At 41.9% G+C, this 60,948-nt stretch overlaps 5 protein-coding genes across 6 annotated transcripts; 2 read left to right on the forward strand and 3 right to left on the reverse strand.

The window, feature by feature from the left end:
- The first annotated feature begins 2,824 nt into the window (after positions 1-2,824).
- Positions 2,825-5,493, forward strand: LOC144901885 (uncharacterized protein F54H12.2-like). The gene is made up of 3 exons (XM_078797341.1): positions 2,825-3,007; positions 4,161-5,427; positions 5,489-5,493. The coding sequence occupies exons 1-3, from the start codon at positions 2,825-2,827 to the stop codon at positions 5,491-5,493; spliced, it is 1,455 nt and encodes a 484-aa protein (XP_078653467.1).
- A 1,920-nt stretch (positions 5,494-7,413) lies between these two features.
- Positions 7,414-12,462, reverse strand: LOC144901864 (uncharacterized). The gene is made up of 3 exons (XM_078797261.1): positions 11,913-12,462; positions 11,720-11,848; positions 7,414-11,621 (listed from the first exon to the last, which is right to left on the reverse strand). Exon 3 carries the CDS (start codon positions 9,213-9,215, stop codon positions 7,920-7,922), a length of 1,296 nt encoding a protein of 431 aa, XP_078653387.1. The 5' UTR covers positions 9,216-11,621; positions 11,720-11,848; positions 11,913-12,462; the 3' UTR covers positions 7,414-7,919.
- A 6,912-nt stretch (positions 12,463-19,374) lies between these two features.
- On the reverse strand, positions 19,375-36,726 carry mrpl37 (mitochondrial ribosomal protein L37). The gene is made up of 8 exons (XM_058049673.2): positions 36,247-36,726; positions 32,135-32,318; positions 29,561-29,676; positions 29,001-29,189; positions 24,621-24,775; positions 24,248-24,379; positions 22,901-22,975; positions 19,375-20,795 (listed from the first exon to the last, which is right to left on the reverse strand). Exons 1-8 carry the CDS (start codon positions 36,623-36,625, stop codon positions 20,718-20,720), a joined length of 1,308 nt encoding a protein of 435 aa, XP_057905656.2. The 5' UTR covers positions 36,626-36,726; the 3' UTR covers positions 19,375-20,717.
- A 696-nt stretch (positions 36,727-37,422) lies between these two features.
- Positions 37,423-44,394, forward strand: rpl23 (ribosomal protein L23). The gene is made up of 5 exons (XM_058049687.2): positions 37,423-37,505; positions 39,268-39,351; positions 39,828-39,956; positions 43,059-43,172; positions 44,267-44,394. Exons 1-5 carry the CDS (start codon positions 37,493-37,495, stop codon positions 44,347-44,349), a joined length of 423 nt encoding a protein of 140 aa, XP_057905670.1. The 5' UTR covers positions 37,423-37,492; the 3' UTR covers positions 44,350-44,394.
- Positions 44,395-44,538: 144 nt separating this feature from the next.
- Positions 44,539-60,442, reverse strand: engase (endo-beta-N-acetylglucosaminidase). 2 transcript variants are annotated; one of them, XR_013629988.1, is made up of 15 exons: positions 60,219-60,442; positions 59,603-59,679; positions 59,306-59,507; positions 58,304-58,452; positions 56,598-56,749; positions 55,059-55,207; positions 53,787-53,958; positions 53,332-53,435; positions 50,104-50,215; positions 49,574-49,761; positions 49,349-49,491; positions 48,824-48,920; positions 48,357-48,468; positions 47,455-47,933; positions 44,539-46,021 (listed from the first exon to the last, which is right to left on the reverse strand). XR_013629988.1 is itself a non-coding variant. In XM_058049671.2 (14 exons), exons 1-14 carry the CDS (start codon positions 60,317-60,319, stop codon positions 47,526-47,528), a joined length of 2,166 nt encoding a protein of 721 aa, XP_057905654.2. In that variant the 5' UTR covers positions 60,320-60,442; the 3' UTR covers positions 47,406-47,525. The 2 variants fall into 2 exon arrangements, 1 of the variants encoding a protein (XP_057905654.2); XM_058049671.2 differs by lacking the exon at positions 44,539-46,021 and having other exon boundaries at positions 47,406-47,933.
- Positions 60,443-60,948: the final 506 nt, after the last annotated feature.

A 60,948-nucleotide genomic window follows, 5' to 3' on the forward strand; every position in this document is an offset into this window, starting at 1 on the left:
CATCTTGTGAAGATGGGGTATAAAAATGGTCACTCACAACCAGAGACACACGCCTGGACACAGACAGCTTTTCCTGCCGATCGCTTTTTTGGGAGGTCATGGTTGAATCTGAGCTAAAGATCTCAGGGGTATCGGCGATTGAGACAGCCGCCCGTGGGCCCGATTCCCCGCCAATGCCTCCACCACCGGTGTACCCCTGGACAGCGACAGAGGGTTCAACTTTACCACGGCCAAGGCCCGATTCACCCAGACCGCCGACATTGCCGAATAACCGGCCGAGAGAAGGTATTAACAGAGTCCTACTAGAGCCGATTGAGGGGGAGGAAGAAGAGGCGAGCGTCATCGCCCCACCCAACTCACCGGAGAGAGAGGTCGGAGAGATTGAAGATGATGATGGTCTAAACATTGTAAAGACCGAGGCGGATGAGGATGGTCCCGGAGCACGTCCTTTTTTCAACTTTCCATCCCCCTACACTATGTACCTCGTTAAAAGGGCAACCCGCCACATTTTCAAGCGTGTAATGCGGGGATATGTGAAAGACGAGTGTTACGGATGCCTAGTGAACCACCCCAGCCAGACCGAGCACATGTGTCTTTATGTGGACCGCCATTTTTGGATCAGAGATCACTTTTATCCTTTGATGAAGAGGGTCTGTACACCAAGATTTCTACCGGCTATTCACCACATGATCCGTCTGGGCGACAGCCAAGCCGACCCCGTCACTGTGAGAAACCTTGCCGAATTCTACCTATCACTGCTTCAGTTTGAGGTAGATATTACAGACGTCGAGACCGATGAATGTGACGAGCATCGCCCCCTCCTTGAAGAGGTCTACAGATTTTATCAGGACTAAATTATGGGTGGTTACTTTACAACGCTTTACAACCGGCTCGAAAGCCGGTACATATCGCAGCGGTGGATGGACGTTTTGGACAGAGCATTAAGACCCACCTCGGACGGGGATGCCGTCGTTGAAAAACTGGAAAAAAACATGCAAAAAGTCAGATCTCTCGATCTGTCGGAGCTACCATGGGACGCGTTGGTCTTACAACTGGTTTACATGTCTGAAACAAGTCTGTCTGACACAATTCAAGATATACTTGTACACTGGCAGAATGATTTTAATGTCGGTCGTTTATTTACAATTTACACCTTGTTTGTGGATGCTGTAAGATACCGTATGCAAAACAACCTGCCTTAAAACATTCTTTCAGAGTTGAAATCATTACAATCTTTTCTTGATACGAATGTAAAACGTTCAATTTTGATTCAAGGTTTAACGCTCATTAGATCGTAGAAAATGTATGTTTTGTGAGAATTTAATAAAATATACAAGTTCTATCCTGTTGGTTGTGTATTGATTCATTTGCATTTAAACCAAGTTAACGTGCGACCACATGCCAGCTCCTTGTGGGTGTGGGCGGGGTGTGTGTGTGTCACATCATTGGTAAATTAGGGTGTTAAATCAGAAATACATCATTTCCATTATGAGTGACCGTCGCATGCGTAAAATGTTTTATGATCCCGCACACCCCGCTGGGTTTAGCGGTGTAAACCGATTACATCAAGCCCTGCAGGATGAAACGGGTCGCAAAGTCAAAATCGCCAAAGTTAAAGATTTTTTATCCAAGCAAGACGCTTATACTCTGCATAAACCGGCTAGAGTTCACTTCCCCAGGAATAAAGTTTTTGTATCAAGACCTTTAAACCAATTTCAAGCAGATCTTTGCGATATGCAGGTGTTCGCCGATCACAACGACGGTTATAAATATTTATTAAACGTCATAGACGTGTTTTCAAAAAAAGCCTACGTGCGTGTGCTGAGAGACAAGACCGCGGCAGAAGTCGCGGGAGCTTTTCGATCCATCTTTTTAGAAAGCCAAATACCCAAGAAGCTGCAAACGGATCGAGGCAAAGAATTTTTCAATAAACAGTTATCCGCTCTGTTAAAAAAGCACAACATCGATCATTTTGCCACAGCCAGTGATCTGAAAGCGTCGGTTGTCGAACGCTTCAACAGAAGTCTAAAGACCAGGATGGCTAAATTCCTCACGGCTAACAACACGCAGCGATACATCAATGCCGTACAGGATTTAGTCAATAGCTACAATGACGCATACCATAGCAGTATAAAAATGAAACCCAATCAAGTTAATTCAGAAAATACTCTGCAGGTTTTTCAAAATCTGTACGGAGCCATCCCCCTCAGGTATCAAAAACAATTAAAAATGAATTTCAAAAAAGGGGATCTCGTAAGAATCTCTAAACTGAGGGGTGTATTTGATAAGAAATATGAGCAGAGTTTTACAAATGAACTGTTTACAATAGCCGAAACCGTACATAGGTTTCCCCCCGTGTACAAGCTTGTGGATTACGACGGGGAACCCATTGAAGGCTCATTTTATGAGGCGGAGCTACAAAAAGTTAAAATATCAAAAGATAAGGCGTTTCACATTGAAAAAATTCTTAAAAGATGTACGTTTAGAGGTCAGAAGCAGTGTCTGATACGCTGGAAGGGTTGGCCTGAAAAGTTTGACTCGTGGGTCCCAGCCGCTGAGATAACGGATATATAAAGCTCACCCTACAGTAGAAACCCCCGCAGAAGCGGTCATGGAGTCCAATTCGGAGGAAGGTTTTTATGTGACTTTACCGTCAAACTCCAGCTACGACGTGTTTCCAGGGAATACAACAGCCGCTTACAGAGTAAATTTAGCTCAACACATTCACCTCCAAGGAAAATGGCAGGTGGCTCTCACAGAGATATGCTACCCCCGTACCTGGTTCAATGTACAACGAGGGTCCGGGGTATTTCACATCGTTGACATGTGGCAACACGGAGTCCCCGAACTCAAGACAACCGAGATCAAACCCGAAGACTTTAACGTACGCCATGGGCGTGGGGATACTTACATCGATGAGACGCTGCAATACGAGTCCCCCGAAACTCTTGATGAGAATCGATTTAAAATCCAAACTCTAACCACGGATGCCGGATGTTATAACACGGTAGAAATCATTACGAAAGAGATAAACCATGCTATTAAAAAAATTGCTCCAGAAATTGGTCTATATTACAACACGCTCAAACGCAAGTTCACATGGAAGGGGAGCGGTCGTTTTAAATTAAGGTTTTCCCCACCGCTGGCGTACATACTCTGTTTGAACCCCGGACGGTGGTTTACATGCGGTCCGTTTGCGGTCGAATCACCTCACACAGCCGATATAAACGCGGGGTTTTATAATTTATTCATTTATACCGACATCACCTCGCATCAGATAGTTGGAGACGCGTTCGCTCCGCTTTTAAGGACGGTTCCGGTTCAAGGGGAATACGGAGAGATCGTATCTCGTTCTTTTAACCCGGCTTACTATATACCTATTTGTAGAAGGCATATTGAAAACATAGGTGTTGAAATCAAGACCGACCAGAACCAACCCGTCGACTTTAGACACGGAAAAGTGATTGTGACGTTACATTTTAAAGCATCTAAATAAATAAAAGATGGTGATGATCGAGGTTCGTCCGGATCTATACCGATTCGTCCATTACTATGAAAATCAAGCCGGGGGGTCAACTCCGGGGTTTCACGGAGCACCTGTGCAATACGGTCGCGGCTTGGGCTCGGTCTTTGCTAAATTATTTCGCTTTATCATGCCGCTGGTTAAGAAGGGCGTCGGTCTGGCACAACCCCACTTAAAAACAGCGGCCAAAAATATTGTAACCGATGTGGCCGGGCGCGTGATGGAAAAAATGCATCGAAAAGAGGAGGGGCAAGAAGGCTCGGGTCTGATGGTTTTAGCACGAAGAGCAACCAAGAGACCTATCGGATTACGCATCGACGGGTATAAAAAACACAAAAGCGCTTCAAAAAAGAAATCAGTATCACGCAGAAGACGTCCGAGAAGCAGCGTCGACATTTTCTCTTAACTCCAAAAAAAAAAAGATGGCGTTGTTACACCACAAATCACAGGACTGCGCCTTGACCGAGTTGGATCTGTTTTCAGCCCCCATGACCCAGCTCTCCATAGAGCACACCCAGTATGTTGAAATTCTACCTTTGTCGCCCTGACTAACGACGGACCTATTGAATTCTTTATCCCCGGCGATGGAAGTAAATATCTCGACCTCTCGGACACACTGCTTCACCTGCGACTGCAGGTGACCGACGGGGATGGGGGTCGTTTGGATCCTAACGCCCGCGTGGGTATTATCAATTACCCCATCAATACAATTTTCTCACAAGTGGATGTGACCCTCGGTGACAGGCTGATCTCCCAGTCCAGCGCCACACACTCTTACAGAGCCGTAATAGAGACGCTGTTGAACTTTTCAGAGGATTCGCTAAAAAGTCAATTCACAGCCGGTATGTTTTATAAAGACACGCAAGGTTTCATGGACTCGACGGCGATCGCCGGCGATGACGTTAATGAGGGCCTGGTCAAAAGAGCCCGAGTGATTGCGGGGTCGAGAGAGTTTCAAGTGCTCGGTCCTATCCACGCCGATATTTTTTTCTGCGAAAGACTGCTCCTAAACAAAGTGGATCTCAGACTCAAACTCATCAAAGCCAGCGATAGTTTTTGTTTAATGAGTCCCCCCGATGCAAATATCCGTCTAAAAATACTGGGGGCCTCGCTTTTTGTGAAAAAAGTGACCGTCTCACCCGCCGTCAGCTTAGGACACGCAGCCGCTTTGACTAAAGATAATGCTCTTTATCCTCTATCCAGAATTAACGTAAAAACATTTTCTATACCCCAACACTCCCGCATATGCCATCAAGATAATCTTTTCCTTGGTAATACACCCAGGTATGTGGTTTTGGGGCTCGTAAACCACAACGCGTTTGTAGGGAGAAGAGATCTTAACCCTTTTAACTTTGCCCATCACGATGTAGAATATTTAGCTCTGTGTCAAGATGGCCGCCAGATCCCCTCCAAAGCTTTCCAGCCTCAATTTAATGAAGGGAATGCGATTCGTGAATTTCATAACCTGTTTACATCCACAGGAAGACATTTAAAAGATATACCGCTCTGTATAGATCACGAGGATTTCAAACAGGGTTACGCTCTATTTGTTTTTAATTTGAATCCCAACGAAGATTCCGGGGCTCTTGCACCTGTATCCAGCGGCACGGTCAGACTGGAGATGCGGTTTAGAGTCCCCCTCCCCCACACCACCACCCTCATTGTGTACGCCTGTTACGACTCCATTCTGGAAATTAATTCAAAGCGACAGGTTTTGGTGGACTATTACGGAAAAGAGATTGAAACCCTCATGAAACGTCTCCAGGGCAAACTATTTCAGGGCGTTTACGCCTCAGACGAGCTACAAGCGCTACATCCCAAACCGCCGTGCTTTTACATCGTCAATACGCATCCGCGTAGCTTACCCGGAGAGCACTGGCTCGCCTTGTCCTTGGAAAAGGGTGGTAACTGCAGTTTCTTTGACTCTTTTGGATTCCCCCCGGATTTCAAATATTACCCCCAAAGTATAGTGACATTTTTGGAGAATAATTCTGATCGTATAGTGTATCATAACCAACAACTTCAACACGAGCTATCTACCACATGCGGCCAACACTGTGTGTACTACCTATGCAGAAGAGGGTGCGGTCTGTCTTATCAAGACGTCATAGACAGTTACACAGACGATGTGCTTAAAAATGATGCTATGGTCTCCGCATTTGTTGAACGTGATTTTTTAAACTGCGGGGGGCAGCGGGCGTGTTCTTTTCACAAGTTTAAAGATTGTCGGTGTTTGTGACAATATAATAAACACTTCATTAAAGACGCGCGAATGCCTTTGTGTGATTATTATATATTTTATTTATCATATCGAACACGTTTTTCATTCAAAAAGACGTCCACTTTATACTCGCGGATGTCTTTCTCCTCTTCTTCTTTTTGACGACTACATCCTGATGCGCCTCTTGGTTAGGCGATCCGTTTTTGACGGTCCTAAATTGTTCACGAGCTTGAGGGTTAGATACGGTTGTTGTAGGAACATTGACTTCAGAGAGCACGTGGAGAAACTCGTTCCAACCTCTAGGCGGGGGTTCCTGTTTTCTTTTTCCATAGTCTATTGTGAGGTGTTTGAGTAGATCCGTCATATGCGATCCTTTTATAGGTTTTCCTTGAAAAACAAACTCACTCATCGGGGTCCACGCTGTTCTATCGACGGATAATTTCTTCAAAACATATTCAGCATTTCTGCGTCGGCGTGCGGGGATATTTTGTAAAATGTCCGTCCAACCGCAGACCTCGCGATCGGCACCCATTACCCCCTCCTCCCCCGGCTGCTCTTTTTTCCTCTCGCTCTCCCCCTTCTGGATAAGGTCATGAATAGGATCCTGAGGCACGGTTAAGGTTAGCGAATGACGCTCGTTCTGATCTTGTTTAAGGAATCCCAGGTAGCGCTCCAACAAAGCCTCGTACTTTTTAACCTTATCGTACTGATTCAACGTCCGATCTTCTAACACGGCCCTCATTTTTAAATCCAAATCATGTTCTGCGTCTTGTCGGATGGATGGCTCTGTTCTACCCAGCCTCTCCAATTGTTGCGGCGAAACAAGAAACATCTTCTGCGTCGTCCTCAGAGACATCTTTTTTAAATATTATTAATCTCTCCTCAATAGTCCCCCCAAAAGACTACCCAACGCAGGCACAACCGTGGCAAGCAGGGGGAGAATAAAGCCACCTCTCTGACTGAGAGCGGTTCTTTTTCTTTTCAGACTGGTTTTTTTATTTGCCAGTAAGCGTATAATATTCTTTTGTTTTTTAAATTTTTTGTACTGAGACGACGACAGCGGTATGTGACCTCTTAAGAGATTTAACGCAATCTCGCATAGATCCTTCACCAAGTCTGAGGAGCCGTGAGCCAAGATATCTTTACGCTTTCTCGGTGTTGCGTGAAACAGGGCTTTGAGCTGCGGGGCGTTTCTTTTTAAAAGCTTAGACATGATATCAGCCTTTAGGCATGTAAACGGTAGGCCAGTGGTGGGGTAGTAACCCTGTCCTCAGTCTATATTGTTCTGGACATGCGGGGGTCAGATCCAGTAATAAATACCCGTGCGGCTCTTTGGTGGCGTCCTCAAAACTCTCTAAAAAATATTTCTTTCTCATGGGGAAAATCTGGTGAGCTAAAACTCTTATTTGAAGCATATCTCTAGGGTTTTTAAACAGCACCATATAATTACTGTTTAAACTGATTGTCCGGCTGTATTTACCTTGGTGGAAGACGTTTTGAGTCATCAAAATGACGCTCATATTCCTATGATGTCTGTACTGCGTAAATATTTTTACAACCTCGGGGTGATCCGAAGCTTGGAAGATCAAATCATCCAGGATGATGAGATGCGTCTGGTCACGTGGAAAGAGGTTTTCATCGTCAAAGGAATCAGGCAAACCCTCCACAAACTTGAGTCTTTTATTCCTTTTTTGCATTTCATCGTACATGGGTTGATAAGAGGTGTAGATCCACACCACATTTTGCGGTACACATTTCATGACATGTTCACAGTTTTCTAAAATACTTTTTACAAAAAAGGTTTTTCCACAACCGCTGGGACCTGAAATCAGACATGAAAACGGTAGCTCTAACCTAGGGTCAAAATTAACCCGCCCCATATCCATTTTTGTGCTAATAGCCAAACGGGAGCGTTGTCCCGTCAGGCAAGAGCCGTCTTTTGTCGTACACCACCCTGAACTTTTTCATGAATGTTGTGTTTTTCAAATGAAACCCCCTTTTATCACGTATGATGCTATGCTGGGGTGTTTCAAGAGCTGCGGCCTGTGTGCGGTCTGATTGAATGTAACCCTCCACCAGTGTTTTGACGCTGTCAAAATTGACTCGTTCGCAGCACTCTTGCGTTTGTGTGATACCTTTCACCTTCAACACAGTTTTCCCGCTGTCGCGGGTTTGTTAAGCGTAGCTTTTAGGACCGGCTGCGACAAACTCCTGAATGCTGTCACCGTTCAGTTCGTCCGTCAAATCACCCAAGTAATCCCCCAGCGGGAGAGGTGTCTCCCCCTCTTTAACGACGTAAATAAGGCTGTCTGTGTCAGTGTAAAGAACCCGCATCTGTAGCTGCTCCAGGTACCTGTACATTAACATCCTGGCGTACGCCGTTGTAAAACAGGCGTAAAAGATGTTGGAGGATTTACCGGAGGGCTTGATGTAACGCCGATTGTAATTATACTGTATCATCGCCACATCATCGTTGAGGAAGGAAAAGTACTTGAGTTCATATTTACCCGAAAACATGAGGTTGAAAAAATCGTCAGGGTTTCTGACGAGTTGGGTTTGGGCTAAATTATCCCTCTGTCCTAGTTTCCCCCAAAGAGAATTCAGAAAGAGTTTAGACATCTGTCTCTTTGCCGGGTTTGGTTTGATTTTAGACGGGTCTAAGCGGATACCCTGATGGGTTTGGTAGTCGCGTAGGTACTTTTCTCTGCTTTCGTCATCAACCACACCGGGGGGGTACTCGGAGGCCTCCTGTTTCCCCTTCAGAAAAGTATGCATATAATCCACAAAGATGGCGTCGCTAGACCTTTCAAAATGCCACACCTCCATAATCGCGGCCACCCTGTAACCTAATTCAACGGCTTTGTTGAATTCAACCGTGACCCACACACCGGTCAGAGCCCTCTTGTCATCATCATGGGAACACGACCCCTCCTGGTTGTTTGTTTCGGCACATGTACGACATAGTGGAAACACCAGTTTCCCCTTGGATGTTTTGTGCGGAAGAACAGGAAAGAAAAGGCCTCTAGGCGGGTAAATTTTCGCTTTAATGAGACCGTAATAGTTTCGCGGGTCATCAAAGTCTCTGTGGATAACGCGGGGGTGACCTAGCGGGTAAGCAAAGTTGCTGTTCACATAAGGATACAGGGAAGTGACATCAACGTACATCACGCGTTCGTTTTGCGCAGCCGTATACCTTAGAGTAAACGCACTCGTTCGACCCCCGAAAAAGGCCTGCCGTGGTGAAAGAGGCTCCGGAGGGTTATAGTTACGCAGGAATGCCTGCACCCCCGGATGCGTCTTTTTCATGTTATCCCACTCGTGCTCCTTCATTACCGTGACACGCGTCCCGTGTTTGGTCTTTAACGCCTCTAATTTCTTCTCAGTTTTGTCACGCAGCTCCTGAAAGGGGCGATTCGTCAATGGACAAATCTCCATTGAAAAACAATCGGAGCAAAAAAACAATCGGAGCATCCGTGAAAAAAACACCCCAGAAACTCCCAGACATATTTTATACCCCCTGACTCGGCATAACCGTCTACAAAGTACTCGCCAATCTTTTTTTCACCAGAGTTCAGCGCGTGTTTAATGAACACTTTTTTGCTGTGAGCAACCCATTCCAAATATTGGATGCCCGCTTGTGAGTATGATTTGTGTTGACGCGCATAATTGTCTGGCGGCGGTATAGCGACCGTGTTAGGTTTTAAGAACCTGGTCCTGAACACTTTCATACAGGCTGAGGCTATGGTGATGCAGCTCATCAGGTCTACATCCGTCTCGCTAAGAAATTCATCTCTGAATCTAGAGCACGCCTGGAACAAAATGTCAACATCGTTTTTGCAATAGAGCAAAGCTTCTTCCTCAAAGTTAAATGTGCCACCGCACTCTTTACCGTACCAAGCAAGAAACAACTCTTTCTCAGCCGGAGCCATACGCTGTAGGCCGTAAGCGTCGGGCGGCGGGTATGGGCCTACGTACTTTAGATGCTCCATGGAGCTGAACTCGTGCGGAAAATAACCTTTAGTTTGATTTTCAAACCCTAAGGCTTTGGGCATGGCGCTGAGTCGCATGGTGAGGAATGACAGCGAATCGATGTACTTTAAATTGTAATCTTGGTCTGTAAAACTCAGAACTTTACTCCCCGTCATGATAATGGATGGCGTGAGTTTCATCTCTATCATTTGATTGAGGATCAAATAGCTGTCAAATCCTCTTGCGTTGTGAGCTATTAAAGTCGACCCTTTAAACTTATCTCTCCTGAAGTGGAGGAGAAATTTTTTGACGCAGTCCACCCCAAACCAACTCAACTCAGTTCCGCCCAATGTTTTTGTACACACCAGGTAAGGGACGTGTTTGTTGTTTTGATCAACGTAGGTTTCAAAATCATAGAATATCAGGCTATCGCATGGTTTTTCTGTCGTTAGCGGTTGCATGAAACACAGGTGGGGGGTTGCATCATTATCACGAGGCATTTGTTCGTTGCAGGTCTGACATCGTCTAACAGGACATACATGCTTTCTGGGGGGTTTGTTCTTGTTGACGTAGTACGTCATATTGCATTGATCACACCTTTTCCACAAGTCGCACGTGCTAACGCAGACCCCGCTTTTGGTCGTGTGTTTGCGCTCCTTGTGTTTGGCAAAACAAACTTTGGTGCGGCATACTTTGCGACAATCGGAGCAGTAAACTCCGGCCATCTCCTGCCGCATGCAGTCATGTGTTGTGCAAACGGGGCAATGCCATTGACATCGATGTGTGTTGAGATTGTCGTGACCTTTGTAGCAAAAATGGCAGAAATACCTGTGCCCGACAAAAGCCGCTGCTGATTTTACACCGTAGTAGTGATTCTGCGCCAAAAACAAAAACAATGTGTCTGTCGATTTGGTGAAATTTGTCTCAAAATGACAAAGCGGTGTAAATCCCTCATTTCTGTACAAGACAACAATTTTACGATTCAGAACCGTCTCAAATTTATGGATGTCATTAAAACCCACCGGGGTATGTTCGCTCAAGCCTACACAATGCTGTAGGTGCCGACCCCGTTGCCTGGCAGACTCTACCGTCTGATGGCTATCTAGCATCAGAGCTATAATGGTGGCGAAGCATAATTGATCTCTATTGTACAGAGTGTACAAATGCCGTTTTTTCTTTTGGATGATTTCACAATCAAGTGTATTCTCCAACTTGCGTTTTCCCCCACCTCTCTGGTCACGTACCACCTGCATGACGAGTTCTAAACCAGCATCGGTCATGACTCCAGCTGCACAACATCGCCCGGTGCTGAAACACCTATAGCTCTATCGACTAAATCATTCACGTGTTCCATAACACCTACGTAGAAGGTCGCAAAGTTAGGTACACGCTCAGGAGGGGGAATGTTTAGCACACGTCTTATTTCCACATTGTTGAAACGGTCTCTGTTCACAATCTGTGGCTCGGCCAGACCTCCCCCGGCTTGTGAGGACGGCTCGTCGTGTATACAACCAGACGCTGATGGCTGATTAAGCCGCTCAAGCGCTCTTTCAAGTGGATTAAAAAAGTCTTCAAAGTCTGCGATTTGCCTGATAGCAAAAAAAGGATCATCACCAGCATCATAATGATCGTTTGTTTCGTTTAGTGGGTCATTTTGCTCGTTGGGGATTCTATTTAACTCGTTTATGACATCCGCCAGTTCACACGGTACATCAGCGGGGTAACCCTCATCCATATTAAAATCCATAGGTCTGACAAAAACAACAAACGCTCCACATTACCAGACTTCAGCTAAGATGTGAAGCACGTGAGTGAGAAGACTTTTCATCAACAACTTTCGAGCTCTGATTCTTTTCTTTCGATCCGCCGCTCCTCTGCTTTGTCGTTTACCCCGACCTCTGCTTCTTTCTGCGAATGAATAATATCACCGTCGTTATTATAATGATCGGATATCACCATATTATAATGATCGGATATTGTATTGCATCATCAATTACACACATTACCTGGTTTATCATCAGAGTCTTGGTCACACCCCCCTGACTCTGTCACCACAGACTCTGTCACCACAGAAGCCGGATCTTTCTCACGACCTCCATCCGCTTCTACACACTCCTTTGCGATGTTGCTTAACCCTGTAATTCATGTTTAAATGTCATCACGAGCCTCGTTGTTAACTTGATGTAGATCGATACATACCCAAGTCCCGTCGATGCGCTTCAACACTCATTCGGTGACCATGTGGCTCAAAATCATTCTCCTTTGTATGATCACCTTCTCTCCGGTCTTTGAACGTTCCGCAAAATTGCCCTTCCGCAACTTTGTGTAGCGCTGTAATTGATGTTTTTAAAGTCATACATCTTGTAACACATAGCTCTGTAGCTGATGTTTTAAAATTAGCTTTACTAGGCTTATGATCCAAACTTAATGCAAATCAGTACTTACCAACTTCCACCTGCGGCAACACCTCATCAAAGTCTGCTACAAGTCATAACGCCGTCAATTAAAACAATGTGAATATCGCCGACTTAAATTTTGTCATAAGTACTCACGAGTGTGATTTCCCCGTTGTGGATGAACTCCTGCTTTTACAATATCTACAAAAATATAACGCCAGTAATTGATTGGATTCTTGAAGTTAAAGGTTTGGTTTTAAGTTATAAAACAAAACGACGCATAGTCACCAGGTTTCATCACAAATGTGTTGAGTTCTCTGCAGAAGTGTATGTAGGTAATGACTTTTGGCTGACTGTTGATCTTGTTTTATACCCGTGGAATACTGTTGATGGGGTAGAATGCTTTCATGAAGACGGACGAGTTTTGAGTACAATGAGGCCGTCTCATCTGGAGCTAGGTTTTGTGGCTTATTGTACTCCACGCCCCCCACATCCCCCCGATACGCCATGCTGACGCAGCGGTAGTTTTTTAAAATCCGGACATGCCCGTACATGTCTAAGTCGGCCCCTCACACGTCGAGGTTTTTTAACAATGTATGTTTTTTATCAAATTAAACCATCCGGTCGCGCGGTCACGGGCTGCCTTAGGCAGCCCACACTCACACACATCAGGAGAAGCTGTCGACGAGTACGAGGGGGGTCAAACGTCTATGTTTTTTATCAAATTAAACCATCCGGTCGCACATTCACGGGTTGCCTTAGGCAGCTCACACGCACACACATCCCTGAGGAAGCGGACGGCCATTTGTTAAGGCGCTCACGCCTGAAGCTGCAGTCGGCCCTTTGTTAAAATACTTTGTTAAAATCTGAGGTTAGATTCTGAGGATCTCCAAAAGCGGTTCTATCAGAGTTTATACCCACACGCCTGATGGACGGACGGAGATGCCGGTGGATCTACGAGGTATGGCGTTCATTATTTAATTCGTTCACATGTTTTTTAAAATTGATTCACATACAGAAAACACATAAGAGAAAACCGGCCCGATGGATCGACAAAGAAGGGCTGTGTGAGGACTGACGGGAGGGGTAGGGGGGTGGTTTACAATTAATTATAAATAATATATGTTATTGTATTAATTACACCAATATTTAATCCAAATTAGTCGATAAATCGATCTCGGGTATTTTGTAGGCCGCTGCGCGGTGATGGCGCCATGTTCGGCACGTGGCGACGTCGTCACGGCCGCCACGTGGCGATGGCGCCATGTCCGGCACTTTGGCGCACGGTGATGACATCACATCCGGAGCGCGGGGATGACGTCACATCCGGCACACGGTGATGATGCCACTTCCGGTACAGAGTGATAATGCCACTTCCGGCACATGGTGATGATGCCACTTCCGGAAAACGATGATAATGCCACTTCCGGTACAGAGTGATGACGCCACTTCCGGCACATGGTGATAATGCCACTTCCGGCACATGGTGATGACGTCATGACAGGTCATTAATCATCAGGGTCATTAATCTAATCATCAGGGTCATTAGTCATTTTTGACTACAAGTGTATCTTATTATCTCTCTCCCGTCTTCCTACAGAAGACTGCTGAGTCCGTCTTATCACAGAAGACTGCCGAGTCCGTCTCTTTTGCTTGCCAGCGACGAGTATACACAAGGCTTGACCTGCGGGACGCACTCAGTTTCAGGGGTCAAGAACCCTTAGCGGGCTGCATGCGGCCCCCAGGTCTCAGTTTGCCCACCCCTGCTTTAACACAAAGGGATGACGCCCTTTCACTCACACTCTGATCAAAAGTGTCTTACTGTTGTCTTCTCTTCTGTCGGTATCCCGTCAACCTTCAGCTTCCAGTTGTTGAGCTGAGAAGACAGCCCATCAAAGGGTTTTGTCTGCCGTGGCCACGGTCTTTCTGTCTCGTCCGCTCTCCAACTGGACTCCTCAGGCGTCTTGGGATCCGGCTCGAAGGACCAAGTAAATGTCAGGTTCAAACTCCTGTGACACTTGTAAAAACACTTAATTACAGAAGAGACAGACAACAAAATTCCTCGCAGCGAGGAGAGTGAAACAACATACCCAGTGACATGCCACTCCACTCTGAGTATGCCATTCATGCTCCTCTCTTTTTATTTTCTTTAGGAGGTCCCTAATACATGGTCGTGCAACTCTAAGGGGAGGGGGAAGCAAGCAGTTGCACGAACTGTACTTGTTGTCCATGTGTGTGTGTGTATGTGAGAATAATTACTTTTGTGCATGTGTTCTTATCTTGGCACATTTTGCATGATGAAACTTCTTCAAGGTTGCTACTGGCATTCCCTGGCACCTGCAAGATTAGTGGTGTTGGGAGTTGCTGGTCAGGGTCACGGAATGTTCCTGCCTTTGAAACACTCAAGACTATTGTCTAAGCAAACGAATATAAGGGTGATAACTTAACACTATAATAATTGAATTTACATTTTATTCTAACATGTATAGAAGGCCATTTTGGGCCGGTCCTGCTCTGATACTGTAACCTGGTTATAACCACTGGCCAGGTCAAGCATGGTGAACCAACGGGCTCCCAAAAGTGTATCCAAACTCTCTCAATAAACTCTCTTCCTGGTCTTGCTGTTTAAGAGGCAGTAGTCTACACACAAACGCAAACTCCCATCCTTCTTCCAAACCAGCACAATGGGGTAAGCGTAGGGACTGCTGCTCTCCCTAATGACCGCTGGCTTCAAAAGCTGATGAATATGGGTCTTCACCACCTCATATTCTGATGGCGGAATGCACCTGTGTAGCCCAAACCACTGTCATGGGTGGAAAAGACAGACTGGTACTTGCACAGCAATGACTTTACACCCGTCTGCTCACTCAGTACAGACAGATCCAGTGACTATCCTAGCTGGCACCGAAGGGGCAGCTGTTTGGGAAGAAATGGTAGCCAACATAGGCTCCTCAGTCACACCGGCAGGCAGACTGACAATTTGAACCAACCCAAGGGAGCCAAGACCGGTTCTTGGGTAGAGTAGAGCCTCAGTCACTCCAACATTAACCACAGGGACATACACTGTACCCTGAACAGCATGTAAAAGGCAAGGAGAAGCTAGCAACCCGATAGCATCTGCGAATCACATTCATCCCCAAGATCCCAGGGACAGGAAACATGGCACCGAGGGCGGTGGGGTCTTTAAATACAAGGATCCCACAGCGGGGTAGCACCTTTCCACAAAGTTCCATATCGAGCTCCAAGTAGCTGATATGAAATTGCGAAGCGAAGGCGATCATGGCCCCAAGGCACAAATTGTGCCAGAAAGAAGCTCTCTGTGACGATGGTGTCCACTAAGCATGAAACCGCAATTCCCCAAATGGAGACTTCAAGGTTTGGACAAGGAGCAACTAATTCAGCTGCCGCACCTTCCTTTGAGCCTAAAGACTCCCCAACTGAGATGTGACTCAACAAGGCTGGTGGGGAAAAGGAAGTTCAACAATGTTAGAATTCACAGAATGTGACAGAATTAGCACGGGGGCGGGAAGAAACCCGTGAGCAAAATGGTCAGGCCGCAGGCACCTTATGCGAATCACCAGGCTACTGTGAGGACCCCGTCCTTGGTAATGGGTGGCCTGTAAGGAGGCTACAGTCTGAGTGAGCTGGTTGAGTTGCTCCTGCTGGTGTGACATGAGTTCCATCAGCTCGCTGAACCCTGGCTCCTGTGAAGCCACATTAGGGGTTGGCTGGACATGACCCTGTACCCCATACTGAAAGCTGTAAGCAGATGGCAAAGAGCACACTCTGGAAGACCCTCTCTCTCCCACGCCTCACTCCAACAGAGTGGCAGCTGGCTGACGGCGAACAAACTGCTTGAGCTCCCTCCGAAGTGAACTATCCAGCACATGCTGGACAAATTGGTCTCTGAGGAGAACATCAGCATTGGGCATCCCATCAGGTGCGCAATGCTTTACCTCTGCCATTAAAGACATAAGGGCTAAAAAAAACCCCTGTAGTGGCTCATCTTCAAGCTGGTGTTGAGAAAACAATGCCTGATGTACAGTGGCATAAGATTGAACACAACCATACAGCTCCTGTAAAATGGCGAGAAGCCGGGCCAGTCTCCACATCCTGCAATAGAGTGAAACTTGATCTGCTCCTTCGCTTCTCCCTGCAAATGGTCAAAAGGGTAAAGGGCTTGTTCAGCAGCAGAAAGATGGCGCACACGCACACGCCTGAATTTCCTCCACCCACTCAGCGATCCCAATGCCAGTCTTTCCATTAAGGACACTTACGATCCCTTGGTACGACAACCAACCGCTCTGCCACAGCGGTGGCAACTCCTGCAGACAGGGCAGGACCAGCTGGAGCAGAGGAAGAGGAGGCAGCGGCTTGCTCCTGACGAAGCCGCTCATTACCTGCCTTCGGCTGCAACACAAGCTCCAGAAGTTGCTGCACATCCTCCTCCATGCTGGCTAGGAGGGTGCTGCACCAAACACACAAAGCGGCAGAATAAGCAATAAGGGGAAAGAAGGACCTCAAATGAATCACCGGTGACACAACAAATGCACGCACAAAATAAAAAAGGGAAGGGAGGTGTGAAGACACCACCACCAGGGAATAACTGCCGCTGTCAACCCACAGAACCTGGAAACAGAAGTGTCCCAAAAAGCAGCGGCAACTTGTGTCCAAGGAGTTAAAGAACCACCACACACTTCTTCACACTCACAGTGACAAGTTGTCACCTTTTGCGCTGTGCGGGGAGTAATTGGAACACCACTATAAATGAAATCTTCAAGATTGAACACTCTCAATGCACAAAGTAATAATTCAAATTTATTTGTTGATATGATGCACACAGAGCAAGAAACAACATGCCGCTGTCTCCTTCCTACTGCGGTCTCCTTGCATGGTGAGGCGTTCAGGTGGACTTGTAAATTTGAGTGTTAGGCGCTAATTGTTTTTGAATTTTAGTCACTTACCACGTTGCAATTGACGTACCCCTGGGGGTATGTATCAGCCGACATGTTTTTTCAGAGAGGTTCCTGTTGGAAGTTGGATAAAACGGGGGAGGAAGCCAAAAAGGTGGATCTGCACGTTCAAACACTATTGCAGGAGATCACAGATTTGAAAGTGGAAAATAAAGAATTACAGGAGAGTCATACCACCATCAAAAAAGATAATGAGGAGAAAGCTAAAATAACTCAAGAGCTGAAAAACACAATCGACAACATGGATCAGAACACAAGGATGAACATAATAGTGATGGGGCTGAAGATCAAACCCAGGTCAGTCAGGAACAGGGAGGAAGCAGACGAAATGGATGTCGTCTCTGCGGAGCAACTAGTAGTGGATTTCCTAACATCTAAAGAGATAGATGTTAACATTCATTCCATCGACACTTGCATCCCACATCGTCAAGTTCACTAACAGGAAATCCAAGACCGCTGTACTGAAACAGGGAAAGAGGCTGAAAGGCACAAATGTCTACATGAATGACCACCTGACAAAGCACAATGCTGAAATCTTTAAGGCACGTGACCTGAGAAAGTAGGGAAGGATTCAAGCTACTTGATACAAGGATGAAGAGTCTTGAACCAATCATGATGTGTTTTATACGTACAGTGCATCCAGAAAGTATTCACAGCGCTTCACTTTTTCTACATTTTGTCATGTTACAGCCTCATTCCAAACTGAATTAAATTAATCTCCTACCTCAAAATTCTACACAAAATACTCCATTATGACAATGTGAAAAAAGTTTTTTTTTTTACATGTTTTGAATTTATTAAAAATAGAAAACAAAAAAATCACATTTACATAAGTATTCACAGCCTTTGCCATGAAGCTCAAAATTGAGCTCAGGTGCATCTTTTTTCCACTGATCATTCTTGAGATCTTTCTACAGCTTAATTGGAGTCCACCTGCAGTAAATTCAGTTGATTGGACATGATTTGGAAAGGCACACACCTGTCTATATAAGGTCCCACAGTTGACTGTGCATGTCAGAGCACAAACACCAAGCATGAAGTCAAAAGAACTGTCTGTAGACCTGCGAGACAGGATTGTCTTGAGGCACAAATCTGGGGAAGGATACAGAAAAATGTCTGCTGCTTTGAAGGTCCCAATGAGCACAGTGGCCTCCGTTATTCGTAAATGGAAGACGTTTGGAACCACCAGGACTCTTCCTAGAGCTGGCCGGCCTTCTAAACTGAGCGATCGGGGAAGAAGGGCCTTAGTCAGGGAGGTGACCAAGGCCCCGATGGTCACTCTGTCAGAGCTCCAGCGTTCCTCTGTGGAGAGAGGAGAGCCTTCCAGAAGCAATCCACCAATCAGGCCTGTATGGTAGAGTGGCCAGACGAAAGCCACTCCTTAGTAAAAGGAACATGGCAGCCCGTCTGGAATTTGCCAAAAAGCACCTGAATGACTCTCAGACCATGAGAAACAAAATTCTCTGGTCTGATGAGACAAAGATTGAACTCTTTGGTGTGAATGCCAGGCGCCATGTTTGGAGGAAACCAGGCACTGCTCATCACCAGGCCAATACCATCCCTACAGTGAAGCATGGTGGTGGCAGCATCATGCTGTGGGGATGTTTTTCAGCAGCAGGAACTGGCAGACTAGTCAGGATAGAAGGAAAATGAATGCAGCAATATATAGAGATATTCTGGATGAAAACCTGCTCCAGAGCGCTCTTGACCTCAGTAGACTGGTCATGTACCTTGACCATATAGACAGTAGACATTAGCACACAGCCAAGATCTCAAAAGATTGGCTTCAGAACCACTCTGTGAATGTCCTGGAGTGGCCCAGCCAGAGTCCAGACTTGAATCCGATCGAACATCTCTGGAGAGATCTGAAAATGGCTGCAGACGTCTCCCATCCAACCTGATGGAGCTTGAGACTTATTGCAAAGAAGAATGGGCAAAACTGCCTAAAGATAGGTGTGCTAAACTTGTGGGATCATATTCAAAAAGACTTGAGGCTGTAATTGCTGCCAAAGGTGGATCAACAAAGTATTAAGCAAAGGCTGTGAATACTTATGTAAATGTGATTTTTTTGTTTTCTATTTTTAATAAATTCAAAACATGTCAAAAAAAACTTTTTCACATTGTCATAATGGAGTATTTTGTGTAGAATTTTGAGGTAAGAGATTAATTTAATTCAGATTGGAATGAGGCTGTAACATGACAAAATGTAGAAAAAGTGAAGGGCTGTGAATACTTTCCGGATGCACTGTATATCACTATATTGACGGTTACTATGGTTATGTAATTACATGGTCATATGACCTCATATTCAGCGTGTGTAAAAAATTAATAAATAAAATAAAAAATACTATAAAATAAATAAATAACATTTTAAAATTATATCAGAAAGGCAGAAAGTGAACAAATATAACAGTTACTGATTGTACAAGAAACAGTTGGAGGTGTAGGATACAATAAGCTTCTTCCTACTCCTTTTGGACATGAGGAACTGTGAATTTGATTAAGTGAAGCACTCAATTGTAACCTGATGCATGTTCAAATAAAAATAAACCATTACCATTACTCTTACATGTTTGTGTCAGTGTGAGAGGTCTCACTCGCTCACATTTTGTATTTGCTGAACCTTTGTGGGGGAGTTTAACAGCTAATAAAAATAGTAATACAAAAATACGCTTGCTGCCTTTATATTATTTTTAAATAATGGCCTATATTTCCGAAATTGATATCCCGTAAAACATAAAATTTGATATGAGATTTCCCCTACTTATTATAACAATTGATTTCTCTATTATATAACACTATTAGATCACATACTAATTATGTTGAAATACTTGTTAAATCACACATAAATTATGCATAAATCTATTTATGAATGGCACTCTGCTGTTAGATCTATACCTTTTATTATACTAATGAGTTGCTAGCATCAAGGCCAGACAGTCAGGATATCGGGAAGACCTAGGTTCGATTCTTGGGCATCTCTATGTGAAACCCCGTGCTTGGGTTTTCTCCGGGTTCTGCGCCTTCCCAAAACGTGCATGCTCGGTTAATTGGCGACTCCAAATTGTATGAATGTGAGTGGTTGTTTGTGTATATGTGCGTCTGCCATTGGACCCTGGCGACCAGTCTAGTACCCTGACTCTCGCCCAAAGTCTGCTGGGATAGGCTGCAACCCTAATGAGGATAAGCGGTATATAAAATGGAGGAATGGAATGAAACATCAGTAAAAGCAGTTTTTGTCTGGCAGGAACCAGGCCCCAAGTTGGGGCATGATGGCGAGTGCGAGTGGGACGTGCCTGCACCCATGTGGCTTGGCTGGGTGTAGCCCGAAGAGCAACATGGGTTCCCATGATCTCACCATTCATGGAATGGGAGGAGGTTAGGTGCAGAGGAGCTGGGTGTCAGCTGAAAGTGGGGACCTTGGTGGTCCGATTCTCAGGTGCAGAAGCAAGCTCTGGGTATAAGAAATGTCAACTCTTCAGCAACCAAATGGCAGTTTTTATTATTTTTATGTGAAAGGTATACACACATAACGGTGTTTCAGATTACCTAATGGTATGAGAGTCTTGAGACATGACAATTTTCTTGTTTCTTTGTGGACACTGAAATATTGACTCATGGATGGTACAGAGAGTCTATACAGCACCGTGAAGGTATAAGGCAAGGAACTTGGAGAACGTCTTTGGCTTATATCCTGCTAGACCAGCTGGTACCTACAGTGGAAAAAACAGAACTAATCAAAATCTTATTAGATTTCATAGTCACAGTTTCTTAAAGGCCACCATCGGCCATCTCTGTGTGGAGTTTGCATGTTCTCCCCGTGCATGCGTGGGTTTTCTCCGGGTACTCCGGTTTCCTCCCACATTCCAAAAACATGGTAGGTTAATTGGCCACTCCAAATTGTCCATAGGTATGAATGTGAGTGTGAATGGTTGTTTGTCTATATGTGCCCTGTGATTGGCTGGCGACCAGTCCAGGGTGTACCCCGCCTCTCGCCGGAAGACCGCTGGGATAGGCTCCAGCACCCCCGCGACCCTCGCGAGGAAAAACGTTAGAAAATGAATGAATGAATAAATGAATGAATGAGTTTCTTAAACGGGACCTATCATGCTCATTTTTCGACCCTTTGCATTGAGTTGTGGACACTTATAGAGCAGTAATCTTCCAGAATATGCACCTACTCCAGGTGTATTTCCTTGGATTTATGCTTCCCGCCACAACGGTCCATTTTAATTTATTCCACCCACAGCCTGTCTCTGGGCACGCCCACTCCACTGTGATTATATCACATGGCCAAAGTGCTTCCTAACTACCGTTGGTGTGATGGATAGGTGCTCAGAAGTCGGATGTGAGGGCCCCACGTGGATGCACAGCTTTAATGCACCTTTCCAGGCAGGAGCGCGCTGCTTCTGGCTCCAGCAACAGTTTGGCGGATAGTTCACATTCATGTATTTGTTCATGTGTGTATGTGTACTTTCCGGATGCACTGTATAGTCGAAATTGATGTACTTTTATCCATATTCATTTATTCTTATTTTGACAATCTATTACTCTCAGTAAGTTTTACTCCAATGTGGCCACTATCAATGTGTCATTTCATAGTGGCCATTACAATACATTATATTTGTTAATTTATTTATAGGGTATTGCAACAGAGGCAGAAAAAAACAAAGTTATATATTTGTGCTTTAGGGGAACAGAATCTCCCTTCATCACATACAAATATATTACCTTTTATGTTACTCTTTCTGATTTTTTAAAAAACCTTACTTACTGAAATGTAAAATTTGTGATTTATTTAAAAATGTACAGTATTTTTGAAAAAAAAATATACAGAATAGCAGTAATTTCAACAGTAATTTCAACAGTAACCACAACGGAACACCGTGTGCAACCCAGCTGCCAGTTTTTTACCGTTGTTATTTTTACAGTGTATCACTGTAAATGGAAAAGCGGTACCACTGTTAAACAGTAAATTCTGGCAATCCAGCTGCCAGTTTTTTACAGTAAAATTTATTTTAATGTGTTAACTTTGACAGGCCTAATATATATTCACATATATACTGTGTGACTATATTAATGTTACATTATTGTGAATCCATCAAATTATATCATTAAGTCTGCGCGATACACGAATTGTGTCGGACTTATTTGCTCAGCCATAATATTCCTATGGAAATTGTTTATTTCTTGGAACTAGCATAACCGTAATAAACATGTTTCCGATGCATGGCACAAAGGAAGTGACATCATGGTTCAGAGTTTAGTTGTCGCTTGGCTGGTATGTTGACCCTGTGTTCACCCGCCTCTCCACTGCCTTGGATTGGTTCTGACCTGGAGACAGTAGGCGCTTCAAGTGATCAATCCGAAAAAGAGGGCGTTTCGGGGGCCCGTCCATTCAATGCCCACCCCCGCCAAAAATCCGACATGCAGAGCGCGTAGAAACCTCAGGTAGCTCTTGTGCGTGCATAAGGAAGGCTGTGAGCAGCAGCAAGCAAGCATCGAGTGAACGGGGCAGTGAAACAGGAAAATCAGACATCGTGAGTGCTAGGAGAGCTGGAAGAAGTACAGATTCTGGAAGATCTAGAGAGCTTTCTGTGCAGGTTATTGTGTGTAGCTGCTCTACAGGAGTCCACATCTCAATACAAATGGCCAAAAATGAGCACAATAGGTCCAATAATAGTACTGGCTAGTAATAATGATCCTTTTAATTTTCAACGTGATGAATGTTCATTCAACATTATATCAATGTTGTGTGCCCGTTGTGCAGTTGCTAAATCTGATATCTCAATTTCAATGATTGGGATGATTGTTTTACCTTCACTTGCTTTTTGATGATGAGTGGTCTGACTTTTGCAAAATCGTAGAGCTCTGCATCTTCATCCAGCCACACCTGCAACAAGTTAATTTAGAATTAACTCTCATCTCTTACACCAATGAATAAAATATATAAAAGTCTTGTTAAAACATTTATTGCGTTTTGAATAATTATAATTTAATTTCATGTAAACCTCAACAGACAGCAACCAAATTTGTTCTAACTTAATATTCATTGAAGCTCTGTATATGGAACTTTGTTCAAAACGGCCATAAAAGAAGTCTAAAACTGTTAAACTTTTAGATATACGTATACGGTAAATGGTCTTTCACTTGTATAGTGCTTTTCCACCTCCAAAGCACTCAAAGTGCTTTGACGCTGTGGGCACATTTACTGTATCTACTGATGATGCAGCATCAGGGGGTTCAGTAAGGATACTTCAACATGAACCCTCAACCTTCAGGTTGGGAGCCTCTACAACAGGGGTGTCAAACTCATGCCATGGAGGGCCGAGACACGACAGGTTTTCTTTCCAGCCGGTCACTATAGCAGGTGATTTTAATGATTAACCCTCCTTTGGTTTGAGGGAACGAGCTCGTCAATTAAATCACCTGCTGGAGAAACTGGTTGGAAAGAAAACCTGTAGTGCTTCAGCCCTCTGTCGACACGTTCTCTACAACCTGAGCATTGCCACTCCAATTGACATCTGTAAAATCATGAAATATTTAAAGTTAGAATTATTTGATAGATGATACTACTGTCTTTTCTTCTTGATAAAGTATGTAAAAGCATTATATCAGATGAAATGATTATACAAAAGATGGTTTGATTAAAAAAAAGATTATTCCTGAACTTTTATGCAACAATTTGGTAATACCAGAAAGGACATTTATGCGTGAATACAAATAGATGGCATAGACATTGACAGGGCAAGCAAAAATGAATTTGTAGGCATTATAATAAACAACAAAATGAGTTGGAAATCCCACATTAATAATATACAACTTAAAGTGGCAAAAACACAGCTGTTACCACACAGACGAGAGCCCTCAGTCATGAGGGATGCCCCCTGCAACATCTGCATGTAACCGTACGCCACAAAGACTAAGAAGGTCATCACAGACTCTGGAGGCTAGGGATGAACTCACAAACCTTTCACCTCATTAATCTGGAGAAGGTGGAATTTCCCATCAAATCCCTGTGAACCAAAAAAAGACTGGACATGGACAAAAAGTGTGTCTGTTGAAAAGTGCCCGGTCAAAACTATCCTTTTGCTCCCCACCTGGTCATTTAACTTTTACAATTAGAGTTTGAGAAAATCCTTTGCTGCATAGTGTTGTATGGAACCTGGTTTTTGATGCCGTCGTCGCCTCTCAGATCTGTAGTGTTGAGCTGGAAAACGATGAACTGGAAGATTCTGCCATTGGTCCCGACTCCCTGTATTGTAATAGGATTATCTAACACACCCTTCGTCTTGGTCTTAGCATGTGTATGTATGCACAGACAGACCCAGACATGACAAAGAGAGAGAGACATACACAGAAATAAGAAATAAGTTAGACGACTTTCATTGATAAGTTAGAAAACTTTCAGGTTACCAATGATCAGACATATCGCAGAAGCAATTTTTGGTTTAGAGCACAATAGCTTTTTGATAAATATTACTGCTGCCGAAGTTAAGATTTTTTTTGCAGTATTATATCAGATAAGTAGGCCTTACCCCAAACAATTTCCGTGCATGTGCCAGAGCAGATCCAAAAAGGAACATGATCATCTTGGCTCTGAACTGCTCTGGTTTAAGCTTACAGCGAACATCATCTCCTTCCAGGAAGTAAAGTGTGTGGGCATGAGGGTAAAAATATTGACCTCCAAAACCTAATTGAAAAAACAAAAAAAATACAGACTGAAACTGAATTTAAGAAGGTTTACATTAGAGCTGGGCAATATATCAATATTTCTTTTAAGTACGATGAGAAAATCAAACTTATCATTCATATCGATATAAACTGGATTTGCACTGTTGACTCTTGACAAAGGTCTGTCTCCCTGTGCTGTGTGTCAGCGCTCCCTTGGGAGGCTGCTGCACTGTGCTCCTCTGTGCTTGTGATCTGGTGACAAAAAACCTCTCTTTTCATCATGATGGTCCGGTACAGCAAACGTATTACTGCAAACGCTGCGCCGATCTGCTTATCGACCTCACACTGTTATCTTCCCTCACTCATGAACACCAAGGTACTTAGGAGCTTCACCTGGGAAAGGACCTCATTCCCAACCCGGAAGGACCACTCCACCTTTTTCAGACTGACAACCACGGCCTCTGATTTGGAAGTGCTCAGTCTCATCCAACAAGCTTCACACTCAGATGCAAACCGTACGCTTAAGATCACAGCTTGAGGAGGCCATCAGGACCACATTTGTCCACCAATAGCAGCGATGAGATCCTAAGGCCCCTGAACCGGACACCTTGGATGCGCCTAGAAATTCTGTCCATGAAAATTATGAACAGAATTGGTGACAAAGGGCAGCCTTGGCGAGGCCAATATTCACTGGAAACAGGCTTAACTCATTGCTGGCAATGTGAACCAAGCTCTTGCTTCGGTTGTACAAGGACCAAATGGCATGTCGCACCGATCAATCCCATACTACCAGAGCAACACTCAAGGATGCGCGAGGGACACTTGTCGATTGCTTTTTCGAAGTCCACAGAGGGTGAGGGTGTGAGGGTGGAGAGCTGGTCCAGTGTTCTGCGCCGGGGACAAAAATCGCATTGAACCTCTTGTAGCAGAGGTTCGACGGTTGTACCCTTCTCTCCAGTGGCCTGGAATAGACTTTTCCAGGGAGGTTGAGGAGTGTGATTTCCCTGTTGTTGGAATACACCCTCCGGCCACTGTTCTTAAAGAGGGGGACCACCACCCCGGTCTGACAATCCAAAGGTACTATTCCTGACTTCCATACAATGTTGAGGAGACGTGTCAGCCAAGTCAGTCCCTGAACATCCAGAGCCTTGAGCAATTCAGGGCGAAACTCATCCACCCCTAAAGATTTTCCACTGAGGAGCATTTTGACCACCCCAGATACCTCAGCCACGGTGAGTGTCTGCATATGTGTCCTCTCCCTCAGCTTCTTTTATGGAAGGTACGTTGGTGGGATTGAGAAGGACCTCAAAGTATTCCTTCCATCGTCTGACTACATCCTCAATCAAGGTCAGCAAGACCCTGTCCTACTGTATACAGTGTGGAAAGGGCACTGCTTCCCCTTTCTGAGGCGTCGGTCGGTTTGCCAGAACCTCTTCGAGGCTGACCAAAAGTCGTGCGTCATGGCCTCACCAAATTCATCCCAAGTTTTTGCCTTGACCACCGCCCTTAGCCACGTACCGCTTGGCCTGACGGTACCTGTCAGCTGCTTCAGGAGTCCCATAAGGCCTCCATGCTCGATAGGACTCTTTCTTCGGCTTGATGGCAGCCCTAACCTCTGATGTCCACCATCGGGTTCGGGACCTGCCGCCACGACTGGCATCGACCACCTTGCGGCCTCAGAAATGGAAGCACGGAATATGGCCCATTTGGACTTTATCTCGGTCCTTCCCCTGGATGCAGGCGAAGCTCTGCCAGAGGTGAGAGTTGAAGACTCGACGAACGGGAGATGCCAGATGTTCCCAGCACACATTCACTACACGTTTGAGTCTCCCAGGCTGTTCGACAACCTCCATTGCCATCTAATCCAACTCATCACCAGGTGGTGATCAGTTCACAGCTCAACACCTCTCTTCACCTGTGTGTCCAGAACATGCGGATGTAGGTCTGATATTACGGCTACAAAGTTGATCATAGACCTGCGGCCTAGGTGTCCTGGTGCCAAGTGCACTTATGGAAATCCCTATGTTCAAATATGGTGTTAGTTATGGACAAACTGTGGTTCGCACAAAAGTCCAATAACATCTCGCACTGCATGGGTTCAGACCGGGGAAGCCGTTCCTCCCAATCACGCCGCTCCAGGTCACACTGTAATTGTCCACATGGGCTTTGAAGTCTCCCAGTAGAATGCTGGAGCACCATCACCAGCACCCTCATGATGGACTCCAAGAAGGCCAGGTACCGTGAACTGCCGTTTGGAGCGGATGCACAAAAGACTGTCAGGACTAAGGATCGACCGATACATCGGCCGGCCGATATTCAAGTAAATATTATTTACTTGATATTTGTGTTCTTTACTTGAATCGGTATCGGCCGATACGCGTGTGAGTTCGCGATGTATTTTTCCGCAGCATGATTTACAGACAGGCATCTGCCGAGCAGCTTTGTTTTGCCGGAGGACCCTGCAACACACGCAGTCGCGGTACCCCTCCCACACACACATCACAACAAGGGTACGTTCTCTACTTTTAATTAGCCTCTAACAGTTAAACTTAGTTGAAGTATTGCCACCTGCTTTGAAATAGGAAACATGAACGCCAAGAGCATGCAATAGATGTGCTTGAAAATACAGTTTAGTTTGTGGGTCTTAAAAACAGGAATGCTGCTGAACGCTTCATCTTTAAAAGTTTCTACCATTGTAATTAGGGAGCTGTTGATGTAGTTGGAGGCTAATATGTACAGCTGTTATCAACACCGGTTTAATGTCAACGTTGTCAATTCAGTCCCATGGTGTTTGTAGGAGTGTCATTCAATGAATGCCGGGTTGAGGTTAAATGCTTGTCGTGTTATGTGTGTGCGCGCTCTCTCCGAGCATGCACGCATCAATGATGAGAGAAATGTTTTATATATCGTACAAAATTGTGTCTGTGTTTTCTGTGATGTGTTTGTGTGTGTGGAGTCTCACTGCGGAGGAGCAGTCATCACATCGATGCTAGATAAAACTTAAACTATGACAGAAATGTTTTGCACATGGTTCAATATTTATACCTTTTAATGTTGATAATGCCGTTTAAATGTGTGTTTAAGAAAGCTGAATCCTACTGTGGTCAGTGTTTACATTTCAATAAATATTTGTTTAAACTTGAGACCTGTAATATTTGTTATCATTGTCATTTTTTCATGTAAATTGAGGGAGCAAAAGCAGTATCGGCCATCGGCTAAGGGTGATGGAAAAAAATCAATATCGGCCTGAATAAAAACATATCGGTCGATCCCAAGTCAGGACCATTTCCCCAACCCAAAGGCATACGTAAATGACTCTGCTGGTCATCAGGGATGAGTCTAACACAGAGGCACCTAGCCCACAACAACTCACCACCTCTCCCCTGCAGAGTAGATCAAGCTCCACCCCCTCTCAAGGAGTTTGACTCAAGAACCCAAACTGTGGGTTGAAGTGAGTCCAACTATATCGAGGCGGAATGTCTCAACCTCTCGCACAAGTTCAGGTTCTTTCCCCACCAGAGAAGTGTCTCTGGGGACCAAACCGCCAAAGACCAGCAGACTACTCTCATTGTAAGCAGTAAACCACTTCCTTTTAGAACTGTTTTAGAACTAAACCGGTTGAATGACTATAAACACTGTTGAAGGTTGGCGGAACTTCAGAGCGTGAATATAGCCAGCGGGGTTAGCTTCATTTAGTAGCATGCCAGTGTTGTTGCAAGTGTGACTCTGGCTTCACCGCTTTAATGTAACGTTTTATAATGCCCAATGACGACGTATAAGTTATGAGTGAGGACAGAAAGCATGTTTTTTTTTTTTACATTTTACATAGGACATACGACTGGCCTTCAAATTAAAAGCTCTGTTTGTCGTCTAACTGTAAATAAGAGTCATAAAGATATTAACATAAGCAGTTGGAACTGCATGGGTGACTATATCTTCCTTAATGACAAGCATAGACATTACATAGTAGCGATGTGTGCAGAGGCTGATATCCCATTAGAAAAGTTAGTCAGTTTGTTACTAATAATTACATTTGCTTGTCTATATGTGCCCTGACATTGGCACAGGGTGTACCGGGATAGTCTCCAGCTTACCCATGACCCTAATGAGTACAAGTGGTATAGAAAATAGATGGAGGGATAATATATTAATGCATTATAAGTATGAGCAAAACACTTTAATGCATTACAACATACACCTCAACAAAAAGTGTTCAGGACATGAAAAAGAAAGCCTTTCCTTACCTGTGCAATTCACCTCCTCCTTGTACACATGTACTGTCTGCAAGTCCACAGTAGGCGACACAGGATAGAACGTTTCAAGAGCGTGATCTGCTGTGTCTAACACTTGCTGTATTCCAGAAACCCTTGGGAGGGCATCCATGCTGTTATACACAAAAGCATTTTGACCCCGAATCTGGAACAAGTTGTCGCCTGGTAAACAAACAGGATATTTAACAAAGGTTTAACTAACGGTCATTATGACGGCATAATTTATGTCTTTATGAAGGGTGTATAAAGAGGTTCCTCCTAATATGATTGATATGAAAAACACTGAATAACAATTTCAACTGATACACATTTTATCTTGTATATGCACTATTGCTAACTGGGAGTTCAACAAAGACTCGTCTTTGACACAGTGTGTACTTAGTTTTTTTTGAAAGTTTTATTACATATTTGGACTCTTCAGGCAGCGTCTGTGTTTAACTTGAACACATTCTTGACAATAAACATGAGTATGAATCTATTCAAAGTAGGCATTAGAAACATTAAGGTCATTTGATTGTGAATTAGGTACACACCTCTTTTCCATGATGCTGCTAATGAACATTTCTCAACACTCATTCTCCTTCTCGTCAGTGGATGACTGGACTGTAGAGTGGCACAAAGATGGAGCAGATTGAAGAGGAGCGTGTTGCTAAGAGGAAAAACAAAACATTTTAGGAACATTTGGAGTGGCGTTTTTTTCATTGAGGGAGAAAAAAAATCCAAACCTCCATGGCCTTGTGTGAAAAAGTAATTTGACAAGTGCTTGAAATTCTCCACCTTCTGTATCTCTTCTCCCTGCAACCTCACTCTTCCACTTGGGTCCCCCTCTCCTTTCCAGGGCAAACCTCCACTCTTCTAGCATCTCCCCTACCAGTTCCCTACTCTCACTACAAATCCCAATGTCATCTGCAAAGGCTTACAAGGTCTATAAGGATTTTTTTTTAAAAGGAAACAAAATAATACTCGCTTTGGGGGCAAAACTAAGCTGTGCAAAATAAACTGAATGTAATAATATAACAGAAAGCATGCATGATGCACCAATATTAAACATTGTCAAAACGTAGAACGAGGTAACTATCGGTAAAAAAGTTTGGAATAATTCACACTTCAGCCTCAAGATCATTATAGGATCCATTCATATTTCTGTTCATTGATTCAATAGCATATCAACCAGATTACATAGCATCCATTACATGTTCTACTACTAGTTAGCATTGAGTTTAGCAACCGTTAAAGATACATAAAAAAAGAGACAATTATTTAAAAACAAATATGACAGCCAAAATCAAGGTAATGCAATAAAAACTTAAGCCAATGACACCAATAGTCATTAGTCACGCAATAATAAATTAACAAACAAGTAAATGGAAAAAATACTTCCGCATTGGAGTTCATGGCGCGATCGGAACAAATAAGTGACTTTTCCACACAGCCTACACAAGATAGTGGCTTCAAATATGAGGTGGCAATCGGGAAAGGTACCACATAGTTGTTTTAACTAAAAGTCACACCAGCATCAGCTGGAATTCCATAGTTGTTGCACAGCAGTGATGGCGAATCAGGAGGGAAATCTTATTTTGGTATGTAAGTGCTGCGTTCCAACAGATACAGGTACAGGTGTTTAACATCTGGCAGTGGATCAAATTTTGCTACAGATGGAGACATGCCTGGTCCTAATATCCACCGCCGAGGCAATCAGGGGATTGAGGTCAGTCGATGCACCCGGGCTACTTGCCAAGCCATCCAGTTCATCAAGGAAGAAGAAAAGCCACAGAGTTGGGACTCTTTTAGAGTCGGGACACCATGGAATTATTCCAGTCAGATAAATCAGCAGGATCAAAACTAGCAAACTGCTGTCAGTGCTGTTCAAGCTCAAGCTGCATCACAAACAATGAATTATCTTCAATATTTCAAGTTAATTAAAATAATAACAGTTAAGCGTGCAGGAGTAGGGACATGTCAGGTCACATGTCTGAAGGGGTACATGAGTACATGACACAGTAAAAAGGTTGGTAACCACTGGACAAGGCCACTCCAAAATCAGTTTGTTTTTCTTCAGCCATTAAAGGTGAACATGCTGTTGTGTGTCTTGCTGCACAAGCACTAAGGACCACACTTGAGGTCACTAACAGATGGCCAGAAATTCTCCTTCAGAATTTTTGGTAGACAGCAGAATTCATGGTTCCATTTATCACAGCAAGTCTTCCAGGTCCTGAAGCAGCAAAACATCCCCAGATCATCACACTACCACCACCATATTTTATTGTTAATATGATGTTCTTTTTTTTAATGTGGCATTACTTTTATGTCAGATGCAATGTGACACATTCCAACTTCCAACAAGTTAAAACTTTTGTCTCATATAAACACAGGGTATTTTCCCGAAAGTCTAGGGAATCATCAAGATGTTTTCTGGCAAGATTGAGACAAGCCTTAATGTTCTTTGTGTTCAGCAGTATTTTTTGTCTTGGAACTCTGACATGCAAGCTGTATTTACCCAGTGTCTTTCTTATGGGGTGCCATGAACAATAGCCTTAACTGAAGCAAGTGAAGCCTGCAGTTCTTTGGGTGTTGTTGTGGGGTCTTTTGTGACATCTTAGATGAGTCGTCACTACGCTCTTTTTTTATATAATTTGTAATATTAAAATGCCCCTTCTGGGGAGGTTCACCACTTTTCCATGTTTTTATCCATTGTGGACAATGGCGCTTACTGTAGTTCACTGAAGTTCCAAAGCTTTAGAAATGGTTTTATAACCTTTTCCAGAGTGATAGATCTCAGTTATTCTCAGTTAAGTTATGTTTTAATAAGTAGGGGGAGGCGGGGGGTCGCTTTTTCACATAAGGCCATCCATTAATAATAAAGTTTCATTTAAAAACTGCATTTTGTGTTCAGTTGTGTTGTCACTGATTATTATTTCAATTTGTTGAAAGTTGTTGCCCTGTGATTGGCTGGCGCGACAAGTCCAGGGTGTACCCCACCACTCGCGACCCTCGTGAGGATAGGCGCTAGAAAATGAATGAATGAACTACACCCAATTTCTTGTTTGAAAAATCATCAAAATGTACATTGCATAATTGTTCCAAAAACCACACACTTGACGGAGTACCTGTATTTTACTCCATCTGGTCGCTCCTCAGTTGTGTCCCAGAAGCGGGCATGTTTGATGGCATTCTGAACACGACTGTCCTGATTTGGTAGCTGGTTAGCAGGCCTCTCTGCCGTTGAGAGAAGCTCTGGTGGCAAACCAGAGATTTCCTTGCTTTTGGTTAACCAGAGAGCCTGACGAACACCTAAGAGATTACAAACACATTATACAAAGGCAACCTACATTCTGTGGTTCATGAAGTGATTTTATGCTGTTTAAACCAAATGAAGCACTAGTGCAGGGAGCAGTGTTTTAAAACCTTGCCAAAAGACCATTTCGCAAAGCACCAACTTTATATGGTCAAATCAAGCATGTAAAAACTGGTGGCTATGCATATTTGAACGATATGCAGGGCTTCTGCCAATACAAAATAACTCCCGCCTCGCCTTAAAAAATTTTTTTTTTTTTAATATCAAGTAATATATTGTGTATAAATGGATATACAATATGTACTTTATTAAGTGTTTAATGTAGATACATACAGTACAGTATATATTATGGATGTTCCGATTTGGATTTTATGATTCGGCCGATACGGATACATACATACAATACATACACATATATGCAGTGTAAATGTAAAAATGAACTACTACTAGTGTAGTTAGTTAATTAGGAGTCACCAAGGTTTTTTCTTGTGCGAGCTACTTTTACAAAATGAAAATGATCCAGAGCTACTTTATTTTCATAGCCCTACAAAGCTGATATGCTTGTTTGTTGAACATTAACAAACCGCAAGGCTGCACGGTGGAGAGTGGTTAGCTAGGAGACCCGAGTTCAATTCCACCCATGGTCATCTCTGTGTGGCGTTTGCATGTTCTCCCCGTGCAGTTTTCTCCTCCCAGAAAATGAATGAATGAATTTTGTTTTAGCATTTTTTTTTGCTGGTGATATTACTTGTTAAGTGCTGTGGGAGATTTATTTGCTTGATTTTGCCAAAAAGCTATCTTAACTTAAGTGCACAATGGAATCCCATAATAACAAAATAAATGGTGCGGTTTGGATGAATGACAGGGTTAATCATTGAAAATAAGAAAGAAAAAAAGTGGAAGATGTACGGTGTCTTCTCCACACAAGCAGCGCCCGGTTGCTGGTGCATCGCGGTAGTGCTTTTATGGTACACCATCTCCATTTTGCACAGGTCACAGACGACCGAATTCTGAATTGTTACCTGTAAGTGTAAAGCACTCCCATACTTTTGACATCCTATTGCGAGATCTTTTCTTCTCTGACTTGTGACTTGATGCCGCGGCGGCCATTTTTTTGTTTTGAATAATGACACATCGGTAGACATGCTTGTTCTGGATGTGCAGTGGGGGCAAAGGTGATCGGCAGATGGAATCGGCATTATAAAATAAATACTGGCCAAATATCGGTACCATGCTTTTTCACTGATATCACCCGGTACTGATCAGTGGCCGGTCGTTCCAGTTTGTCCGCTAGTCAAGCTGCAGAGTGGCCCATGTTCACATAACAGTCCAGTGTGAAATGCCGTTGACAGACTAAAATTTGCTTTGCTGGTAAGGAATCAGGAACTCCAACCACTTGTGCCTCATGGTGAGTCTTTAGGAATTGTAAACAAATGTGGCTCATTTTGAGTGACGTCACCACGTTTGCTGTCATGTTAACCATAATAACAGGAATGAACAACTATGCAACTTTAACTACAAACTGACGAACTATTTACATTGACGGTGCCGCAAAGCACGATGGGAACCAGGAAGTGCTCCCAGCGACGCTACAATATAGTTTAGTTTGTGGGTCTGAAAAACAGGAATGCTGCTGAATGCTTCATCTTTTTAAGTGCCTACTGTTGTAATTAGGGAGCTGTTGATGTAGTTGGAGGCTAATATGTACAGCTGTTACCAACACCGCTTTAATGTCAACGTTGTCAATTCAGTCCCATGGTGTTTGTAGGAGTTTCATTCAGCCAACGGCGGGCTGAGGTTAAATGTGTGTCGTGTTATGTGTGTGCGCTCTCTTTGAGCATGCATGCACACACACACACACACACACACACACAGATTGGAGAACCAGAAACAAATTGGAGCAGCCGTGTCTGCTTATCAGAGGTCTTTAGCATGCACGACAGGAACTTTAATGATGAGAGAAATGTTTTATATATCATACTAAATTGTGTCAGTGTGATGTGTTTGTGTGTGTGTGGAAGCGGGGGTAGAGGGGGTGCGTCTCACTGCGGAGAAGCAGTCATCACATCGATGCTAGATAGAAAAACTATGACAGAAATGTTTTCCACATGGTTGAATATTTATTCCTTTTAAAGTTGATAATGCCGTTTTAATGTGTTTTTAAGAACACTGAATTCTCCTGTGTTCAGTATTTACATTTCAATAAATATTTGATTAAACTTGAGACCTGTAATATTTGTTATCATTGTCATTTTCTCATGTAAATTGAGGCAGAAAAAGCAATATCGGCCCAAGCAAAATCGGCCATCGGCTAAGGGTGATGGAAAAAATCGGTATCGGCCCGAAAAAAAAGCATATCGGTCGATCCCTACTCCTGATACTGCTTCATCAGTAAGTAAATGTGCTAACAGTGTCAAAGCGCTTGAGAGCCTTGGAGGTAGAAAAGTGCTATACAAGTGAAAGACCATAATTTCAACATTTAAAAAATATATATACATATATTATGATTATCATTCAAAGATAATTGTGTCATCATTGTGTCATGTCACATTTGAATCACGACATGGTACTCAAGTGTAGTGTACCAGTGTGAGGCATATTGCGTGAGCTACAAATTGCGGGGCATCAACAGTTCACGCACCATTCCGAGTCATGGTGTAAAAACAACTACGCACAGCAATAGGCAGATAAAATAGACAAGACACTGCCAGCTTACAATGCAACAGTACTTTTTGGCACACTGACGGCACCTGCGATGGCTGCATGGCTTCTTTATGTCTATGCCTCTATGACTGTTGTCTGCTGACAAGCATGGGGTGAACAGGTGACTATTGGGCAAAATAGGCAGTAATGAGCCTATAAGAGTCACAGGTTTGTAAATGCAGGCTTGTGACACTGTGATGGAAGAGTTTTTGGTGTGTCGTCATTTTCGACTAAAAATGACAACTTTGGTGCAATGGTATGAATGCTTTTTCAACAATGACAGAGAGTGCATACAGTAAAGAATACTTATGAACAAAAACAGTGATGGATTGTCATTCATTCATTTTCTACCGCTTATCCTCACAAGGGTCAGGGGCGTGCTGGGGCCTATCCCAGCTGTCTTCGGGCGAGTACAGTACAGTACAGTACAGTACACCCTGGACTGGTCACCAGCCAATCACAGGGCACATATAGACAAACAACCATTCACACCACACTCACATTCATACCTATGGACAATTTGGAGCTGCCAATTTGATGGATTGTCATGTTTGTGCTATTTCCTTTCATGTAAACAGGGGAAACACACATTTCCTTTGTTCTGTGCCGAGAAATTGAGTGACTCTCATGGGTATGAATACTTTTGCAACCCACTGTAGTGGCCACATTTGGTTACCGATGCTGTAGAAAACGCTAAAATGCTAAAGCTACTTACCATTGAGAGACGTCTTGAAATAACCTCTTTTCTTGAGAAACTTTGGACTATCCATATTTTAATTGTTATTTTGAACTAAATATATTATTGAAAATTTTATTTCTCATGTATTTATATTGCTCTAAAACAGGCATCAAATTAAATTTGTCAGATTAAATTTGTCACATAGTACTATTGGACTACATAGGTTAGGTAACAAAAGAGGCCTCGACATTTTAGACTTTCACTGTAAGTGAAGCTGGACACACTAAGGAAACAGAATATCGAGTGCAAACAAATATATCAATCACAAAGGCACAGCTTCAAATGAAGAAATTATAATACGCCAGGAATGTTATTAAACCTACGTTTTCAGATGTGAACTTAAACTGCATATTAATGTACATTAATGTTATTATGTGGAAAGACAGTGATGTAACATATAATACAATCCTACTCGCTTATATATTGAAAAACTAGCACGAAATGCGAATTTAATGTAATAAATGATATGCCATACACTATACCTTCTAGTGCGCTGGTCCTCTGGTTGAACACATAACATGGCTTCTCTTTGTACAAAGGCATCTCGTGTTTTGGAGGAGACCTAAAATACCTGGGATCCTTGTAATCCATTTCCCATTGGGAATAAATGGGTTGAGCTAGCCACGGGACATAGTGCATCTTTTCTCCATAGGTGACCGTATCCAGTCCTGGGACGTGCACTTTTTCCTTGGGCTCCCGTTGACTTGAAGCTTTTCTCGCAATGCTGTGGCTGACAGAGAAGTGTCGGGCATGTAGTCCGCTTCTTTTTCCACATGCAGACAACCGGCTAAAATGTCCGCAGAGAAGCCATTTCGAAAAGCCAAAAGCCACTGGGGTCATACACAGGGTTTCGGAAATCATATCGATATTTCTTCTCGATGTTGGCTGTAGGACATTCACAGAATCCTTGTCTTCTTCGTTGTCTGCCTTTTCTTCCTCGTCTGGTTTAAAAGCTGGTGACGACCATGCCTTCAAAGGTGCATTACCGTCACCTACTGTACCGGAGTATGTAGCATCGGCCGTGCAACCGACTTTACATGCATTTAAAAACTATATAAAAAAATATGAAAATAACACTACTTTTATATATTCAGTTATATTCTGTAGATTATGTTATATAGTCACGTTTGCTTCAAATACTCCGTGTCAGAGAGGTGATATATTAGCCCGTATAAACACAAACTTATCAACCTTGTCCACCCTCGATTAGTTTACTCTCATTAGCCACGTCTACATGAGGAGTGATTCCTCTTTCCGAATTACTTTTCCGAATACACATTGAAGGAATATTCCAATCTCTTGTCTACATGCGCCGCTACAATCAAACAGAATAGCCAATGGGGCATGCGCAGTAAAATCACGTGATACCGGCTTACCTGAGTTTTTCTTTCACTTGTTGGAATAACTCCGTATTGCGAGTTTTTCGTCCGTCCAGTCTTGCAGTCTTGAACAACAAACTTTCCACTTACCTCCATTTAAAACTGAATTATATATTTATTAATTATATTTATATAATTATATATATATATATATATATATAAACACAAAGTTTTTCGGAATTGATCAGAGTTATTGTCTTTGTCTTTGACAGTAGTGGTAACAAAACCACATCAACGCTCCTGTTTCCGATGGTTTTAAATGCAGCACATGCCTGTGTCACGACCCGGATGTAGAATTCTTTATTTGCTAGATTTTCTTCCGCCTTCGATCTCTTTCCCTTGTGCAGCGATGTCGAAGAGAGGTGGGGAAACCGAATTGTAAAATCTTTAGCCATCTGCTTCTCCCATTTGCCGATCGAATGTAATCGTGTATTTGTTGTGTCTTGTATTTTAATACTTAGCTTTTTGTCCAGATTTGTTGTTGATCACGGCACTTTTCGTACTTGAATAGTGGTGGTTCTATCATACATAAAATAATGGTAGTCGTTTCATGTGAGGCATCCTCTTTTTATTATCAATTACTACATCGTACCCCAATTACTTTATTTTGCGTTGTCCTGAAAGGGTAAAATGTAGGCAAAGTCGGTATAATGCTTTGTTTGAAACCTGCAATTTGTTCGAGGTAGCTAATGCTAACTTATCTGTGGCCTGAACGAGACTGCGACACTTGGGAGCTTTTAAGTCGACCCACAGGCTTGTTCGTAAATACACGACGAATGGTAACGCTACCAATTGGCGGTTTGTACTGGAAATTCCGCAATAATGGCTATTTTACGTTGGCTCAACTCGACGTTGGCTCCGAGGCGCAGTACAGTGGAAGCAGTCAGCGTTACGTTATATAGATTCGCGGCTCGCGTGGACTTTGTCAAAGGCTGCATCATTTAAAGCAGGGCCACATCCGGCCCGCCATGTGTTTGAATACGGCCCACTGTTCTTTTCAAAGTATTTCATTTAAACCGAACATACAACCTGGCATCATGGCTTGAACTAACCCTTTGATGGATTAAGTAGCTGTTTTATTATTTTGGTTATTTGACGTGGTCTGCTGTATACAAAGTGCTCCTGAAAAAAGGGACACAAATGCCCATAGCAGATTGCATGACACTTTCACAGATACAATAATTCCACGTCGACTGTTACATGTAAAATATATAGTATACCCCCCCCTCAATTTTGCTAAACCAATCAAACCAGCCCTTGAGTCAAAAGTTTGCCCACCCCTGATTTAAAGCGTTACATCAGATTTTGGATTAGTTTCAGGTTTGTACCCTATGCAGTCAGGTATTTGCAACTCTATAATTTTTGGCGTAATAAAATAGTGCATTGTATTATTGAACGTATTGCAGCAGGTTTGGTCGCAAGGGGACATTGAGACCAAATAATAAACCTGGAATTGGTGACGTATATTTACCAATGAATCTGGTAATTATCTTAAATTAGAGCTGCAATTGACAACTATTTTAGGAGCGTTTCCTTTCATTCATGTAAATATGCTGATTTCAGCTTCTTAATTGTGACCATGAAGTAGACCTTTTTCTGTGTCAGGAACAACAACATGGTCACACATGAGCTTTGACTTTGGGAAAGAGCAGTCAACATTTTTGCCTAGTGCATCCCTACCTAGTGGCAGGACAGTGGAAAGCCACATAGCTATGGCTGTGCCTGTCCAGTGCAGACCATATCATTTTGCTACGTGCTTCACAACCTGACCATCAAGTGCAGAGAAGCTGTTGCCAAACGCAAAGCCTGCCCCTGAAGTTTTATTGGTGATGCATGTCTGACACAATTTCAGTAATATATATATATATATATATATATACACACACACATACAGGAATATAATTCTTGCAGCATGGTCAAAAGTTGGCACTGCCTAGGTAGCGGTGCAACTGTTGCTAAAAATTGATCCAGAATGTTGTCCACAAATCCACATTCAAAATTCAAAACCATATCAGTGCAAGAAGCAATTAGAAAAAGACTGGGTTCAAGATGACCGTAGAAGGTGATTCTGAAATGGAGTTATGCTTGAAGTTGTACAAAACCGAAGGATGCTTCTAATTGCAGGACGTGGTGGTTCATCCGGAGCAAAGTTCCGCATCTCGTTGGGTCTTCCAGTGGGAGCAGTTATTAACTGCGCAGATAACACAGGTATGCTTTAAGTAGTGGTTATGAATCAATACATTAAAAACTTTTATTGCTCTTATTCTAACTCTGTTGCTGTGGGCAGTGTAGAACCCAGACATTTCTTGTACCTCGTCAACAGGAATGAGCACATCACAAGAGGCATATAACCCCTTCCAAAAAGCACTTGCTTTGTCTATTTGGTGACCAAGTGAGTTGTCGATGAAGGGGATAGCGATGTCATCATTATGGGTGAGATGGCAGACATCTCATGACTGACCAATCTCAATCAATGATGAGACATGATGCCTTAGCATGTCTTGCTCATGAGGGGAAATTGAATGGGCACTTGATGACCCATTTCATTATATTGTAATGTGGAATCTATAAGGGAGATAATGATTAGATCCTCTGATGGTGTTTTTTTTCAAGCATGGGTATTACACACTTAAGCCATATGAGTTGAACTGTTACAAGACATGTCTTACTGGTATTTTTTTAAGGTGCCAAGAACCTGTATATCATCTCTGTGAAGGGCATCAAAGGGCGTCTGAACCGTCTGCCTGCTGCCGGAGTGGGTGACATGGTAATGGCAACAGTCAAGAAGGGCAAACCAGAGCTCAGGAAGAAGGGTGAGTGAACGTTTGAAGTAAATGAGCATGCAATTTTAAAGGAATAAATGTAGTCTTGACTTAAGACCCTGTCCACGTGGGAATGTTGCTGATGTTTTTTTTTTGTTTGTTTGTTTTTGGCGGTTTGGAAAAAAGTTGCGTTCATACTGTGCCAGATCAGTATACAGGCTTGATAAAAATCTCAAGACCAATTGGAAAAATTGCTGGACATTTGGACCTTAATGATGTTTTAAGTAGAGCTACAATATGCAAAAGCAAGGAGTGAGACAACATTTAATAAACTGAAGATTGTTTTTCACCTGAAAGTTTTAATACCACAGGCTTTAAAAGCCCAAATCTGCTCAAAATTCTTTAGTGCCAGACATTCACATGGTCATGCCCCCTGATGTCGAAAGCTAAGAAGCTTTCTCATTTGAACACGGTCGGATTGTCGAGCTGCCTAAACAAGGCCAGACAGCGTGCCTTTGCTGCTGAGGTTGGACACAGTAATACGGTCGTTGTACTTTTCTTTTTAAGACCCAGAGTAGGGATGGGCGTTTACGACAAGCTTTTTGATCGATAATCATGATAATTTGCAATCAATTATCAATTTAACCATTAAGAAATGTCTGATGGAATTTTTTTTTTCTCAATTAAGAATTTATTTCAAGAACCTTTTAATCAAACAATCCTCCTGCACAATTTAGGCTACAGTTTAAATGTGCAACTGTTCAACAATTACACCTCATGGCGTCGGGCTGAAACACCTCACAAAATAAAAGCCGGTGACTACTATTTTCCGCCTCTTTTAGACAGAACAAAAAATCCTGAATAATAATAATTTGAGAACTTTAATCCACGTCTTGCGCAATTTACAGTTTAAATGTGCAACTGTTAAATAGAAATAGGCGTACACAGAGGTGTCAGGACTCTTAACAAAATAAGAACCAATAGGCTATTATCTAAAACAAAAAATTGCTACATTTCCCTCTTTTAAACATTAAAATAAACCATGATATTATTAACTAATAGTCATTTAATCAAAGAACAAAGTAGACTCATTGCTGACCTTATTTCTAAAATCACAAATACTTAAACTTGCTGATAGTTAATCTTCAAACAGCTAAAATAATGCATAAAGCTAAAAAAATAACCAATTACCTAAAAATGTCATCCAATACTCTCTACAATTCTCTACAAGAGAAATATGATCTCAGGGAAGAAGTAAATTTTTAAACACTTATATGCTAGGACTTCATTGAAAAGCCATAGCATTTCAGTATGTGGAATCAAACTATGGAATGGATTGAGTAAGGACCTCAAACAATGCAACGATGAGCCAATTCAAGAAACAATACAAGCAGTTGATGTTTGCTAAATACAAGGATGAAGAGTCTTGAACCAGTCATGATGTGCTATATATATATCACTATATTGACACTGTTACCCATTGTCATATCACCTGATACTTTGGTACGAGGTACATTATTTAAAAAAAAAAAAAAAACCTTAAACTGTATTTAATGGAAAGCAGGAAGTGAACAAATGTAACAGTTACTGATTGTAAAAGTACCAGATGCAGTGGTAAGATTTAATAAGCTTTGCTTCTTCCTACTCCTTTTGGACATGTGGGAGTGAGGTGATGATGTGATGCACTCAATTGTAATCTGATGCATGTTCAAATGAAATAAAACAATTACATTACCATTAGTTTTTTGCCAAAAGGCATGGCTGAGAGAGGGAGATCCCACATAACAATAACACATTATAGGCCTATAGGTTTACATGAAGGCTCCAGTGGTAACTGTCCTGGGCTATAGCTTACTTAACCTAATCCAGAGCATTGCGGAAGTCTAGTAGTAAACCCAAAAGAATTTCACCTGCGCTGAGCGGGAGGATCTGATTCGGTGTCCGTTAAGACGCAGGGCTGTCCTTAGTAGGTACAGTGATGTAGATTTTTTTTTTTAGGGCCGATAAAGATTTTTTTCCCCATCACCCCGAGCCGATGGCCAATTATGGACTGCCAATTTTGCTTGGGCCGATATTTGTGGCCGATACTTCTTTTGCTCGCTCAATTTACATGAGAAAATGACAAATAATTACAGGTCTCAAGTTTTAAACACTTATTGAAATGTAAACACTGAACACGGTAGGATTCAGCTTTCTTAAACACACATTCCAGTAAACACTTAAGTAAAAAATCCTTGTTTTATTCAAGGATTGTCTATGAAATAAATATATATTTTAACTTAAGCATAAATAGAACAGCACCTACTGTGCAGAGTAGGAGTTTGCTTTGTTAAACATACTTTCAAGTAAAGTGTTTGTTCTTTGCTACTGCTAGATTGATTGTACATAGCCTCCAACTACATCAACAGCTCCCTAATTACAACAGTAGGCACTTTTAAAGATTAAGCATTCAGCAGCATTCCTGTTTTTCAGACCCACAAACAAGCTATATTTTCAAGTACGTATATTGCATGCACTTGATGTTCATATCTCAACTAAGTTTAACTGTTGGAGGCTAATTAAAAGTAAAACGTACCCATGTTGTGATTCACCACTGTTGCAGTGTGGGAGGGGTACCGCCACTGCGTGTGTTGCAGGGTCCTCTGTCAACACAAAGCTGCCCATGGATGCCCATCTGTAAAACTAAAAAATAAATCAGCGAACCCATGCGCATATTGGCTGATGCCGATTCAAGCAAAGAACGCAAATATCGGCCCGATATATCGGCCGGCCGATGTATCGGTTGATCCTTAGTCCTTATTGGAAGCCGAGATAAATGTGGGTTATGTGGCTGGCTGACTTGCTCTGCCCTAGTATAATTTTCCTTGCTCAACAGTTACTATAGCGCCACCCAGTGTACATAATTAGAACAGCAATTAAGTTTGATTGGGAAAAAATGCTATTTATTTTTATACTTTATGAAATTGTCTTGGGGCCGTATGTTTGACACCCCTGAGATGCAGTGTATGTGTAGGAGAGTAAACAAAAATTGATTAATTGAAGAAAATAATGGATTTGTCCAGACCGTTCTGTGCTTGGAAGCAACTATATGTGCCAAACAAATATATTTGGGAATGGGCAAGTTGATGTGTGCACTAAGTTTGCTCTCAACAGTACATCCTGCGGTGGTGATAAGGCAGCGGAAGTCATATCGCCGAAAGGATGGAGTGTTTCTTTACTTTGAGGACAATGCAGGCGTCATTGTAAACAATAAAGGAGAAATGAAAGGTGGGTTCTCTTTCTAATGGTTTTGATGAAGAAAAAAAGCTACCCTCTTCTAAAAGCACTTGCTCTGTATGAACTGTGACAGGGTGAGTTGTCAAGCAAGAGGATATTAAGTTCATAACTTTGGGTGAGACAGCAGTAAAACTTGTTTCTGCTGCTCTCAATCGGGGATGGTACAACCTTTTTGCTGGCCGCATCTGACAATATAAAAAATTTTTGGTGGGGATTTTGCCCATCATTCACGATCCTTATGTGAAACATGAACACATCTTTTTTTTCTGTGCATTATAGCGCGACAAAACAAGTTTATATGCGTTGGCTTGCAACAGGCATCATGGGGAATACCCATTTTGACACCAAAGCCCTCACAAACTCAAAACACCAACAGTGTTCCATTTATATAACTGACTTGTATATTAACCAAGCTACAGCGATATTGTAGCAGCTAACATGAAAAACTATTTTTATCTCACAGACTAACATGACGTGTCGCTAGTCTCTGCATCATTCACAGACGGAAGAGTGGGTACCTAGCTCTCAATTTTGCTACAAAGACTCAAGATGCTTGTTTGCCATCAGCATTTTTAACCTGAGGACTGTAGCACACGTCTTGTGCTGGAACACACAGCCACCCCAAGGAGAGCATTGTAAGTTGTTGCTGATGTGGTGTTGACAGAAGTAGCATAAGTATGTGTATCAATGCGCTTAGGAAAGAATGGATGTTTCGGTAGTGTTTACATCATCAAAATACAGCAACCATTACATGTTACCAGTGTACGTATTAATGAATGATCACATGTATGTCAAACGATGCAATGTTGTTGGAGGGTTTTTTAAGACCTCATAGTCTTAAGTAGGTGTATCCCAATGACAGCAGTTGGCTGAAATTAACTTATTTACTCCTGCACAGAAAAGGGGGGAGTGTTCATGTTTCACACAAGGATTGTGAATGATTTAAAAAAAAAAAAAAAGTGCCATTCTCCTTTAGGTAGACCAGACAAGGTGCAATTCAAGTATGCCCAAAGAGTGGCTTGTAATTAAAGGGGAAAAACATCAGCCTATCAAGTGGATAAATGATGCACTTTGTGTTTCTACAGGTTCTGCCATCACTGGCCCAGTGGCAAAGGAGTGTGCTGACCTATGGCCCAGAATTGCATCTAATGCTGGTAGCATTGCCTAAGCCTGACTGGCATGTCGTTTTCAATAAAAACAATTTGTTTTGCCATCTGGGCTCATTTTCTGTTTATCTACTGTGGTATACATTTGTTCTGTGTGTGTTCTGGAAACCTGGTATGTTGACATGACACATGAACCGTTTTTTTTTTTGCATGTACAGTTGGGGTGTTTTCCACCAAAGGTTCAGCATACTGAGAGATTTCAGGGACTTTAGATTTTTTATTTTTTATACAGATCTACAGAATTGACTTAAACGTTTTGAATTGAGTGTCAAAAGAAATTAAAGTTAACATACACTTGTAGTTAAAGAAATGGCCTGGATTTCAGTGTTACTAGGGTAAACACTTCAATGCTTTGTTGAGATTTTATTTTGAAGGACAGACTTAACAGGTCATGGGGTGTGTTATGCTCATGGTGCTGAGTAGTAAAGGGCATACCAGATTTTTGATTCCATACAATACAGATTTTTCTCGGAATATTTATCCCAATTAAACAAATGCTAGTCTTTTAAGAACTGAGTCTTTGTCATATTTGCTATATATTGCAACACTGTCCATTACTGGTAGAAAATGTGTTACCTTCAAACTACTTTTATGGCCTTGATTTCAATTTCAGCACTGATCATAAAGGTTAGAATTCTGAAATCAAAAATCTGGTATTTCCGTGTAGAGGGGATTATAGGGTATAGTATAGTGCATGGGTGCTCATTACATCAGTTTGAAAAAAAAAATGAATAACCCATTTACATGCGTGAGCAAATACCCATCGACTGTTCATGGTAATTGTATTCATTCATTGTATTGTCACAACAGTGACAAACAGGACTGCATCAGTTAAATGTCAATGATGGCTAAGGGTCACAATGGAGATATCACTGAAATGAAACAAACTTACCAGTGGCAATGGTAACAATGAAGACATGAACCGTGATACTAAACAGAATTACAGCGATACAGTTGCAGTAATAAAACATTTAAGTAAGGCTTGGGAACTTGTGTAGAAGTGTATGCACTTCTGGCTGGTATTTGGTACCTTAAAGTTAGTGGGTGGGGGGGTCATGTTCACATTTTTTTCTTTTTTCTATATATATATATATATATAAATTTTTTAATCACATTTTTTTGCGGGGGAGTTTTTCATAGCAGTATGACTTTAAAAAAAAGTGTGCTCCTTAGTTTTTCTTTTTATGTTGAGTTTTAGTTTCTTTGTAGTTTTAAAATACTTTTTGGTCGCAATCATTTTTTAGTAACTGAAAAACGGACTTTAGGTAGAAACATTACTTTATTGTAAAAGTCTGAAACTGCTGGTGAGTTTGATTAAACAACCATGGAAAAAATAGTGCATTCAGACAGGCAGGACTTGAGCACTAAGCCCATTTTAGAGTTCATTTCTGGAAATGTGCAAATTCAGCTATTTTAATGAAGAAAATGTTTGTAAAAAACACTGGAATCAGATGGAAGGTACATTTATAATACAGGTCAATGGACAAACATTAATATTTATTTATGATGACAGGTGAAGAGCCTCACCTGCCTCCCTGACTTACATAGAACACTTCATGAGTTGGTTGACTTGCACAGGTTGTTGACAAAAACGGGTTCCTCTGAAGTATACCAGACAGTATATCAGGCATATGATCAAATCTTTATTCATCTCTAATCTTTGTGAAAACAATATACAGTGCATCCGGAAAGTATTCACAGCGCTTCACTTTTTCTGCATTTTGTCATGTTACAGCCTCATTCCAAACTGTATTAAATTAATCTCTTACCTCAAAATTCTACACAAAATACTCCATTATGACAATGTGAAAAAAGGTTTTTTTGACATGTTTTGAATTTATTAAAAATAGAAAACAAAAAAATCACATTTACATAAGTATTCACAGCCTTTGCCATGAAGCTCAAAATTGAGCTCAGGTGCATCTTTTTTCCACTGATCATCCTTGAGATCTTTTTACAGCTTAATTGGAGTCCACCTGCAGTAAATTCAGTTGATTGGACGTGATTTGGAAATATAATAACTGTCTATATAAGGTCCCACAGTTGACTGTGCATGTCAGAGCACAAACACCAAGCATGAAGTCAAAAGAACTGTCTGTAGACCTGCAAGACAGGATTGTCTTGAGGCACAAATCTGGGATACAGAAAAATTTCTGCTGCTTTGAAGGTCCCAATGAGCACAGTGGCCTCCATTATTCGTAAATGGAAGATGTTTGGAACCACCAGGACTCTTCCTACAGACGAAAGCCATCAGACCAGAGAATTTTGTTTCTCATGGTCTGAGAGTCATTCAGGTGCTTTTTGGCAAATTCCAGACGGGCTGCCATGTTCCTTTTACTAAGGAGTGGCTTTCGTCTGGCCACTCTACCATACAGGCCTGATTGGTGGATTGCTGCAGAGGTGGTTGTCCTTCTGGAAGGCTCTCCTCTCTCCACAGAGGAACGCTGGAGCTCTGACAGAGTGACCATCGGGGCCTTGGTCACCTCCCTGACTAAGGCCCTTCTTCCCCGATCGCTCAGTTTAGAAGGCCGGCCAGCTCTAGGAAGAGTCCTGGTGGTTCCAAACGTCTTCCATTTACGAATAATGGAGGCCACTGTGCTCATTGGGACCTTCAAAGCAGCAGAAATTTTTCTGTATCCTTCCCCAGATTTGTGCCTCAAGACAATCCTGTCTCGCAGGTCTACAGACAGTTCTTTTGACTTCATGCTTGGTGTTTGTGCTCTGACATGCACAGTCAACTGTGGGACCTTATATAGACAGTTATTATATTTCCAAATCATGTCCAATCAACTGAATTTACTGCAGGTGGACTCCAATTAAGCTGTAGAAAGATCTCAAGGATGATCAGTGGAAAAAAGATGCACCTGAGCTCAATTTTGAGCTTCATGGCAAAGGCTGTGAATACTTATGTAAATGTGATTTTTTTGTTTTCTATTTTTAATAAACTCAAAACATGTAAAAAAAAAACCTTTTTTCACATTGTCATAATGGAGTATTTTGTGTAGAATTTTGAGGTAAGAGATTAATTTAATTCAGTTTGGAATGAGGCTGTAACATGACAAAATGTAGAAAAAGTGAAGCGCTGTGAATACTTTCCGGATGCACTGTACATCTGAATCTGAAGATACAGCTTTTTCTCATAGCGAATATCATACTGTGACATGATGGATTGGACTTTTCAACAGTTTTTACATTCAGTGTCAGCGTAGCTAACAGTTCTTCTTGCCCAGCAGCTCTCTGGCAGTGGGGACGCCTTCCTTGTGATTGGCTCCACCAACAGTTCCAGCAGGCCTGGGGGCTCAAGGACTGGGAGTTCTGTTATCCTAAACAATTTTGAATATGCCCGGCCCACCACAACAAGCTGACCCGCAGACATTCTGGGATTCGGCCCACCAAGCTGGCGATAGTATACCTTGAAATGCCGTACAAGGTCGGTTGGGTACTCCCAGCTTAGTGTGGCGTTGAGATACAGGCAGCAATCAGGGGACCCTGGGGATGATCCAGCACCACGCAGCCACACTGTGTCATAAATACGAAAGTCCTGAACCTTCTCAGGGGCTGTCTGTTGACGGGCTAGATCTAGGAACTTATGGAAGCAAAGGGGAAAAAATCAAAACGAGTATGAGGAAAGAATTCAACATTGTCAGTGAAGAACAGACTTATTTCTTCTTCACATATCATGTGTAGCGATATGACCTTGCACTGGCCGAGGATGCAACCCTTTAATCATTGCTGATTACACTGACACCCCAGACACAAACTGTTCAAAATCCCCCAGACCAGGCTACGGTCCAGGATCTATTTTATCTAGAGTTTGACATACACAAGACATGACTGGTGATCTAATCTGTAACTGTGGGATTTCCATCATTTAGGAATTATGTAATTCCATTGGAGGTCATTTTAAAAGGGGATAAAAGAATCTGAAACAATGACAAAACAATCTGCCAACCAATAAATTAGCGCAATTTAACATTAGCCTAATAAAACACAGCTTGGATGTTCTCACCGCAATTTCTCCAAGCCTGCAGCTGAAGGATGTGTCACAAGGTTCGCCAACTGGCTGGATGTTTACCAAAACTTCTTTAAGAATAAAGCCCAAAAAGTCCAACTTCCAAAACCTAAAAACATGAAAATAAAGAGACCTTTCAGAGTCAAATATTGCACCCATCATCTGTACTAAGTACTTCTCTGCATATTTGTTTTTTTAAGGATGGGGTTGGAGTGTAGAGGGGGTTCAGGACAACGAATCCAAACTGTAAAACTACTTAGCCATTAAAAAAAGGAATAATTTTTAGTGACGTGAATTTTTTAAACTGTCTTGTCAGTTTACAGTTTTATTTTTTTAATGCCACGGGCCCATCACAAAACGAGCAGCGGTAGCACTTCGGACACTCCTGCTTTATGTATTTCACCAAAACGTTTTCCCCAGGGATTGAAAATGTTTATTAAATTATATATTTTAATTGTTTTCACCTCACTGTCCAACCGGTATCCAAATTTCCATGTAGATGTGTCAACTGCTGTACTGACTCATCTTCTTCATCGAGTAGAGCTGGAGAAATACTTGTTACTGTAAGATAAACATTTGAAATAATATTTAAGAGCCAACATGAAACTCTTAATCAAGACACAAACAAGAATATCCTTGGAGTATAAATGATATAGCAAAAGACATGTCATCATATGGGTAGGAATCGTCTCATGGTGTCAGGGGTTGTTTGTTGATTTTCTGAGAATGTGCGCGTTTATAAAACAGATTTACAGAGAATATATGTGCACAAAAAAGTATAAAAAATGTGATTGGTGGATGCACACCAGCACACAATCGTCCCTTTAGAAATCATATGAGCCTGGACGGGGGTGTAGTTGGTCCACCACATGTTTCACCCCAATGGTCAACACTCCATATTGTGTGGCTTTTCCCCTGTATGCGTGTGGCTAGTTGTCAAGCTTCCAGGACTACAAATATTTATAAACTAATAAAAGAGGAAAACATACATTTCATATGATGGCTGTGCTCCTCTGGGAAATCACCAGTATGTGTCATCCTGAGCTCCAGCGATACTGTGACGTGAGACAATGACTTGTATACCATGCTGACCAGGGTCTTGGATGCAAGAGGCACATGAAGGGAGAAGATCCTGTAATTGTAATTAGCACAAGAACCGGAAAGATGACGAGACCTCTAAAAGCCACATATGACAAAAGAAATTGATGAAAGACCTGGCACAAACTGGTGAAGTATGACTTGCAGGAATTAATCCATCTAGCAGTAATGAAGATGCTCCATTCCAGGCATCCTCTGGGCAACCACGGCTCCTCACCCAGCCCAGACCCCCCAGCTCCTCGCGGTAGTACCATGGCTGCATTTCTTGGGCAGATAAGTTGAACCACTTCCTGTTTGTTTCCCACTGACGTTCAGTACATGAGGGGAAAAAAAGCTGCTGAACTCATTTTATTCCTTTTTTCCAATTAATATTGTCCAAAAACACAGAATCAAGCTTGAAAAGAGCTTTCACACAGTGCATGCCTACTTTTAACATTGCTCTACTTTGCTCAACTAAAACCGGGTTCTCAGTAGGATACAGAACAGTCCTAGACTTCCAGCATCCACACCCACCAAACACCAACTAATACCAAAATAGACATAAAGAGGTACAAAAAGAAGAACAGTCGCAGTGGTAATACAAGTGGTACATGGCACATTGGTGCTTTTCAATGTGTGGAAAATTCCACATATTTTGGTACTTTACCTTTCCTTTCCAATGGACAGCATTCCCAAAGCCCTGACAAAAAGAAGAAATGAAGGGCAGTGGTACAGATGGACGATGAATGTATAGACTGTTTTTCAGCAGATCCCAGAACCTACAGACAGAACAGACTTGTTTCAAAAAGGTAATCCCAGTCATTTATTCTCTATACCATAAAAAGTCAAACACAGTGGAACCTTGGTTTTTGCCATTAATCCATTCTAAAAAGTCGAAAACTGAAATATACAAATTTTAATACATTTTCATAGAGAATAATTCTGGTTGTACATGCAGAAAACAATGTGGATTACATACAATTGTAGAGTAGGGTTTGACCCATTTTTCGTGTGACAAAAAATATTGGTGTCTGTAAATATTGGTAATATGAGTAGGTAGGTATGCTCATTAGATGCTGTTGATTCACCGACCTATGCTCTCTGCTGCAGAAATCACTGAGCACCTATGCCTTATGGTCTTGCAAAATTCATCATCTAAATGAGTACCTAAATGTAAAGAGCTTTTTCTTATGCTGCCTCCACTGCATACCGACCGAACTGAAAATGTCAGAACTGATCTTCGTCAAAGCTTTTTGAGAAGTAGAGAAGCAATTCCTGTGTTTTAATTACTTACTACTGATTTTTTTATAACAGTATTTATTATGATGTGTGCTGTTGACCTCCTGGGATTTATCTGGTCAAATAAAGGTTAAATGTAAAACAAAATGGAACATGTGACTGAATGGCAGGTGTGTTTTATTGCCAATGTGTATCCTGTTACAGGATATATAGTGTGTATATACAGTGCATCACTGTATTCACAGCGCTTCACTTTTTCTACATTTTGTCATGTTACAGCCTCATTCCAAACTGTATTAAATTAATCTCTTACCTCAAAATTCTACACAAAATACTCCATTATGACAATGTGAAAAAATGTTTTTTTTGACATGTTTTGAATTTATTAAAAATACTAAACTAAAAAATCACATTTACATAAGTATTCACAGCCTTTGCTTAATACTTTGTTGATCCACCTTTGGCAGCAATTACAGCCTCAAGTCTTTTTGAATATGATCCCACAAGTTTAGCACACCTATCTTTAGGCAGTTTTGCCCATTCTTCTTTGCAATAAGTCTCAAGCTCCATCAGCTTGGATGGGAGACGTCTGTGCACAGCCATTTTCAGATCTCTCCAGAGATGTTCGATCGGATTCAAGTCTGGACTCTGGCTGGGCCACTCCAGGACATTCACGGAGTGGTTCTGAAGCCAATCTTTTGAGATCTTGGCTGTGTGCTTCGGGTCGTTGTCCTGCTGAAAAATGAACCTTCGCCCCAGCCTGAGGTCAAGAGCGCTCTGGAGCAGGTTTTCATCCAGGATATCTCTATATATTGCTGCATTCATTTTTCCTTCTATCCTGACTAGTCTGCCAGTTCCTGCTGCTGAAAAACATCCCCACGGCATGATGCTGCCACCACCATGCTTCACTGTAGGGATGGTAATGGCCTGGTGATGAGCAGTGCCTGGTTTCCTCCAAACATGGCGCCTGGCATTCACACCAAAGAGTTCAATCTTTGTCTCATCAGACCAGAGAATTTTGTTTCTCATGGTCTGAGAGTCATTCAGGTGCTTTTTGGCAAATTCCAGACGGGCTGCCATGTTCCTTTTACTAAGGAGTGGCTTTCGTTTGGCCACTCTACCATACAAGCCTGATTGGTGGATTGCTGCAGAGATGGTTGTCCTTCTGGAAGGCTCTCCTCTCTCCACAGAGGAACGCTGGAGCTCTGACAGAGTGACCATCGGGGCCTTGGTCACCTCCCTGACTAAGGCCCTTCTTCCCCGATCGCTCAGTTTAGAAGGCCAGCTCTAGGAAGAGTCCTGGTGGTTCCAAACGTCTTCCATTTACGAATAATGGAGGCCACTGTGCTCATTGGGACCTTCAAAGCAGCAGACATTTTTCTGTATCCTTCCCCAGATTTGTGCCTCAAGACAATCCTGTCTCGCAGGTCTACAGACAGTTCTGTTGACTTCATGCTTGGTGTTTGTGCTCTGACATGCACAGTCAACTGTGGGACCTTATATAGACAGTTATTATATTTCCAAATCATGTCCAATCAACTGAATTTACTGCAGGTGGACTCCAATTAAGCTGTAGAAAGATCTCAAGGATGATCAGTGGAAAAAAGATGCACCTGAGCTCAATTTTGAGCTTCATGGCAAAGGCTGTGAATACTTATGTAAATGTGATTTCTTAGTTTTCTACTTTTAATAAATTCAAAAAAAGTCACAAAAAAAACTTTTTCACATTGTCATAATGGAGTATTTTGTGTAGAATTTTGAGGTAAGAGATTAAATTAATACAATTTGGAATGAGGCTGTAACATGACAAAATGTGGAAAAAGTGAAGCGCTGTGAATACTTTCCGGATGCACTGTATATTTCTTTTTTTTTCTTTATGAAATCTTGCCAATTTTCTTTCAATTTTTTCAATTGGTTTGTGTTGAATATCACTTTTCTTTTATATATTATGTATATCATATATATTTTATACATTATATTAAATTTTCCTTTTTTTCTTGATATTAATGGTGACCTTTTACTATGTACATCCATAATATAATATTCATACATAATCCAAAAAAGGAAATAAAATCTGGGGTCTCAAGTTAAAATAGCTTATTGACAAAATTAAGCAAATAAATCTCCCACAACACTTAACAAGTAATATCACCAACAACAAAAAAATGCTAAAACAAAATAAATTCATTCATTTTCTACCACTTATCCTCACAAGGGTCGCGGGCGTGCTGAAGCCTATCCCAGCTGTCTTTGGGCGAGAGGCGGGGTATACCCTGAACTGGTTGCCAGCCAATCACAGGGCACATATAGACAAACAACCATTCACACTCACATTCATACCTATGGACAATTTTGCCAATTAACCTAACATGCATGTTTTTGGAATGTGGGAGGAAACCAGAGTACCCGGAAAAAACCCACACATGCACGGGGAGAACATGCATACTCCATACAGAGATGTCCGAGGGTGGAATTGAACCCAGGTCTCCTAGCTGTGTCCACCGTGCAGCCCTAAAACAAAATGTCTTACCCAATTACATAGAACCCCAATATAACTTGTTCGAAGATATTTAATCTTACTAAGATTTCACTTTACTCAGTGCAAAATGAACCAGCATGCACATGTATTTTAAGCAATCTTTTGTGGTTATCTTACTTATCCTGATTATGGCGAAACTCAGTCTTGTCTTGGGTCTCGTACACCCAACCAGGAGCAAAGATGGCGGCAGAAAAGTTGTACTTTCGGATGATTTCCAGTGCCTGTATAAACGAGAAGGTGCTTGCAGTGAATGATTTGCTTACAATGTAACGATTATTGTGGAGAGACAGACATTTTGTTATGACATGCTTCTGAATTACACAAAGTCCACAGCCTGAATGAAGTCTTGAGAAGTGTGATGATAAAGATACTACCATTTCCATTCGTTTTGCAAAAATGGGATACCCGCCTATGACCTCATTTCCAAACATAAAAATTCTGGACTAGCTGTATTTTTGTAATGGGTTATCCTATCAAATCAACAGGGGATTAAATACTTTTCCCCCAATGTATATACAGGTACATACACATGTGTGAGTGTATAACACGTACAAACAATATAGAGTTTGTACCTTATTGGTTTCGAACATCCCTCCCACCACCTCGCCACGACCAAAAACATCCACCCCCACATAGATGTCAGCCTGGCGGCCATGGGTGTGATTGTTAGCAGTCATCCACTCCAGGTTTTGCGCTGTCCAGTTGTAGTTGGTGAAGAAACCATCACATGCATTGAAAAAAACCCTGTTGTAAAAAGACAGAGTAGCACTATATAACTGATATGTCAGCATGAGTTTGAGTACGGCAAATAGCATGCATATTTGAGTGAAATAGCAGCCTGCAGGCGCAAGAACATGCCATTCGGCCCATAAAATATTACAGATGGCAGTTGGTTTACATCCAAGGTGTAACTGTAGCAAGTTACAAGTTGAGTGTCATTAATTGTGTTAGGCAAATTATATTCAAAAAGGAATTAGTTATAGCCACTATTTACTTTCAGAAAAAAATAGTGAATTAGCAACAGAATTACTCCTTCTTAAATGTAATCACTTAAGATAAGCCTTTGTTAGTCCCACAGGGGAAATTTCAGTGAAAAAATTGATTCTGCCAGTCTCTTTGAAGGCAGGACGGCACTTAAACCTCACATATGTCAGAGAATTCATATTTAGCTTTGTAGTGCTATTGAGATTAGAGGTACCCTCAACAAAAGCGGACAACCACTTGGCTCTGGGACGTAATATACATTTCACTTGTAAGTTTTTGCCTTTTAGATCATTCATTCATTTTCTACCGTTTATCCTCACGACGGTTGCGAGGGTGCTGGAGCCTATCCCAGCTGTCGTTGGGCGAGAGGCAGGGTACACCCTGGACTGGTCGCCAGCCAATCACAGGGCACAAACAATCATTCACACCACAGTCACATTCTATGGACAATTTGGAGTCGTCAATTAACCTAACGTGTTTTCGGAATGTGGGAGGAAACCGTAGTCCCCGGACAAAAACTCACGCATGCACGGGGAACTCCACACAAACTCCATGCAAACTCCACACAGAGATGGCCGAGGGTGGAACTCGGGTCTCCTAGCTGTGTGACCTGCGCGCTACTCCTTTTAGATCAATGATATTTGTGGCACATTGAAGTTTGTAACACCCACCTACATCAACTCTGGCAGTGACTGGCTGAACATGAAAATGTACTCTACCTTTACCGTTAGTATCGGCATTATTTTTAGTTTTTTGATGTTGTTGTACTTTGTGCGATGACATTAAAGGTACAATAAAGGTATTCTAGTCCATTCCTTTAATTTACATGACTGTAATGAGGTACTTTGGTCAAATTTTACCTGTTGGACTGATTTAATTCATTTTGCCATTTTAGCTCTCCAGTCTCTATGACACTGTCGTACCACAGGACCATGCTGCCAGGAATTCGTTCATGCATCTGATCTGTGAGATAGCGTAGGAACACAGGTGTATACTTCACTGCAACCTCCTGCAAGCAGAATATAGAATGTGTGATCCATACAAAGCATGTTAATGTTGGCATAATGACAAAGTCAAAATTTAATCAGATGAAACTGTAAAAATTAATTTGACTAAATCCTTTCTGTCCCCCAGTGGGGGCATGACAGAAAGTAATTGAGAACCACTGGCTTAGAAAAAAGATCCCCTACCCAGATTTTTCTCACTCACAATAAATTCTCACTTTGCTGTATGAACAATGCACAGCTGTCGTAAAAAGTCACATTTTTTAAAGGGGGACCAACTGATTATGTTAATTTTCTGCCCTTTATATTGAGGTGTGGACTCCTTCAGAGCAATACTCATGATAACCCGCGCAGAAATCTTTGTAGATCTTCCAGAATCTGCACTTATTTCAGCTGTATTTCCTTGGATTTCCAAAGCAGCTTGTTTTCTTTAATTCCATCCACGTCCCGCCTCTGAGCACACCCACTCCGCTGTGTTTGGTCAAACTCCCAAGCATGCCGGACTACTTCCAAACTACTGCCGAACCCCACCTCCTCATTTTGTCAATAGATGAAAAACATTTGGAGAGCTACATGAAAAGTGGTTACAAGCTACTGGTAGTTCATTAGCTACTAGTTGGTCACTCAGCTACCCTGACTTACCATGTATGAACTCAAAGAGTGGTAACCTCATTGTTGGGCACAATTTGTCAGAAGCACTACTGGTAACATGGAGCTTAGGAGAACCGGGACATGAGGACGCTGCGTCTATCTTACCTGCCCGAGATGGAGCACTCATTGTCGGATACACTTTGTCAGTGGTACTGGTGCCATGTAGCTCAGAAGCTGGACGTGAGGGTGCTGTGTTTACTCAGTGCAGTAGTCGAAATGTGGTCATTACATGTTTTTTGTGGGACTACCCGTATTCCAGACATTGGTGATTGTGAATTGCATGCATGCAAGTAAGACATTCGTTGTATGCACACTCTATAATGCTGCACAGACAGTCGCTTAGATATACGAAATAAACATGGTGCTAACAGGGTGAAATTTTCAACAAAAGAGCGCAGCAGAGTGGGGAGAAGGGGAGGCGTACCCTGGCATGCCCATATAAGGCCTGTGACATCACAGGGAGCCAGTGTTAGAAAGAACTCTCTGAAACAGAGCATTCAGAGACATCCCAAACTTCTTTCAAGGCTAGCTTCCAAATGCACAAACGTTTAACAGGGGAATACAACATTCTACCTACATTTATAGGTCAGAAAAGAGGAAAAAGCATAATATTTCCCTTTAAAAATAGGTCCCCTTTTCCCTATATTGGTGAAGTTAATGTTTAGTTTTTTATGTTATACTGTAAATACACAAGATATAATGCAAGAAAGCAATCGCCAAAATGTGGAGAAGTCAGCAACTTACACTGAGTGTGTTCTCTATGTTTATGAGCCAGCCATCAAAGCCATAATAATGACTAACTTGAACAAGCTTATCAGCTACTTTCTGATACAAGTCTTCTTTAAGGAACGCCTCACATGTCACTGCTCCATCAGTCCATTCTGTGATGAAAGTCCCTGAATAGCAGAACAATATAAAATTTTAGTTTGGATGACACAAAGTAAAAATGAGTGATGAAGACAGAGAAAAACATGAATGCACTGTAAAAGTAAAAAAGTTAACTTCATTTTTTATTTTTGTGATCCCACAAAAAATGCTTGTTTATTCAGTATATTGTGAAATGTGAAATGTTAAAAAACAGAGGCAGCAGCAGTTATTATTTTTCATTTCAGTTACAGCCAAAACCTTTGACCATCAGGCATTCTAAGGTCAAAATGTTGAGTTCTTTGAGGACTAATCATAAGCTGGTTATTTCTAGCAGACAATACTGTCTCTATTTTGTGTCTATTATGTGTCTATATTGATGAATAAAATATCCTAATGTGTTCCACTTCAGTAGGTGTCTTAATTTTAGTTTGAACACAACAAAAACTAGAACTCTTATATCTAAAATATTTGACTTATTTCTAATCAGCCAGTTCAAGTTTAGGGTTCATAAATACACAGCGATCAACTTAATGTAACATGTAATATAGTCTTAGTAATGTCAATTGACTAATTATTATATCTCTCCTTTTCCAGTCAAGCATTCCAGTCTCGGATGGGTGCATGTATCTACAAAGCACCACTAAACATGATAGTCCAAGACATGCACCCACTGAGCATGGTGGATAAATATAGTTTGTTCTTATGCACTTGTATATTTACTGTATAAATGCTCTTTATCCAAGCAAAAATATGTTTTATCCGATTGCTCGATTAATCAAAGGAATTTTCAGTACAATACCTGAAAATATAGCCACAGCCCTAGGTGGTTTGAAATACTGGTTTGAAAGCTGGAGGCCCAAAAAAACGAATGTTAATGAATTTTAACTTATTAAAAGACTCGACCAGCATGTGCATGTTTTCACATTTTAGATTTAAAATAAGCTTAATAAAAGCTGTTTAATTTAAAAATAGATGCAAAGAATGGCTATATCCTCCTACATTATATTACGGTACACTTCAGTACATTAAAGTACTATGCAACAGAATGTCAAAACATGGATGGAGTTTAATTGCAGATTAATTGCTAGATGGGTATTTCAAAACTATTGCACTTTTTCGGGGAATTTTGCCCATTATTCACAATCCTTATATGAAACATGAACACATATTTAAGATAAGATAAGATAAGATATGCCTTTATTCGTCCCTCAGTGGGGAAATTAGCATTGCGCAGCAAGAGAACAGAATCAGCTAAGCAGTACAAAATACACAATATAAAAAATAAACAATGTAAACAACCCAATTATTCACAAATTAATAATTTTGCGACCAGTCCAGGGTGTACCCTGCCTCTCGCCCGAAGACAGCTGGGATAGGCTCCAGCACCCCCCGCAACCCTCGTGAGGAAAAGCGGTAGAAAATGAATGAATGAATGAATGAATATATTTTGAACACCTGTTAGAATTGTAAAGCATTTTTTATTTTTTACATAAAACCGATGTAATTTTGTTTCCCCAGGCCACGAAGTTATGTAGATTGTGGCAAATTTTGTGAGATATCCTGTACTTTGGGGTTTGGCTTACCAAGAACAAGAACTCCATGTTTATGCGCAGCATTGGTCCAAACAGCAGGCGGAATGGTCACTAAGTTGTGTGTGAAGTAGTTGAAAATATCAATGTACTGCCAGTGGTAGAAGGCATATGGAGCCTCTGCCTCTGTCCCCTGTACAAACCTTCAGAGAGGAAAATCCTGTTACACAGTGATTGCAGTAATAGCATCTATCCAAGCCACTAGGTACACTTGTTCCACAGTCAAAATGCCCAAGGAAATTTGGGTTTATAATAACTATAATATTAATATTATAGTATACTATTAATTAGTGTATAATATTAAGATTCTAACATAATACTAATATAGCACAGCACACTATAGCATGAAAGTAGCATCAGAATAATCTTACTGGACATGCTTAGCTGTATGATAACGTTGGTTGACTTTTAGTTGGAAAATATGGCTTGAAGGCTGGTATTTTCACTACTTGCGCAATTGTATGGTATTAACTAACAAAAAACATGTGAATGGAAGACAAAGCTGTCTGAGCCACCTAGGTAAATGAAAGCTGTTTGGATGATGGGTAAAACATCTTCTATGACAACCTGAACAGTCCAGTTGCGACCAGTTCAGTGCTCTCAGAATACAATGACAATATTCACAGTAATGTATTGTTATTATACAATATAATTTTGCAGATAAATGTAAATACAAAATACTGCATAATACAAATAATAGCTCCAGAGAGTATTATATTGTGCAAGTATTGTGTTTTGCCAGCTGTGGTTAGGTTGTGACATGTATTATCGTGATAGAATTAAAATCCAGTGTAGGCCAAATTCATATAGCTTCTATTACACATTACTTCTCAAAAGTACATCTCAGTTCCATTCCTATAGCATTGTCCCTTGAGAAGATTATAATGGCTGCTGAAATGCGAGGAGTGTTGTAACTTTTGTAAGCGACTGTAACTCATCCAAAAGACTGTATAAATGAGAAGTAGACACTTGTCAAGTCTAAATACACATCTGTACCTGTCATCTAGGTATCCACCCATCATGTCATGAGATACCAAGGTGCGACGTGAGCAACTGCGAAGTGCAGGTTCCCGCTCTGCCAGAGGGACGGCTGTCACATTAAATGGGTTTGCCACACTTTGCTTCCATGACAACAGCTCATCCAAAGTCTGAATACCACAGCTAACTGGCTCGGTTGTATCAGCATCATAATGTTTGACTGAAAGGGAAAAAAGATGAGTGCAAGATCCAGTGGACGTTTACAGTCATTGTGGGGCTGTGCTGTCGGCAATATTTGCTGATCATGTCACCAACCTGGTAATGGTGAAGGCCTATACTTGACGACTTCATGACTACTGTCTGAGTCAACAGGCTGATCCAAGGATTCCAAGCTAGTAAGAGAAACAGACAGCATATGTCATGCCACCCATTTAAAACAAAAAACACCTAAGGAAACCATCAATGGTCAACAAAATGTTGCTATACTTTTCAAAAACCGGGCACCTGAACGTTGGTACAGCTTACACAGTAAATAAAATTTAGTCACAGTGGATGGTGATTCTTTTTTAGTGCAAGCTAGCTTGTAGCTAGGATACAATGTTGAGTATGACTCACACACGTCACTGTTGGTAAGCACAATAATAGTCTAGGGTACACACACATTTATTTCATCCTGTTCAACAATAAACTACAAGCTACCTTTCCCAAGAATTTACAAACATTGACAAGAGTATACAATCAGTGTACAGATTTAATGCTTTCTGTACATCACTATAATCATTTTAGAGTGCATAGTATTCGCGTGACTAATGTGTATTCTTAATATCTCGATGAGTAATACGAGTGCAGTATGATCGGGTGCAATAGAATAACACATGAAACAAATAAATATAACATGATTCGACAACTGTCAGAGCAGGGCAGAGTTTACCTGAATCTTTTCGGGTTGTCGATTATCCCACTAACATCTGTGTCATATTCATCTTCAACATTACTTCTCGAAGTATTATTTCCACCTGAATGTATTGACATTTTTGCAATTTAGCTTAAAATGTAAAGCCTTTTCACCACAGAGCCACGACAAACAGGAAGTTATGATAAACCAAAGACCATAGACATAGGAGGGAGTGTTGACTCCAACACAAATGCATCTAACAGAGTGTAGTACGCCATGGTAACAGAAAGTCAGCCATGATGGAAAGCAAAGCGAGCTGGGCGGGGCTAGTAATGTAGTAATATAGTCACTAGCTCTGAACTGAGTGTAAAATTAAGTTATGCGCAGTGCTTACACTTGATGATGATATGAATTAATGTTATTTACTTGAATGTTATTAATATTTATTATATTCCAGTAATAACATTCCAGTAAGTTGATGTTTTTATATCTGGTCATGTTTTCATATATATTCATTGTGTTCACTAAACAATATTTATCCATTTTATACTCTAGTCTACTCACGCTAGTGAATACATTATACTTTATTGTTCACCTCACGCCGCCCACCTCTCTTGCACACTATCATGGCGGACTTTAATCTCCATGTCATACACGCCATCTCATTAACTCTACAGTCCTAACGATACTATCCGTTCGGCACATGCGCGGGATCACGTCACTTACTTCACTGGGAGGCTTTCCACGCCCAGCTGAATGCAAATGC

This window comes from Doryrhamphus excisus, linkage group LG16, assembly GCF_037039965.1.
Source record: "Doryrhamphus excisus strain RoL-2023G ecotype Guam linkage group LG16, RoL_Dexc_Guam_v1.1, whole genome shotgun sequence".
Lineage (NCBI taxonomy): Eukaryota > Metazoa > Chordata > Actinopteri > Syngnathiformes > Syngnathidae > Doryrhamphus > Doryrhamphus excisus.

Excerpts from the sequence above, each read along its gene's own strand:
- LOC144901864 (XM_078797261.1), bottom strand. The coding sequence starts at position 9,215 with ATGCTCCGATTGTTTTTTTGCTCCGATTGTTTTTCAATGGAGATTTGT.
- LOC144901885 (XM_078797341.1), top strand. The coding sequence starts at position 2,825 with ATGTGGCAACACGGAGTCCCCGAACTCAAGACAACCGAGATCAAACCC. Across the intron at positions 3,008-4,160 it reads ATGCCGGATGTTATAACACG|GTGACCGACGGGGATGGGGG; the intron begins GTAGAAATCATT and ends CTGCGACTGCAG.
- engase (XM_058049671.2), bottom strand. The coding sequence starts at position 60,319 with ATGTCAATACATTCAGGTGGAAATAATACTTCGAGAAGTAATGTTGAA. Across the intron at positions 59,508-59,602 it reads TAGGCCTTCACCATTACCAG|TCAAACATTATGATGCTGAT; the intron begins GTTGGTGACATG and ends TTTCCCTTTCAG. Across the intron at positions 55,208-56,597 it reads ACATAGAGAACACACTCAGT|GAGGTTGCAGTGAAGTATAC; the intron begins GTAAGTTGCTGA and ends TTCTGCTTGCAG.
- rpl23 (XM_058049687.2), top strand. Across the intron at positions 39,352-39,827 it reads TAACTGCGCAGATAACACAG|GTGCCAAGAACCTGTATATC; the intron begins GTATGCTTTAAG and ends TATTTTTTTAAG. Across the intron at positions 43,173-44,266 it reads CAATAAAGGAGAAATGAAAG|GTTCTGCCATCACTGGCCCA; the intron begins GTGGGTTCTCTT and ends GTGTTTCTACAG.
- mrpl37 (XM_058049673.2), bottom strand. The coding sequence starts at position 36,625 with ATGATTTCCGAAACCCTGTGTATGACCCCAGTGGCTTTTGGCTTTTCG. Across the intron at positions 32,319-36,246 it reads GAGGACCAGCGCACTAGAAG|GTGTTCGTCAGGCTCTCTGG; the intron begins GTATAGTGTATG and ends GTAATCTCTTAG. Across the intron at positions 20,796-22,900 it reads TCATCAAAAAGCAAGTGAAG|GTACCAGCTGGTCTAGCAGG; the intron begins GTAAAACAATCA and ends TTTCCACTGTAG.